General features: G+C 30.2%; 4 protein-coding genes and 1 pseudogene across 10 annotated transcripts; 4 read left to right on the top strand and 1 right to left on the bottom strand.

Annotated features, from left to right (window-relative positions):
* Positions 1 to 5,014: 5,014 nt before the first annotated feature.
* On the top strand, positions 5,015 to 11,091 carry LOC100777280 (putative disease resistance RPP13-like protein 1). 3 transcript variants are annotated; one of them, XM_006594302.3, is made up of 4 exons: positions 5,015 to 8,832; positions 9,108 to 9,179; positions 10,004 to 10,373; positions 10,835 to 11,091. In XM_006594302.3, the coding sequence occupies exon 1, from the start codon at positions 5,065 to 5,067 to the stop codon at positions 8,761 to 8,763; it is 3,699 nt and encodes a 1,232-aa protein (XP_006594365.1). In that variant the 5' UTR covers positions 5,015 to 5,064; the 3' UTR covers positions 8,764 to 8,832; positions 9,108 to 9,179; positions 10,004 to 10,373; positions 10,835 to 11,091. The 3 variants fall into 3 exon arrangements, with proteins under 3 accessions (XP_006594365.1, XP_014621155.1, XP_040864160.1); XM_014765669.2 differs by having other exon boundaries at positions 10,001 to 10,373; XM_041008226.1 differs by lacking the exon at positions 10,004 to 10,373 and having other exon boundaries at positions 10,843 to 10,856.
* A 7,714-nt stretch (positions 11,092 to 18,805) lies between these two features.
* Positions 18,806 to 20,240, bottom strand: LOC100776203 (cilia- and flagella-associated protein 20). The gene is made up of 3 exons (XM_014766316.3): positions 20,113 to 20,240; positions 19,069 to 19,305; positions 18,806 to 18,934 (listed from the first exon to the last, which is right to left on the bottom strand). Exons 1-3 carry the CDS (start codon positions 20,158 to 20,160, stop codon positions 18,926 to 18,928), a joined length of 294 nt encoding a protein of 97 aa, XP_014621802.1. The 5' UTR covers positions 20,161 to 20,240; the 3' UTR covers positions 18,806 to 18,925.
* Positions 20,241 to 26,936: 6,696 nt separating this feature from the next.
* Positions 26,937 to 30,708, top strand: LOC100810608 (protein LNK3). Its single transcript, XM_006594301.4, has 7 exons — positions 26,937 to 27,188; positions 27,814 to 28,188; positions 28,605 to 28,690; positions 28,781 to 28,857; positions 29,349 to 29,429; positions 29,693 to 29,835; positions 30,282 to 30,708. The coding sequence occupies exons 2-7, from the start codon at positions 27,824 to 27,826 to the stop codon at positions 30,571 to 30,573; spliced, it is 1,044 nt and encodes a 347-aa protein (XP_006594364.1). The 5' UTR covers positions 26,937 to 27,188; positions 27,814 to 27,823; the 3' UTR covers positions 30,574 to 30,708.
* A 1,287-nt stretch (positions 30,709 to 31,995) lies between these two features.
* Positions 31,996 to 38,642, top strand: LOC112998729 (protein MIZU-KUSSEI 1-like; annotated as a pseudogene).
* A 2,786-nt stretch (positions 38,643 to 41,428) lies between these two features.
* On the top strand, positions 41,429 to 48,223 carry LOC100820559 (methyltransferase-like protein 17, mitochondrial). Of its 5 annotated transcripts, none has more exons than XM_041008225.1 (14): positions 41,429 to 41,634; positions 42,324 to 42,404; positions 42,917 to 43,103; positions 43,218 to 43,469; positions 44,482 to 44,555; positions 44,660 to 44,754; positions 45,392 to 45,489; positions 45,805 to 45,888; positions 46,193 to 46,273; positions 46,413 to 46,493; positions 46,621 to 46,716; positions 46,854 to 46,933; positions 47,440 to 47,528; positions 47,698 to 48,223. In XM_041008225.1, exons 2-14 carry the CDS (start codon positions 42,391 to 42,393, stop codon positions 48,099 to 48,101), a joined length of 1,635 nt encoding a protein of 544 aa, XP_040864159.1. In that variant the 5' UTR covers positions 41,429 to 41,634; positions 42,324 to 42,390; the 3' UTR covers positions 48,102 to 48,223. The 5 variants fall into 5 exon arrangements, with proteins under 5 accessions (XP_040864159.1, XP_014621151.1, XP_014621153.1 ...); XM_014765665.3 differs by having other exon boundaries at positions 41,430 to 41,634; positions 46,410 to 46,493; XM_014765667.3 differs by having other exon boundaries at positions 41,431 to 41,634; positions 42,909 to 43,103; positions 46,410 to 46,493.
* Positions 48,224 to 51,827: the final 3,604 nt, after the last annotated feature.

Below are 51,827 nucleotides of genomic sequence, written 5' to 3'. Positions count from 1 at the left end.
TGTAATTCCTAATCCATAATGTTTTAACCTTTATTTTTTTTCATGATTTTGGTCCCACTATTTTAAAAATCAATAATTTTACTCTAATTCTCAATTTTGCATACATTTTTTTCTTTTAGATTTAATTATCTACTTAGTTCTTATAATTTTTAAACTTATTCATTTTAGTATGTATAGTTAATAAGTGGATTTTTTAATCCATGAAGATTAATAAGTTGATGTAGTTAAATAATTTTAACAACAATAATCTTTTGAGAATTAAAATATAAATTTCATGAACTAAAAAAATCACTTATTAACTATATGGATTAATAAAAGCAAAATAGGAGTAGATATATGAACTTGAAACTCTCATTTTAGAAAGGCCACCTAAGTTTAGTCCACAAAATAAATGAATTTTTTTCAAGATCCATATCTAACCCACAAACATTTTGTGGATAAATGGACAGGTCCACAGACCCAAATAATAATTTTAAAAAAACTATTTTTTATAAAATAAATATTTTTAAAAAAGGGGAAAGTATATAAAATTAAAAAAAAAATTGATCTCATTTTTTAAAGCTAAAATCTATCACACTAAAACATATTAACATTTTAAACATAATAAATTAGTAATAACAACTTAAATTAAATATTAAAATCTTAACATAACAAACTAACAAGACTTTAGAATGGATTTAATGTGTTAAATGAGTAGTCCGCATATAAAGTCCATTAAGTCTATAAGCTTAAGAGTTTGAACTCAAAAAACTAGATATAATTATGCGGATTTTAAAAAAAGTGTCCATTATCCATCCGATTCAGGCTTAGCAGGCCAATCCAATCCACGAACTTAGATCCATATATTCACCCCTAATGAAAAATTAAGAACTCAAACAACATTGTAAATTTTTTAAAATAGGAGACTAAAATTGTAAGAAAAAATATGGAGAGTAAAATTGGGGGTTAAGAAAATTGTAGGCTTCCTTAATCGAAAACTGGGCATTGGGAGTGGAATATGATCCCCGCTCGAAGATAGAGGGTGGATGGCAGCAATTCAGCTACCATCCAAAGCATAAGCTTGAGTTCCTGAGGTGGAACCCATCAGCCATCATTAATGTTCTGTCCGCAGTTATATTTGGCTCCAATGATTCTCATCCAAAGCTTCCTCATATAGCATTGCTTGACCTCTCTTAATTTTGAAAACCCAAACCACCACCATCTTTGGGTCTGCAAATCTTCTCCCTGAGACCAGATGAGCCTTCCGCTATTGACCAGTGCTTCCCCATATAAAGTCTCTGCAAATAATGAAATTGTTAGCAAATAAACTCCATCTTTTTGGTTGTTGTAAAACAAGTTCACATGCCCATTGTTAGCAGTCATACCATTGTAAAAGGAAAGAAAGAGTATGTTGTTGTCTACATTTTATTTGAGTTCAAAATTAAGGGAAGATTCAAAATGATCTAATGCAAAATTCGACTGCATGAATTGATATACACGTCATGTTTGGGATCTTTAAATTTGGCGATTGATATCGCTATATTTCTATACTATTTCCTCAACCCCTCTCACTCAATATTTATACACGTACACCTAAGCAGTTAAAGTTTTAAAAAATAAAAATAAAATATTAAGTTATTAATTAGGTGATATAAACATATTATATTTTTTTCAAATGTCAAACATATTAAATGATTTTTAATAATTCAATTGAATACCTTTTAATGAGAAGTTATGCATCTAAGAAACCAGTGCAATAAAAAAATTGTTTTCAACTGTTAAAAAGTTAAGTTTTATTGTACCACGATAAATGACCTAGATAACATATTATTTTAATTATATTTTTATTTGTCATGCAGTGCTAAAATATTAGGTATGACATAAGCACATGCGAAAATACTCTCAAATTGACGCGTTCCTTCTCTCAAGTTGTTTTCTTGCCACCTTATCAACTAGTTGTTTTTGTTTAATTTGCTTTGGATTGGCTAGAGCCTTAAGGCCTAAAGCCTCTTCAACTCAGAAGAAATCATTAGTAACTGAATAACAAATTTTTTATTGAAAATGAAATATGTTATGACCATTTAACAATGCTTAAAAATGTTGAAACAAAAATAGATTCTCTCTCAAGTCAATTCTACTTAAGTGATAGGGGCAAATTTCTTAGAACAAGTTAAAATTGCAGAAATTGAACATAATGTCTATTATTTTTAAGTTAGTATTAATATTACATTGTGTTAGTGGTATCAGAGTGACTCAAAAGTCAAGCCAATTGTATAGAGGTTTAAATTGAACATAATGTCTCTTTTTTTTCCTTTAAAAAAAAGCTAGCATGTGATTTTTTTTATGCGAACTAACATATGATTTTAACATATCTATCTACGCCAATTGATTACTTATTTTCATTTTTTTTTTTACATAAAAAATGTATAGCAAAAACATGCACGTCAGGTGGCATCTAATGAGAAATTAAACACATGGTTAGCTTATAAGATAAAGCGTAATAATAATTATTGGTTGAAAAACTAATAATTAACATTTAATTAATTTTAAAATTCATTATACATATTTCATTTTACTATAATCTTTCATTGTTATTTTTTAATCAACCATTTTAAATGAAATTTATTTTGGTAGTAATGAAATTTAAACCTAAACTTCATATAAACTAATGGTCATATCATATTACCTTTTGTACTCAAGCCAATAAAATGATAAGATAAAAATAAAAGCGGTATGTGTGCAATAAAATGAATGATGCAGAGAAAGACAAACACATTAAATGGTTTTTAATAATTCATTTGAATATCTTTTAATGAGAAGTTATGCGTCTAAGAAATGTACGCAATACAAAATTGTTTTCAACTATTAAAAAGTTAAATTTCATTATATCACAATAAATGATCTAGATAAAATATTACTTTCTTTAACTTTTTATTTGACATGTAGTAGTAAAATATAAGTAATGACATAAGCACATAAGAAAATACTCTCAAATTGGGACGTCCCTTCTCTCAAATAGTTCTCTTGCCACCTTATCCACCAGTTGTTTGTTGTTTGCTTTTGGATTGGCTAGAGCCTTAAGGCCTAAAGCTTCTTCAACCTAGAAGAAATCCTTTGTAACTAAACAACAAATTTTTATTGGAAATTAAATATGCTATCACGGTTTGATAATGCCTAAAAAAGACGAAACAAAAATAGATTTTCTTCTCAAGTCAAGTCCACTTAACGAACAGAAAATATTACTGAAGTTGAACATAACGTCTATTCTTTTTAATTTAATATTAATATTACCTTATGTGTTAATGGTAGAGTGACTCAAAAGTCAAGCCAAGTATAGATGTGTAAATTGAACAAACCGTCTATTTTTTTTCCTCTAAAAAAAGCAAATGATTTTTTTATATGCGGACTAGAATATGATTTGAGACGAAGACTGGCACAAGGCCATATGCTCTTGCATCGTATACCCAAGTTTTTTTTAGCCGTTTGATATAACAATCAAATTCAATGGTTGCTATCTTTTTTAGTAATTTTTTAAAAATATTTTTTATTTTTTCTTCAATATTGTTTTATTGAATTTAATGGTTATGTAGTGATAGTGTAAAATAATTTTATAATATCATCTAATCATAAATTATTATTTATTTAACTTTTAAGATAGTTAATATAATAATCAAATATAGTGAATTATAATTGGATAATTATGTAAAATTATTTTATAATTGTGTAGCAATTTTTCTCTTTTTCATTTGCATGATCCTTTAATACAACTTCAAAGAAATGAATGTGCATGATGAAAGACCTTTTAAGCATTGGCTGGGGTATTATTCAAATTGAAAGTGATGATAACTTATCTTTTAAGCTATGACTATACATAATTTTATTAGAAGGAACGCTGAAAGTGATATTGACTTTAATTGCTAAGAAGATGAAAACATAATTCTTAATTCAGATGATAATTATCACAGTGAGGTTGGCTTGGACCAAACTCAAGTTTTAAATGTTATTTCTTCGATGAAACGTGTTCGAGATTCAATAAGAGATCAAATTATAGAGTTCAAGAAGAAAAACTAATAATATTATTGTATGTCAAAATTGTATAGTACTTTGAATTATTTTGTATCTTTTTATATTACTATTTTATATTTAATTGTTATGCTAATTTAATTTTGTAAACTTTATTAAATATGTATGCTTTATTTTGTAAATTAATATATTATGCACATGTTTTCAATTATTAATTTTATTGTGAAAAAATATGATATAAATTTAATTATTTATTTTAAAATTATTAATATATATATATATATATATATATATATATATTTAGTGTTCAATTTTTATGTATCTAATACAAAATATCCCCAATTATGTTTTATTTTTAACTATTTAAAATATGTTTAATACAAAATATTTTTCCAAACAATTAATATCCATTTTAGTAATTTACACATTCAAAATTGATTTTAAAAATAAGTTATTGATTTTGAAAATAAGTTTTCAAACAATATTGAATGTGAAAATCAATTTTCAGATACAGGTATCCAAACAATTGAATTAGACTATTATTTAATTAATTAATAACAATACTATTAATTGAATAAGAGTCCAATTTCATTTATCATTGTTAATTATTTATATCAATTCAATTACTAATAAGCATTTTATGCATTGTGAGACTTTTTTTTAAACTAAAGTAAAATTAAATATCATTGCATAGGAATTATACTCTTATTTAACTTATATTAATTAAGAAGGTAATATATGTTTTTATTTTTAATATATACTCAAATTTTGGGTTTGTTTTTCCATAAAAAAATTATTTACATTTAGTTTCTAATACAATAATAATTTTATTTTTTGTCTTTGATTATTTTTTTAGCCATCGATAAATTTATGAATTTTATATTTGTTTCTTCATAAATTTGTTTCATTTAGGAATCTTTTTCAAAGGTCTAATAATAAATAAAAACAAAATATTAAAAAAATATATAAAAGTTGATTTATCAGGAAGGAGTGAATGGCATAAGCTGCTGCACTTGAAATTATTAGTCATTTCCATTCATCCATTCCACTCCTTTTCTTAGCATGGCAGAAACATTAGTTGGTGGTGCTCTTCTTTCTGCTTTCCTTCAGGTTGTATTTGACAAGCTTGCTTCACGTCAAGTTCTGAACTTCTTTCATGGAAGAAAATTGGATGAGATGCTGCTGAGCAATTTGAATGTCAAGCTGCTCTCCATTGATGCTCTGGCTGCTGATGCAGAACAAAAGCAGTTCAGAGATCCTCGTGTGAGAGCATGGCTCGTTGATGTCAAAGATGTTGTGCTTGACGCAGAGGATGTTTTGGATGAAATAGACTATGAACTCTCCAAATTTGAAGTGGAAACTGAATTGGAATCTCAATCTCTAACCTGTACTTGCAAGGTACCAAATCTCTTCAACGCGTGTTTCAGTTCATTAAATAAAGGGAAAATTGAGTCAAGGATGAGAGAAGTCCTTCAAAAACTAGAATATCTCTCAAGCCAAAAGGGTGATTTAGGATTAAAAGAAGGTAGTGGTGGTGGGGTTGGATCAGGTAGGAAAATGCCACACAAATTGCCATCAACATCTTTACTGAGTGAAAGTGTTATATATGGTAGAGATGATGACAGAGAAATGGTTATTAATTGGCTGATATCTGACAATGAGAATTGTAATCAGCTATCAATACTTTCTATTGTGGGTATGGGCGGGTTGGGTAAGACCACCCTTGCCCAACATGTATTTAATGACCCAAAGATGGAGGATCAATTTAGTATCCAAGCTTGGGTATGTGTTTCAGATGAACTTGATGTCTTCAAGGTAACAAGAACAATTCTTGAGGCAATCACTAAATCAACTGATGATAGTAGAGACCTAGAAATGGTTCAGGGAAGGTTGAAAGATAAATTGGCAGGAAAGAGATTTCTTCTTGTTTTAGACGACATTTGGAATGAAAATCGAGAGAACTGGGAAGCCGTGCAAACTCCGCTTAAATATGGAGCTCAGGGAAGTAGAATTCTTGTCACTACACGCAGTAAGAAAGTTGCTTCCATTATGCGGTCAAATAAAGTACATCACCTAAACCAGTTACAAGAAGATCACTGTTGGCAAGTTTTTGGTAAACATGCATTCCAAGATGATAATAGTCTGTTAAATCCTGAGTTGAAGGAGATTGGTATAAAGATAGTTGAAAAGTGTAAAGGATTGCCTCTAGCCTTGAAAACAATTGGAAGTCTTTTACACACAAAGTCGTCTGTTTCGGAATGGGGAAGTGTATTAACGAGCAAAATATGGGACTTACCAAAAGAAGATAGTGAAATTATTCCTGCTTTGTTATTGAGCTATAACCACCTTCCTTCACATCTCAAGAGATGCTTTGCTTATTGTTCCTTATTCCCCAAAGATTATAAGTTTGACAAGGAGCATTTAATTCTGTTGTGGATGGCTGAAAATTTTCTTCACTGCCTTAACCAGAGTCAGAGTCCAGAAGAAGTTGGTGAACAGTACTTTGATGATCTGCTGTCAAGGTCCTTCTTTCAACAATCAAGCAGATTTCCAACATGTTTTGTCATGCATGACCTTCTCAATGATTTGGCAAAATATGTTTGTGGGGACATCTGTTTCAGGTTGGGAGTTGATAGAGCAAAAAGTACACCAAAAACAACCCGTCATTTTTCAGTTGCAATCAATCATGTTCAATATTTTGATGGATTTGGGGCTTCATATGATACTAAAAGGTTACGTACATTTATGCCAACAAGTGGGGGAATGAATTTTCTTTGTGGTTGGCATTGCAACATGTCTATACATGAGTTCTCTAGGTTTAAGTTCTTACACGTCTTATCTTTGTCTTATTGTTCTGGCCTTACAGATGTGCCTGATTCTGTAGATGATCTTAAACATCTTCGTTCATTAGACCTCTCTGGTACCCGCATAAAAAAACTACCTGATTCAATATGTTCTCTCTATAACCTGCAAATACTGAAGGTGGGATTTTGTCGCAATTTGGAGGAGCTTCCATATAATTTGCACAAACTCATCAATTTGCGTCACCTTGAATTTATAGGAACTAAAGTGAGAAAGGTGCCAATGCATTTGGGAAAACTGAAGAATCTTCATGTATGGATGAGTTGGTTTGATGTTGGCAATAGTAGCGAGTTCAGTATTCAGATGCTAGGAGAGCTCAATCTTCATGGAAGTTTATCAATTGGGGAGTTGCAGAATATTGTGAATCCCTCTGATGCATTAGCAGTGAATATGAAAAATAAAATACACATTGTGGAGCTTGAGTTTGAATGGAATTGGAACTGGAACCCAGAAGATTCAAGGAAAGAAAGGGAAGTACTTGAGAATCTACAACCTTACAAACACTTGGAGAAGTTGTCAATCAGGAACTATGGTGGTACACAATTTCCCAGATGGTTATTTGATAATTCATCATTGAATGTGCTGTCCTTAAAGTTAGATTGCTGTAAATATTGCTCATGTTTGCCTCCCCTTGGACTTTTGCCATCTCTCAAACACCTGACAGTTGCAGGGCTGGATGGGATAGTGGGTATTAATGCTGATTTTTATGGGAGTAGCTCTTCTTCATTTAAATCCTTGGAAACATTGCACTTCTCTGATATGGAGGAATGGGAAGAATGGGAATGTAACTCTGTCACAGGTGCTTTTCCACGTCTTCAACATCTTTCTATAGAGCAATGTCCCAAATTGAAAGGGAATCTACCAGAACAACTTCTTCATTTAAAGAATCTAGTTATATGTGACTGCAAAAAACTCGTGGCTTCTGCTCCCAGGGCTCTACAAATCCGTGAATTAGAACTCCGGGACTGTGGCAATGTGCAATTTGATTATCATCCAAGTACTTTGAAATGGCTGACAATTACAGGACACAACATAGAAGCATCTTCACTCGAAAAGATTGGGCACATCATATCTGATACTTCTCTTGAATTCTTGCACATTTATTATTGCCCAAATATGAAAATTCCCACGAGTCATTGCTATGATTTCCTTGTAACATTGAAGATCAGTGGTGGCTGTGACTCTCTAATAACTTTTCCACTGGATTTCTTCCCAAAACTCAGTTCGCTTGATCTTAGGTGTTGTAATCTAAAAACAATTTCACAGGGGCAGCCTCATAATCATCTCAAGGATCTGAAAATTAGTGGGTGCCCTCAATTTGAGTCATTTCCTAGAGAAGGATTATCTGCACCTTGGCTAGAGAGATTTAGTATTGAAGGGTTGGAGAGCATGAAATCATTGCCAGAACGCATGCATTTCCTTCTTCCATCTCTTACTAGCATATCAATACTTGATTGTCCACAAGTGGAGTCGTTCTCTGATGGAGGTTTTCCATCAAATCTAAAAAAGATGGATCTCTCAAATTGCTCCAAACTTATTGCTTCACTTGAAGGGGCTTTGGGAGCCAACACCTCTCTAGAAACCTTGTCTATTCGAAAAGTGGATGTAGAGTCTTTTCCTGATGAAGGATTGCTTCCACCCTCTCTCACTTCTCTGTGGATCTATAATTGTCCAAATCTTAAAAAATTGGACTACAAGGGTCTTTGCCACCTCTCCTTTCTCGAGATATTGCTTCTTTATTACTGTGGCAGCCTCCAATGCTTACCAGAGGAAGGTCTGCCCAAATCCATTTCAACTCTTGAAATTTTTGGCTGTCCGTTGCTCAAACAGCGTTGCCAACAACCAGAAGGTGAAGACTGGGGAAAGATTGCTCACATAAAAAACATAAGGCTTTGGTAAAACAATAAGATGAGGCACAAGCTCCAAATTACACATGCTCTGATTCTTATATGTCTCCCTTTCTATCAGGTGCCAATTCTCCACAAAATCATTGCAGCTTTTAAAATACAATCTGAGTATTGGAAACAGGAAATATTTCACTCTCTAGTTAGAATTTGCAAAACAACAGCAATACAAGTTACAGTTAAATTGATTAATATTTTGTTAAACCAGGATGGCACAGCCACTTTCTTCATGCATCACAGTTTTTTTTAATTCTTTGTTACATATAATAATTTCTATTATCAATATCCACAATTGAAATTTAACCCAATCAAACACATTGCTTATATTTGGAACACTAGGAAAATGGTGATGGCAAGTGCAAAAGTTCTGGCATCCATTCTGCAAAGAGTACTCTGTCATCGAGTGTTAAGGTGGTTTCGTGTTTCTTGCTTTAATTTCATTCTATGTTCTTTCTTCTTACCTCATACTTCTTTACATTATTTTGTGTTAGGCTTGTTCTTTCATAGCTTCCTATGGTGTGGGTTGTGTTTCCTTCTATGTCTCTTCTCAACTTTTCTTGCTTAATATGTTCTTAAATCTTAAGCTACTATTTCATGTACCTTTCTTTTTGTTTAACATGTTGTTTTAGCTTTCTGTTTTCAAACGTTTCTTGAATTCCAAAACACTATTTTCTGAAGGAAATTTAGGAAGAAACTTCTGAAAATCAAAAGTTAAGACCAGAGTCTGGTAGCCTCTTAATGTTAGTCTTTCTTGGTAGCAGTAGCACATGCTTGTGTTGTGTCGGCTAAATGGCAACTTTTTGCATCTGGTGGGCACGTGGACAATACAAATTTAATGGGTGGCAGGAGTGTTGGCTTTTTGCAATCAAAGGATACAAAGTGTGTTTTTACATGTTTAATTAGATGTCTATCAGGGGTACAGTGTTATTATGCTTTTCCTGTTATTTGAATTTTGCATTATAGTAGAGGACACAAATAAGCACTGGAAGCATACTTTGTATTAGGGTGGATATTTGAACTGTCTTTGTATTATCTCTCAGTACCTCACACAACTTTTGTTGGGTCTGTTTATATGCATAATAATATTATATTTGTTTTTTTTTAAAAAAAAAGAGCACTTAGCAGGGAAAGTTCATTGTTTAATGAAACTAACTTGCTGTTTTGTTCCCTTGTTTAAGGATCTTTCTACCGTGTTTCTTGCCGAAACTTAATACTCTCTTTTTTATCAACAGTAGGAATCTTAAAATGAGTTTGGCCAAAAAAGGGCTTCATCATTTTCTCACATTGTGGAGTGTTCCAAATTGGCTTCATTCACCAGAGGTGGATTATCAATCTGCACCCAAGCTAGAGTGGTGTCATGTTGATAATTTGGATAATTTAAATTGATTACCCAACGGTATGCACTGCCTGTTCCATCTCTAGTGCTACAAGATAGAAAATTCTGACCGCAATTGAAGCAATAGCTTCTTGCTCAAATAATGTTGTGAGAAGACAAAAGGCGAAGATTACTGCTAGGCAACCAGAATGATGATGATAATAGCATGCACACGAACTAAAAGTCTGAATGTGCCCATTCTGATTTTTGTCTAGCTAGTTTTCGATCAGGTACCTACCATATAACATAGAGTTGCTTATTTCAAATCCAATACTTTGCCTTGGAAATTTTCAAATACTGAGCCAACTACTATTCCTTAGACTACAATTTTGTTTGGTGGAAATGTTTCACTTTTTTATTCTCTTGTTAGAAAACAAAAGTAGCATAAGAGACACCTAATTTGATTATTGTTCGTCAGACGAGGATGCCTCAACTTACAGAGATGAGATGAATTTGAGTAATTATCTCTGAAGTCCAATAGATGTTATATCTCAAGCATTAATAGAATAACACAATATGATTTACTTTTAATTGTTTCTGCATCCACATTCTTTCACAAAATTACCAGCACTTTTTTGTCTATTCCTTTTTACATGCGTGCAACAATTTCTAATATCGTTATGCTCCAGCTTGTAGTTGAATTCTATCTAAATATGCTGTTTATTCATTGTTCATGTTTGCTTACAATCAGGACACCAGGAAAATGGTGAAGGTCATGAAATTCAAATGGCTTTGGCCATGGAAAAGATACAAATCTGATTTAGGGATGACCAACTTCCTAGCTAAAGAGACTTTGAAAGTCCTTCAATGATGCAGAGGTTCTACTTGATAGCTTGGAAGATGGTTATTGTAGTTTGTTTTAGACTTTGGTTTTATGTGTGCAAACACATGAACGAATATCTGTCATTTTTGTGTGTTATAAAGAATGTACAGCTAAATTTCTAACAAGATGATGAACATAGATTTTATCTAGAATTTACTAAATTATCTATTCCGGAGGCTACCATGCAAGTACGTATCTAAAATTTCAAATTTGATTTCTTCTAAAATCAATAATCATGAAACTTCTCTAAGGGATTTTATTCGGTTATTAAACAATTATTTTCTAAACTTAGATTTTATTGGACAACATATTTCACTGCTGAGTTTTGTTCCTCATTCTTTATGAAAAAATTATTGTGTTCTTGATAAGTATGGTTTAATTGTTGTTAAAGAAATAATTGGTGTGATTGGACTAAGATCGAAAGAGAATATGGAAAGAGAATATGGATTCTACATCCAATGTCTTTTTAAAATTTTCAAAATTACCTTTGTTATTAAACATAAATTTACAATTGGTATGATTCTTACGGATTTGTAACCCATATGATTCATGCAGATTATAAATCCGTATCCCCTAAAAAAGATTTTAAATTTTTTTTAATGTTTTTTTAATAAATTTAATTATAATTTTTTTATAATTATTACATTAAGTAGATTTCTTTTTTTGGTCTTATTATAATTAATTTTGATTTAATACTGTATTTTTTTACATATATAAATTTTTAATAAAAATCATAGGTTTAATAAAAAATATATGTCAAAAAATTAATTATTAAATTAAAATTAATTGTTACAAAATTTATTATATAAACTTATATGTGCATTAAATATATATTAAAAATTTTAATGTTCTATATAGCGACATTAATTATTTTATAATATAATTGGTATATTAAGTCATTTGTTAGAGCATTGTATCAATAATACGAAAGTCACATATTTGAGTTTTGCATGGATCATTAATTTTAAATTAATTCATACAATATTTTTAAAAAAAGTTTAAGAAATTTGTAATCCGTATATGGATTCGTAATCCGTATGAGTCTTATAAAAGAGTACTTTTGGAATTTTCCTCTCATTGCTGGGTATAGAAGAAGTTTTCGTGGTGGAGGAAAAAAATCCCAAGAGAATATCAGTCAGCAGATTTGGTGGAGCTGGACTTCCAAATTGTTTTGGACTTGGGAGATGGTTCATTATCCAATGTGGAGTCCTTATTGTTTTGCAAGTTCAAAAATTGTGTGTTGTTGCTTCACTTGAACTCTTTCCATCTTTCAAGAATCCATCGATATTAATAGGGATTGATGGGAAAGTGATTATTAAGTTTCACGGTACTAAACTACTGTTCTATTATTTCAATTGCATACTTGGAAACCTTGGCCTGCATGGATAGAGGAATGAGAATTTAAACCAGTGCAAGGAGATCTTCCACAACTTGGTTTACTGTTTTCTTAACTCAGATTTGCTTCGTGGTTGTAATTTGTATACAATTTTTTTTACAAGAAATTGTTGTCAATGATAACTAGTTTTTGGTATATTGTTAATTAACAATTTGTGGAGTGGACTTCTAAAAGGATAATTTTTTTAAAATATGTTATTAGTACATAATAAGTCAATAAATAATTTCTATAGGAGAAAATTTAGCTGATCACTTTTGGTGGAGTATATATTTTTTTTTATCCACAAAGTTTAAATTTATACTTTACTTGAAAATATCGAATCTCATGTTACTCAGATTAACAATTTGTTAGTAAAGAGAAATTTATTATTTGATTCTTCTCATATAAACTCGACATCTAATTGCAAATAGAAACCTTGGAATTTAATTCCATTCTAATTTATTCTTAAAATTTATCTTTTTTATAAATATTTATTTTTATCAAGTTAGAATTAAATTATCTATTTATAATATATAAATTCTCTTCATATATATATATATATATATATATATATATATATATATATATATATATATATATATATATATTCTACTAATTAATCTTGACCACATCAGCAAAATTGCTTATGTGTCACTTACTTTCCATTTTTTTCTTTCATTCGTCATTGTTCTCCATCCATAGTCATTAATGTAGTTGCATACCTAATAGTACATTTTTTGTAATAGTAAATGTGGTTGTTTTTCATCATGCCAATAATAAAACAAGATTCTCTTCCTTTTTAATTGAATTTTTCTCATAACTTTTTTCTCTGTTTCTTGAATTTGTTATATAATTCTCTTAAATTTTTTAATTGTTATTCTTATGTTTCTTAATTTTTCTAATCAGATGATTATTCATAAAACATAGGCGAAATTGTAAAGCTTTAAAAGTTGTATTTCATCATGCCACTAAAGTAAGTGTATATATTGACAAAATTATCTTCCATATTTATCCAGATATTTCTCGTAACCCGTTTTTATATTTCTTAAATTTTTATACAAGTGCCTATGCTTCTTAAACTTTATAACCAGGTGGACAGGTGGTTATTCATACTTTAATAGTGCTAAACTTTTTTGTTTTCAGCCTTGAGTACTGAACTTAGAAGAATCATTGTTTCATTTGTCGTATAGTTCTTTTTATTTTGACCCTTTCCTTGAATGGTGAGAAGAAAAAAGGTAACACCTTTCATGTCTGGCAAATAAATAAAAACATACATACACACACTGGCACACATTGAACATTTTTAAGTTAAATATTTTTTTAATAAAAAAAGTTAAATAATTTTATTAGATCCTATGATTATATAAAAAAAATCAATAAGTCTTTCTTGATTGAAATAATTTACAAGATTCATATACATTCAATAATTTCTAAAATTACAATTTACCAAAAATTTTAACCAACTCCTAATTATATATATTTTTCAGTTAATTCCTAAAATTTGTGGAAAAAACATTAAATAACATTAAAATTTACAAATATTCATTTTTTATGAAAGCATATCTTCTCATAACTTTAGACTGCCTAATATCCACATTTATGTACATTGTTCTTCTTAGGAGAAGGAAACGCCTTCATAAGATAACCAGATATCAGGCATATATTATGAATGCAGTGCACTTAAAACATTATCATCCTCTTTCTTCGGTTAGACACAATCATGTAAAAGCACAAAAATCACTATCAAAATTGACATCCAATATTACAGAGACAAGCATCAGAACATTGTTAGATATTAATTAGAAAAATAATAATAACAAGTTTTATGAGCCTTAAATTGTGGAAGATGAAAGTTGTAAGGTTGTGAATTACAAAGTCTTGAATAAGCAATTATGTGAGCATTTAGTATTCTTGAATAAGCAAATTATGTGAGTGGTCACTCTATTTTAGTATAAATAGGGGATCATACTCTTGTATTTTGTGTGCCAAATGAAATAAAATCTTCTTCTTCTTCCAACAAAGTGGCATCAGAGCTTGAGTTCTAGAGTGTTGAGAGAGAAACACTTTGTGAGTTGAGAGAGAAACACTTTGTGAGTTGAGAGATGGCAAGCAATGGCTTGAGTATATTTCAATTCCCTCGTCTTACCAAAGAGAATTATGATAATTGGTGTCGTCGCATGAAAGCCTTGTTAGGTTCTCAAGATGCATGGGAGATTGTAGAGAAAGGTTATGCCCAACCTCAAAATGAGGCTATTTTGTCACCAAATGAGAAGGAGACTTTGTTGAAGTCGAAGAAGAAGGATCAACAAGCACTTACTTTCATTCATCAAGGTTTGGATGAAGCTATGTTCGAGTTGGTGTCAAATGCAACCACATCCAAAGAAGCATGGGAGATTTTGAAAACCTCCCTTGAAGGTGTTGATAAGGTAAAAAAGGTGCGCCTACAAACTCTACGTAGAGAGTTTGAATCATTGCATATGAAGGAATCTGATTCTATCTCAGATTTTGGCAACAAGGTGTTGGCTATTGTAAACCAAATGAAGCGTTATGGAGAAAATATGGAAGATGTTCGTGTGGTGGAAAAGATCCTTCGCTCCTTAATCGCTAAATTTGATTATGTGGTTTGTGCTATTGAAGAGTCTAAGGATTTAGACTCAATGACCGTAGACCAATTGATGGGTTCTCTTCAAGCCTATGAAGAAAGGTTCAATAGAAGACATGATGAGCCATTGGAGCAAGTCCTCAAAGCCAAAGCTTCTTTGAAAGAAAATGGAGGAGAAAGTAGTCAAAAAGCACGTGGACGTGGAAGAGGACGTGGTCGTGGACGTGGTCATGGCCAAGGAAGAGGAGGAAGAGGAGATCGTGATAATTTTGACAATAATGAATGGAGGAGCCATCAATCCACTAGAAGTCGTGGAAGAGGAAGAGGAAGAGGTAGAAACAATTATGAAAAAGCATATGAAAGGAGGTATGATAAATCTAATGTTGAATGTTTTAATTGTCATAAATATGGCCATTACTCTTGGGAGTGTAGAACAAATGTTGAAGAAAAGGTCAATCTTGTTGATGATAAAGAAGAAGTTGAAGAGTCAACACTACTACTATCACTTAATAATGGTGAGAAGGAAGACAAATGCTTATGGTATCTTGACAATGGAGCAAGCAATCACATGTGTGGATGCAAAGAGAAATTTGTGGAACTTGATGAGAAGGTGAAAGGAAATGTTTTTTTTGGAGATTCTTCCAAGGTGCAAATCCAAGGAAAAGGTACCATTTTAATTTCTTTAAAAGATGGTACTCACAAATTAATCACGGATGTTTACTATGTTCCTAAACTAAAAAGCAATATTTTGAGTTTGGGATAACTTGTTGAAAAGGGGTATGAAATTCATATGAAAGATTGTTGTTTATGGCTTCGAGATAAAAATTCTAATTTGATTGCCAAGGTGTTTATGTCAAGAAATAGAATGTTCACTTTGAACATTAAAACCAATGAAGCAAAATGTTTGAAGGCTAGCATAAAAGATGAATCATGGTGTTGGCATATGAGATTTGGGCACTTGAATTTTGGAGCACTAAAATCCTTAGGAGAGGAGAAGATGGTGAAAGGGATGCCTCAAATCAACCATCCTAATCAATTGTGTGAAGCATGTCTCCTTGGAAAGCATGCAAGAAGGAGTTTTCCAAAAGAAGCTAATTCAAGAGCAAAGGAGCCTCTCCAACTTGTTTACACCGATGTGTGTGGCCCAATCAATCCTCCTTCATGTGGTAACAATAAATATTTCTTGTTTTTTATTGATGATTATAGTAGAAAAACTTGGGTTTATTTTCTAAAGCAAAAATCTGAGGCATTTGTAGCTTTTAAAAATTTTAAAGCTCTTGTGGAAAAGGAGAGTGGTTATGTAATCAAAGCTCTAAGATCCGATAGAGGTGGCGAATTCACATCAAAAGAATTTAATGAATTTTGTGAAAAATATGGGATTCGTCGCCCTCTAACGGTTCCTAGATCTCCACAACAAAATGGGGTAGCGGAGAGAAAAAATAGAACTATTCTTAATATGACTAGATGTATGTTGAAGGCTAAAAATATGCCAAAGGAATTTTGGGCCGAAGCTGTTGCATGTGCCGTTTATTTGTCCAATCGCTCCCCAACAAAGAATGTCAAAGATCAAACACCACAAGAAGCATGGAGTGGAGTGAAGCCAAGAGTTGATCACTTGAGAGTATTTGGGAGCATTGCATATGCTCATGTACCCGACCAAGGAAGATTCAAGCTTGATGATCGGAGTGAGAAACATGTGTTCATTGGCTATGATGCAAGCTCAAAAGGCTACAAATTGTACAATCCAAACAATGGAAAGACAATTGTGAGCCGAGATGTCGAGTTCTATGAAGAAGGCACATGGAATTGGGAGGAGAAAGAAGACACTTATGATTTTTTCCCGTACTTTGAAGAAATAGATGAAGAAGCCTTGACTCCAAATGATTCAACTCCATCACTTTCACCAACTCCTTCAACCAATGAAGCCTCATCATCTTTCGAAGGGAGTTCAAGTGAAAGGCCAAGAAGAATGAGAAATATTCAAGAATTATATGATGAAACTGAAGTTATAAATGATTTGTTTTGTCTTTTTGTTGACAATGAACCCTTAAACTTTGATGAAGCAATGAAAGACAAAAGGTGGAGACAAGCCATGGAAGAAGAAATCAAAGCCATTGAGAAGAACAACACATGGGAGTTATCAAGCCTTCCCAAAGGTCATGAAGCAATTTGAGTCAAATGGGTGTTCAAAATCAAGAAGAATGCAAAAGGAGAGGTTGAGAGACACAAAGCAAGACTTGTAGCTAAAGGTTATAAGCAACAATATGGAGTTGATTATGATGAAGTGTTTGCATCGGTTGCCCGCATGGAAACCATTCGTCTTCTTATTTCCTTGGCAGCTCAAATGAAGTGGAAAATTTTTCAGCTTGATGTAAAATTGGCATTTCTAAATGGCTATCTTGAAGAAGATGTCTATGTTGAACAACCAATGGGTTTTGTCATCGAAGGTCAAGAAAGAAAAGTCTTGAAATTGAACAAGGCGTTGTATGGTCTAAAGCAAGCACCGAGGGCATGGAATACTCGCATTGACAAGTACTTCCAAGACAATGGGTTTGTTCGTTGTCAAAATGAGTATGCTCTTTATGTTAAAACTTTTAATAATGGTGATGTCTTATTTATTTGTCTTTATGTGGATGATCTTATCTTTACCGGCAATAACCCAAATTTGTTTGAAGACTTCAAGGAGTCCATGTCTCGTGAATTTGATATGACAGATATGGGACTCATGTCATATTACTTGGGAATGGAAGTGAAGCAAACGGAGAATGGTATCTTTGTCTCACAAGAAAGGTACACAAAAGAAGTGTTGAAGAAATTTAATATGCTTGATTGCAATCCCGTGAACACACCTATGGAAGGTGGCTTGAAGTTATCAAAGTTTGATGAAGGAGAGAAGGTAGACTCCACGATCTTCAAGAGTCTTGTGGGGAGTTTAAGGTATCTAACCAATACAAGGCCCGATATTCTATATGCGGTGGGAGTTGTGTGTCGCTTTATGGAGGCTCCTACCTCTCCTCATCTAAAAGCCGCAAAAAGAATTCTTCGTTACTTGAAAGGTACAATTGATTTTGGATTGTTTTATTCTCCCTCCAATAACTATAAGCTTGTGGGATTTTGTGATAGTGATTTTGCCGGAGATGTTGATGATAGAAAAAGTACTACCGGATTTGTATTTTTTATGGGTGATTGTGTTTTTACATGGAGTTCTAAGAAGCAAGGCATTGTGACACTTTCTACTTGTGAAGTCGAGTATGTAGCTGCAACTTCTTGCACATGTCATGCCATTTGGCTAAGAAGATTGTTGGAGGAACTTCAGTTGTTGCAAAAGGAAAGCACAAAGATCTATGTTGATAATAGATCTGCACAAGAGCTTGCCAAGAATCCGGTGTTCCATGAACGAAGTAAGCATATAGATACAAGGTATCATTTCATTAGAGAGTGCATTACCAAGAAAGAAGTAGAATTGACTCATGTGAAAACTCAAGATCAAGTTGCGGATATTTTCACCAAGCCTCTCAAATTTGAAGATTTTCGAAGATTGCGAGCAAGACTTGGTGTGTAGAAGAATTTTCCAATTAAGGGAGGATGCTAGATATTAATTAGAAAAATAATAATAACAAGTTTTATGAGCCTTAAATTGTGGAAGATGAAAGTTGTAAGGTTGTGAGTTACAAAGTCTTGAATAAGCAATTATGTGAGCATTTAGTATTCTTGAATAAGCAAATTATGTGAGTGGTCACTCTATTTTAGTATAAATAGGGGATCATACTCTTATATTTTGTGTGCCAAATGAAATAAAATCTTCTTTTTCTTCCAACAAACATCACACAGCTGAATGTGACTAGAATGAACAGTTGCAAAAGTTCTTATTAGTTCAGGCATAACATAGATAAAGAAGCCAACAGGCAGAACTATACGTAGTACATATATAAATAAAAACATCCAACTCTCGTGGACCCAATTCCTTCCTCCCACAACATTTTCATGATTTCTGCATGATGAAAAGCACAAGGTGAGACTTTATCCAGAAAACAAAGTAAAACAAGACGAGACTTGACGTGCACAAGACAAGAAAAGAAAAAAAAATATGAAAGAACTAATTGTCCATATGCAGGCATCTCTAACCTGCATCGGAAGGTACAATTTAAACTCAGGTGGGAGTTCCTCCTCAGAGTACAGGCGATCAGAGAAGTATATCCTTCTCAGGCGACAGTTTGCATGGACCTGTACTCGCAATGTCTCCACATAATTAGTACCATAAGCTCTCTTGGTGAAATCAACCAGGTTAAACTGGATTTGATTCCATCCCTCATCCATTCTCAGTGGCATAGTGCAAATGTAGGGCTTTACTCGAGTGACAGCCTACAATGACAACAAAATAAGTTGTAATGCATATGAACAGTATTTCAGATAGAAATGACATCACTATATTTCTGAAAAAATATTAAGATTTTGTTTTAAGCAAAAATGTCACAGTATTTCTTTCCTTTTTTTCCTTTCACAAACGCCACAGTATACCTCAAAAATGACATTGCTTGACAATAAGAACTATTTTACCACTAATATACCCCCGGTCTTTTGGTGATTTAAAAGTGAAAGAGTGTATGAAACAAATCAAGCAATAGAGTTCCAGTCATTCAATCATTCAAATCACTTTAGTCCCTAAAATAATATTTTTTTTTATTTCCTGTCTTTCATTTCAAAGTATGCAGAATAAATAAGAAAATTCTAATTCCTGTCTATCATGCTCCCCACACAATTCTCATGGGCAATGTACACCTTGTACCAGATTAAACAAGTCAAATTTTAAAACAAATAATCTGTAAGATCACCTAACAGAAATACTACAACTGATGTCACTTGATTTCAAAGCAATTCTGCAAATACAGAAAATGAAATTTGCCAATTTACATTAACATAGACCTTCAGAAAAAGAAATAGATGAGAAGATACACAGTTTCAAATTGTGGATTCCATCTCTAAGGCTTATTAATTATAAAATACAATGACCTAAAAATAAAGAATCATGCCACAATGTTACTATTCAGAAAATCAAAGCTCTCTATATTGGGTAGAAGCAAGCACTCGTGCAAAAAAAAACCCCAGAAGAAACTAAACATCTGAAGTTGTGTTCATAATAATCAGACACACAAACATGGGCAGACTTACACACTTGAAAATTTGAAGCTCGAAATCGTCGTCTGACATTCTTATCATCCAAAACTTGAATCTCAAATGTGAAATACTTCTTTAGATTCTTGACAATAATAACCAAAAATGGAAGCTTTATACCAAGCGTTGCCGCTGGGTCAGCTGGGCACGTAATGTATGTGGACTGAATATTTGATCCAATTATTTCTAGTACATTGGATTGTATGTCTTCATCCTGTAGTCGTTTAATGTGGCCATCGACAACTATAAACAAAGTCCCAGACAAAATTAGTCACAAAATATTTACCTTAAAATTGAAAAAGATTGTTACTATCATCAAGCAAATCACAAATATGACGAAGACAAAGATGTATGGGTCAATAAATCAATAAGATGAATTACAAGTTCAAAATTGTATGCACCAATTCCCATATGTCTACTTTTTCATCAGGTGCCAATTCTCCACAATATCTTTACAGCTTTAAAAATACAATCTTGTTATTGGAAATATTTCACTCTCTAGTTGCCTTGTACCAAACAACAGCAGCTAAAGTTACCATAAATTGATTAATATTTGTTAAAGGACTATGGCTCAGCCATTTTCTTCATGCTTCTCTTTTTTCATATTCTGTTTTACATTCTATTATCAATGCCACAGAAAGAAAAAATCTATTATTAATATCTACTATTGAATTTTAATTCCATACAAATGCGTTGCTTATATTTAGGACACTAGCTTGGAAAATGGTGAAGGTGATGAAACGCAAAAGTTTTGGCATCCATTTGGTAAAGCACCTGTCACTTGGATTTTATATAACATGTGTATTTGATTAGTATATATAATTATATTATATGAAAGGTTGATCTAGCAAGCACTCAGTTTCACTTGGATACTTCAAATTTGATTTGGAGTAAGATGTGAGGTAACACCATAAAGCCATAAATCAATAGGCAATTATAGAGTAGGAAAGTAATTATTATGTTCTCTTTTCTTATTTATTATTGGAAAATGAAGTTGATAAAACTTGCCTCCGTAATTTATGGATGATGCCATTTTAACATGTAACGACTTTAATGACTGGTATCAATATAACTAAGCATCCACCTAACAAAAGACTCAGAAGCCTCCATCATTGCAGGTTTGAAAATTAGTATGCCATAGAGTTTAATCTTGAAGAATGAAATGAAAATTCACCTTGTGTACGACATGAAAACATGGGTAACGTGATCTTATTAGAACTGGTTATTTCTTTGGATCTTGCAGCAAGATGATCTTATAGTATGGAAGAAGAAGTGGAAGACAGATACCTTGCTGATCTACAACTTACTCCTTTAATTAGTAACATACTCACTCCATCAGACACAAGTACACATGGTGGATTCTCTATTCAAAGAGACATGCTACTTAGACTGCACTCTCCACCGGTATCAGTTTCGCCAATCTAGTGGGTTCTCTCTTTCCATTTATCATTTTATTTTTATTTATCCATTGTTCATATATTTTGATAATTATTTTTTTCCTCATCAGGAGTTTTGTTGGCCGAATTAGTGGTGCCGGTGAATACAACGGGGATTACAGTTTTGGTATGTGATTATGTGAATGTCTTGTACATGTATGATATATATTCAAGGACCATGGTCAATGAAACTGTATTTGTTAAACTATATGTAAACAAAAGAAGTTCATGTAATTTTCCTGTAAAAACAAAATTCGCAGGAATTTCATGCGGACTTTCTTGCGAATTTAAAACTCGCAGAAAACATACTTGCGAATAAAAAAATCCACAAGAGGTTTCCTATTTTTTTTTTTGCAGATTTTTTCGCATGAAATTTCTTGCATATTTTAGATTCACATGAAAAAGTTATCTACAAAGTAATTGGCTACAGATCAAAAACCGCAGGAAATTCGCACCTAAGAGACAATTCTAGTAGTGAGTAGTGGACGATTTTGTGGTGTGCAGTCACGAGGTGTGTGGAACATCAGGAATGCCAACTATCTTCAAAAATCAGGATTTTCAGAGAAGCAAGCTTGTACAGGATTTATCTTTACTACTTGGTCGTGGTTTTAATTATTCCTTTATGCAGTGTTCTACCAACCCAGCAAGATGCTTTCTCCATGTATAACTAATCTGTTCTTTTTTGTGGCTGTTATATATATATGGAGGTGTTACTTATTTCTGCGAGACTGGATTTTTGAAGACCTGGTGGCTTTGATTCGGTTAAGAGGGGATGACAGCGATTTTACTACTGTTTCATTGGTGTTTCTATGGAGGGTACGTAATGGCATGTGTTCCGGAGTAAATATGAATTTCACACGTACAGACACATGGCACAAAACATATAGTCATCAGAGGATTTTGGAGAAGGATAGTTTATGTGGTTTTGAGAGAAGCAAGCTTGCAAGCATCATTGGAATATGGAGCATTAAATTCACTGAGAATTAATGAATTTTGGTGCACACATAATGATCTCGTATATGTTAAACTTGTGATGTTTTGAGCAGCAAGGCTTATTTAATTTTAATGGTCTAAGTCATGCATGGTTTGGGAAATGTATGTTAAACTTGTGTTTTGGTCAGTGGCTTAAGTACTATGGATTCGGTGCTGCATGATGAACACGATTTATGATGAAAACAACACGTGGACATCATGTTATTTATTGGTGGTGGTGTTAATGGTAAACAGCTATATTGACATGCAATACTTATTATTAGTTTCGAATTGATTTTTAGTGTAGGATATACAGGATAGCTAGGATGGAAATGTTGCTTTTCATGGGTGGGTGTTATAGCACATAGAGTTAGATGAAAGGGTTATTTATTAGAGTCTTTGCTAATCGGCGTAACATTACTTAAACAATTTTTAAAAAAAATATATTTATTATGTAAATCACAAGAAAGTATAAAAAAAATTATGAGAATTTTATACATCTTAATAAAATAATTTTTTTAATTTATTAATCAATGTCTTAAGAGAATATCTGTCTAACTATTATTAGTTTAATTGTATATTTAGTTTCTTAATTTGAATTGAATTTGGTTTTCGCCCCTCAAATTAAAAACAAAAACATTTTAGTCCCTCAAATTTAATGTTTTAGGGATTAAAAATATTTTTTAGAATTTAAGGGATTAAAATGATGTTTTTTTAAAATAACTAAAATTTTTGGGACTAAAAATATAATTAAAGAGCACAAAAATGATGTTACATTACCATATAGGAGGAAAAAGTTAATTGTTACATTACCAGATAATTAATAAGATTTAAATAGGATATTTTAACACACATTTTTATAAGTACTTTAATATATATAAAAGGATAAATATTTATTTCTTATGATCAAAACTTTATAATAATTAATAGTTTTAAGTATATAAATTATATTATAGTTACATTTTATAATAAATAAATATTTGTAATATATAAAATATATTTTGAATTTACAATAAATAATTAAACTTGAGGAATAAGTTTTTTCTAGTGTCGTCTAATGTATCTTCAGTCGAGTAAGGCACTAATCCTTAAAGTATTTAATTATACTTTGATATTTTCTAATAAATATTTTTAATTTCATATACAGTCTCGTGGATAATATTTCATAACAAAATTTTTAAAACAATGTATTGAAAATTTATTTAAAACAATTATGATATTTAATTTAGAATTAGAGATAAGGAAGGTAAATTTAAAAGTAAATGATTAAGAAAATCAAGTACACAATTTTTTTTATTAGAATCAAGTATACAAATGAATACAAGAGTAAATTATGGTCCTCTATTTAAAAAATCATTAAAAATGGTAAAAATAATAATTTTCATACATAAATTAAGTTTACATTTAATATGCTTCAATTAAATGGCATTTTCTTTTTTAATTTATTTTACGTTTGCAGATTATATAAAATGAATACGTTGATTTAATATTAAAATTAAATATAAAATTAACAAATAAATTCATTAATTTTATTATATTAAAATTAAAATTATTACTAAAAGACTAAAAACAAAATAATATTAATATTAAATATAAAATTAACAAAAACAATTACTTAGTATGCAATTAAAAAATATTTAAGAGTTTTCATGTCTTAATTATAAAGCATAACAAAGAAAACAATTAACTATAAAAATAATTAATAAAATAATATAATTTATAATCAGCAGAAGATTACAAGTATAATATTATTTTTATTATAAATTTAATATATTAAATAATATGCGGATATAGAACCTAATAAGTAATAATATATTCATATCCACAATCAATTCATACATTTTTTTTAAACACACCTACTTGAATGTTAACCTATGATCAACCAAGATTGGATTTGAATTCTTATAAAAAAATATCTATATATTTAATAAACATCGAATAATAATTTAAATAAAATTATTTTTAACAAAAGATATTCATAATAAAAGTTATATATATATATATATATATATATATATATGGTGACGATGTCATACCGTCATATGTGACGACGGTCACAGTATTAATAATGAGTTAATTAAAATTAAAATATTTTAAAATTTGATTTGTTTGATGAATTTTTAGAGATTTAATAATTATGTTATATTTTAATTTTTAAATATTTTAATATCATTTTTAATCATGATCATTGATTATGTTAGATTATTAATTAAAAATAATAGATAATTAAAATTAAAATATTTAAAATTCATATTAAAATTTAATATAATCATTAAATCTCTAAAAGATTTTTCAAACAAAAATTAAATCTATAAAAAATATTAATTATCATATTCTAACATATTTTAATTATCATTATCATTAACTTTAATTAACAATCATTATCACTAAATATCATCATCTCCATCATTATGATTAGTGTGACCGTTATCACCACCACTACTAATTAATTAAGAAATTAGTAAAACACATAGTATTATAATTGACGTCGCCGTTATTATTGTTTATCGCCGTTATAAACTTTAAAAAACATATTGATAATATATTTTACGTGAAATTATATTTTTATATTATTATATTAAAAAAAATAAAGTGTTACATCATACTTCTTAAAGAACATTCTCATTTTGTCTTTTAAAAAAAAAAAGACCATTCTCATTTTAAAAGAGAATCTAATACTATATGGTTAATAGTTTAGTGGATGAATTCTACGTTAAAGGTTATATAGCCATTTTTTCCCCAAAATTGATCCAGCAAATAGTTCATTATCCATACATAGCACATGGATTGCACTATTGCCATCTGCAAATGATCTGTGGCCTGAAACCATATGCTCAACCAGTTTGATTGTGAACCAGAAACAAAAAAGGCTCAAACTTTTAATACAAGGCCTACATGACATCAGCTTATGGTGATTTGTGACATCTTTTTAGGTACGTGTCGTCTTAAGGAGTAATATTATTCATTTTCATGTACTCACATAAAGGCATTACTCAAAGTAGTTTAACACTCCATGTACCCTTCTCCATAAGTTGTTGGATTTCATGCAAAAACAATTTCAGTATCACTTTACAGTTTAGGCATGCACTTTTATAATTTTTTCCCATTTTTTCCTTATTTTTTTATTTTCATAATCATAAAATATAACTATTTACTCAAATACTCGTCTCTTTAAAATATCTGTCCAAATATTCATCCTTTTAAGCCTATTAAGAAATTTGCATTTAAAATTCAGTTTTGTCAACTTGAAAATAGTTAACTGCTTTTATGCTTAATTTAAAATGATTAAATAGTTTAAATGATTATTTTAAATAAATAATTTTTTATAATACCCTTTTAAAGTAATTATTTAAATTAATTGTTTATATTGGTTACGTATTTTAAAGGGATGAGTATTTGGATAAATAATTATATTTTATGATTATTAAAATAAAAAATCCATTTTCCTCTCTTTAAATGAGTTATTACCGCCAGTGAAAAGAAATGCCTTTTTTCTACATTTTTTAAATTAAATGCTATACAGGTATTTCTTAATAATGAGTAGTTTAGTGAGAGAGAAATAATTTAAATGAGAAGTTAAAATGTAATAGTGAATGGTTTGCAACATTCATTGACGGAATTAAGTAAAAATAAAATAAAAGGCAAATCAAAAGTGGGTATCCACTTTATAATAGTTATATATTATTTTTCAAGTAAATTAAATAAACCTATATTTTTCAATATTGATGATAAAACTTGAATCTATAATTTTATATAAATTATTCAAATTTCACACTATTAACCTTGGAACAACCATTTTCTAATTATATATTTTAGGCTTAATTATATATTTTATATAAATAATTTCACGTATTTTATCTTTTTATTTTTAATTTTCTTATATTTTATCTTTAATTACACATCTTTGTGTTGATATCATGTGAGTGATACATCTTAATGTCCCATCAACATTAGAGTGTTTCATTAGTAATCAACTAATGGTAGTGGATATTAAAATAATAAATTAGAAAATTTGTAAAATTTCAAAAAGAGAGTAAAATGCATAATTTTTTTTTGATAAAATTTGCAAAATCCTAAATGAATATAAAATATAATTAAGTCTATTTTTAATATTCGAACAATTTATTTGTAAGTGGTCAAATAAATTGGTATAGGCATGTTGAGAATGTGATCTTTAAAGCATCCAGCAAGATTTTGCACCGCAAAAATCCCAAGTTTGGGATCTCCTTTTGAGGCCACTAGTGCTAGATGCTGAGATGGAATCAAATGGCCAATAAGATTTCAGTTTTAGATGGAGAACTTTAGGCCACAAAATCTCGGCACCAAAGTATTCTCAGCCACAAAACTCAACAAGTCTCTTTCTTTTGCCTTTTTGTTTTTTCACTACTGTCTGTTAGCAGATTAACACATTATTATGTGACTATATAGTAGCATCTTCCTATATAGTACTATCAACTCTATCTTACAACTACTTGTCCAATAAAATATAAATATATGCACCTGACCACACAAAACCACATACAGCCGCCTCAGTCTTTCAACTAACCTCTTACCAAGTTTTGTTCATTACTGAGTACTGTATTCTCCAACTGGGTTGGTTTGTTTTCATCAATCAGAATACAGAAGCTTGGTTCTCTCACTTTTCTATACAAAAGCCACAGAAAGGTATGTTCCTTTCAAACCGCTCATCTTTCTGTTATTATATCTGAAGTCTTTGTTCTTTTATAAGGAATGTTTTTAAGGAAATTCTGCTGTTTTGAAGGTTTTTTCCCCCCTCTTTTTGTTTGAGCATCTCAAAGATGTATGGTGTTTAGCACTAGTTTCATCATGTTTCTCACTTTCTCTTATATTGTATGTTTTTTTTTCCTTTTCCCTTTTTAGCTTTAGGTTCTCTTTTGTTTTTTTAAAGATTCTCCGGCTTAAATGAAGGAGGATGGTTAAATGGAAAAGGAAAGAGGGGAAAGTTGTGAGTTTGATCCCTTCCGTTAATAAAATTAACATTTGCCAATAAAAAAAACTAAAAATTGAAGGGGGTTTCATTCTTTGATAGGGTAGGAAAGGGGAAGGACCAAAGTGTAAAGCTTTTATTTATATTTGAAGGGAAACTCCAGAATTCGGATAGAAACAATTGACCTGCATACCTTTCTTGTGCTTGGTTGGATGAAGTTTTCCTTTTGTGTTAATCAAATAGCTTGTTTGTCTGAGTCAGTAAATTCTGCATATTTCCATTTATAAAGGGCATTTACTAAATGCTAAATGCTAATCTGCTCATGTTTTGAACACTCTACAGACTACTTGGGATGGACTGGTACTATGGATGTGAAAGTAGTGATTTTCTTGTTCCCAAAGATCAAGAAGATTTATTGGAAAGGCATCCTTCACCAGAAAATTGGTCAGAATGGGGAATAAATGCACCTGAAGGCTTTAATTCACCCCAGGAGTATTTGATCATGGACACAGATGAAACAGAAGTAGAATTCAATTTCATTGATGAAAGTTTCAAAAATGAAATTGAGTTTGACCCTTGTCTGTATGATAAAGATCAGTCTAGCAGTTCAAGTGCATGTGGAGGATTGCCTGAGCAATCGTTTCAACAAACGGAACTTTCGTGTGATCACCAGCTTCAAGACCAATCAACTTTAGAACAGAAGGATGACATTTTCTTGTACAAGCGTAACTTCTGGGACTAAGATACTTGGTTTTATGCCTGTATGATAATGAAATCATGTAGCATCTGAAATGCTTTAACCTTGTAGCAAGTCCAGTACAAATTGAATGGCTCTGTGATGTTTTTGCATACCAAAATTCGCCATATTTATCATAATGATTGGAGCCAATAGAGACTAACACAATCATATTTATTTGTTCTTGGGACTCTATAAGCATGAACCTGTTATTGCATGGTAAAGGCTCCTTTTTTCTTTAATAATTATAGTACGAAATTTTATTTTTTTTAATCTTTCTTTACATTTAACCCAACAGAGACATTCAATATTGACTGGCTTACCATAGGCATGAAGTTAATCCAATTCATTTGACTAGATTTTGTCTTACGGTTTTCACATGTTTCAATGAATGTAGGGATTCTGTACTTGAAGATTTTCCATGTGTTGAAAGCCTACGCAAATCTTTCTTTTACCCTGAAAACCAGTGCAGCAACACAACTGGTGAGAACTACATTTTAGTTTCTGAACAAGTAATTTCTAAAAGATCTATAATATGGATGTACAAAATTACAAATTTGTTCTTTCCATCAGGTGGAGTGCAGAAAGATATTGCAGCTTCAGGGTTTGTTCCATGTAACTCAGACTCCAAGGATTGCCTGGATATAGAGGTAGTAATTACATTTTGTCTAGTAGTTGACTAGTGTTTCAAAATCATAAATTTGTAATCAACTAGTCACCATATAGTCAGCAAAGCACTTGTAATCAGATGAAAATTCTCTGGTGTATGCCCTGGAAGTTGTTTGTTCAGCAGTAACAGAGATTACATGCCACTTACCAGAATGCTTATGGACAAAACCTAGATTCAGTTTCTCATGTGTTGTTGGTCTTGTTCTCCAATCAAAGTTGGAATTTCACCACAGTAATTTGCATAATCCTTTAATGCATACTTTTAGTAAGTCAATTGCCAAGGTTAAACTACATTCCTGATTGGCGAATAGTATCAACAATACCTAAGAAACTGTATGTAAGTTATGTCCAATGCTTATTTGTGTATTTTGTTGAGAAATAAAGTAAATCATGACTGGATATAATTATTTATACTAACAGAACTAATTTCCATACAAATTCTAATTGCAAAGTCTTGGACCCTTTTGAGCAGTTCAATGAAGATGACATCATGGTTGAGCAGTTATCTCTTGAGGAATTTACACTGCAGGGTTTTGAGATGTTAATTGCACAGGTATGTGACTGAACTGAAATTATTGGCATGTGATTAAGTGCAATAATAAGAATTGCTACTAACACACTTTTTGACACTATTTTTTAACATATTATATTATTGCTTGAAATCTATTTGTCCCACTAAATGATGTAACCCCACTCCCTATCTAGTGAGATACACATGGATTTCACTCAATAAAAGATGAATAGAGTGTATTACTAGCACTTCTCACACAATAATACATGTTGCTAATTGATTTTTTCCTTGTCTCACATGATTAGTTCACTGAGAAGACTCGTATTTGTTTCCGAGATGCCCTTTACCGTCTTGCTAGAAATACAAAACAACATGTAGTAGAGGACCTGGATGGAGATCTTAACATGCATCAGGAAATGCCAGACTCAGTTTACAATGATACCATGAGGTACATGATTTAGATATGCTGCATGTATGTTATGTTCTTTTGGCCTTTAGTTTCTAAATGTTATGTTGAAACAATAATTCTCTTTGTGGATTTGGATAACAGCATAACTTCTGCTTGGTATGGCCTGAAACTATTTGACACAAATTGCAATTTAACTCCTTCAATACTTGTTTTTGGGGATAAAATATACTTTTAGTATCAGCTTAACATTTACTTTTTATTTTCTTTCAGATTATATTATACTTATTGAAATATTATCACTCAGAGATGGTTCTGTTCTCTAGTTTAGTTTTTCCATATCAACTAACACTTTTTGTAACTCTCATTGTAACACACTAAGCATTGAGTGTTAGACACAAGTCCAGATAATAGTATACAGTTTTGTTTTTTTCTCAAACTACTTAAATTCTGAAAAGCCTTGTTTGAAATGTGAACTTGATGTATAGGTCTGAGGACAGTAAACCAATGGAATCAGAGACCAACAGTATTGACAGAGCAGTTGCAAATCTCATGTTCAACAAGATGGAAATTAACATAATAGATCTTCCCCTTACAACACTAGTAAACTTGAAGAAAGAAGTAATTGGAAGTAAAGGTCTTCAAGGAAAAAGCTCAAAAGCCTTGGATGTGACAAAAAAATCTCACTCTCCACACGCAGAAAAGTTACCTGCTGATGCTGAGGTTCCAAGGTTTGAACCAGAGGATCAACAAGAAGCCACAGAATCATATATTGCCTAAGAAGTCATTCATGGTTGAGTTTGGTTAAGTAATGTTATTGTGAGCTGCTTTCTGGTAGCTAAACCAAAAATATGAAAAATCAATTTCCTGTAATTTTGGAACCCTTAAGATAAAAGAGGCAAGGAAATTTGACGATTTTGGTTTCTGTGATCTTACGTGTATATATGCTTTTGCACTTGAATTATTTGTTTTCTGTAGCTTCTACTCAAGGGCTAGCCTTATCCATCCAGCTACATCTTGATTTTGATTGCAATGTAAATGATTGAATTGATCAACTAGCAGTTAACAAAGATAGGATCAATTCAGGATTCTTAGGTGTTTTACACTTTGATATTTTTCTTGGAGTGCAAATGATTGAATTGATCAACAGTTCAACACTAGAAGTAGCAAAACTGGGGTCACTTCAGGATTCTCATGTGTTGTACTTGTACCCATGAATTTTTTCTTGGAGTGCAAATGATTGAATTAGGTAGGGTCACTTAAGGATTCTTAGGTGTTGTACACCTTGATATTTTGCTTGGAATGTAAGCGTGTATTTATCAACTAGCTATGAGAAAAACTGGGGTCAGGATTCTTAGGCATTTTAATATTTTGTTTGAGTGTATATAAGTGAATTTATAAACTTGAGTGTTACCAGTACTTTTTCAGCTTAGGAGTAAAAATACAAAAATAAGGGGTGCCTTTTGATAAACTGTAAAATAAAATGCTTTTAAGATATAGTTAGTTATTTATTAACAACTTATGTTTTAATATTATATTTTTATTACTTTCAAGTAAGGTTCTATTTTTTTAGTTAAAAAGTAAGGATACCTATTGGAACCTCATTTAGCATAGCAATCAAGTGAACAGTATCCTCTCTCCAAGAATCACACACCACATGAGTTCAGTGTAGTAGTCTATGAGAAGGCCAAAAGCAGCAAGAAATCTGAAGGGGTTATCTAAGGACAATAGGAGAATGATGTGAGTGAAATCTAAACACATGCATCAAGGAAAGCAAATCTACACATTGAAATATGTTGAATTGAAGGTTCAATTTAGAAAATAAGTTATCTGAAACACTGATTTTAACTAATTAGTTGCGTTAAATAATCTGAAGAAAAAAATTTGTCATCCATACCGATTCAAAAGGGATTGGTTGTTGGAGGATATGTAGTTTATAAAAAAAAAGAAACTAATTTCATCTTCATTTTATTGTTAGATTTCATCTTAAAACCAATTAACATTAAATTATCCAACAGATATATAAACTGCATTTCAAGGACTGAAACAACTGATATGGGACTTGGGTACCTGAACAATAAATAATGAGTGCTAGCAGAAGTAAGGACGGGTCTCATAACGAACTCTGATCCTATGTTTATAATTATTGGGCTTAGGTATTTCTCAATATTTATAATTATTCATAAAAAAAGTTGTATACAAATGGACCTAAATGATGCCAGGGTGCTTGAAAATGAAACAGAGAATTCGACACGTCCATTATTACAGCTGTCGAAACTTGAGGCTTACCATTCACATTCAGAGGCTCATTCCCACCATTTTGGATCAGATGCGATGCGCCTTTCATGCTGTTCTGAACCATCGTTAGAAAGATTCCCTCACGACTAAACCACCATTTTATTCCGTGGAGTACACCAATGTTACTATCACATTAGTCACTACTCACTAGTCACTCACTCCAACTAAAAATTAAAAACATTATAGATAAGTTTTGATAGTACGTAAAAATTAATAAAAAAGTATTAGATAGTACGTAAAATAATATTGTTTAGGTAATAAACTAAAAAGGAATATTTTACATGTATAAAAAAACATATTAAAATCATAATTTTTTTCTAAGTTTTTAAATTGTTAAATGTTGACTTTCATTTTTGAAGTTGTTTGGAGTTAATAGTTCGGTTCCAAAAACATGAAAAATTAAAATTTTATTTTTGAGTGTGCAAAAAGTGAGACACAAATATCATATTATTAAATTTTTTTCTATTAACTCAAATAATTATGCATGCATGATATTTTTGGTGATGACATGGTAGCTAATGATTGTCAAGTGTCAAAAAATTATTTTTCATTTTGGTCTTTGAATTTAATAACTTATTGTTCCTAAATTTAAGCACTTATTGACATTTTGGTCTCTAAACATGTATTGCCATTTTGGTACCTAAAAACATTTTAAAATTTTTAATTAAGTCTCTCGCATGAAATTATTAACATATACAAGGTCATATTCTCTCACTTCTATTTTTCTATAATTTTTGTCATTTATATTATAAATATAAAATTAATTTATAAGTAATTACATTACAATAATAAGTATTAAGTTCAGGACATTACTAACAAGAATTTATATATAAAGTTTCAAACTAGATCTTCAACCCAAATAAAGTTATTACCTTATATATTATTAATATGTGTAAAATGTTAGATTAATTCATTTATTTTATGGAATAATGTTAATGAGGAAAATAAGTTTAAAAAAATTTGACGATCACAAAAGGAAGAAAAATAATAATTATAAATATTTTCTTGCATATCCTTTTTGATTGGATAAATGTAGTACACATTGATATATGTGATTTGATTAACAATATTAGTGCATATTCCTTTTTGTCACATTTTAATATTAACAAGCATGCTTTGATAGTTTTATTTGTTTCTTATCTCGTAAAATGATTTTTTTTCATGTGTGTTAATTTGTATTGTATGTATAAAAATGTAATTAATTTAAATATTTGTTTACATAATTTAAGTCTTTTAATTTCTATTATTGTTAGTGACAAATAAAAATAATTTTTAAGGAATTGTCATTATTGTCCTTCCTAATTTCCTATCTTGGGTCTATATATTTGACCTATAAAATTAAATATAAAATATAATACAATCATTATATTAGTTATGTTGGAGTATACAAAATAAAAGAAAATATAATAAAATGTGAGAAATAAAAAATATATAATTTTGTCTTAAATTTTGATCGAATTAAATGATCAATTTTGTATCTCTTTATTATTAATTTTATCCTTAATTAAATAAATAATTTTAATTTTAAAATAAATTATATGTTAGCTAGCATCTATATGTTTAAATAATATACATTTTTAATTTGATTCTTATGAAAAAATGATTTAATTTATATTTTTTTTATTTTTAATTAGTTGAATTGGATTTTGTCACTCTTATAATATTATTTGTTAGAATTTTAACTTAATAAAATATGATAAATAAATTGATAGTGATTTATAATATAAAATATAATACTTTTTATTTTTATACTTGATGATTATTTTTCATTCAATTTTTATGAACATAATTAATTGTTATCACTATAAACAAATATTGTTTATCATCAATATGCTAATAATTTATATGCAGTGTGAGATTTAATTCAAAATTAAAAAATGTTTTGAAGAACCAAAATGATAACATGTAATTAAGTTCTTCAATCAAAATATGAGTAATTGGTTAATTCCAAAAAATAAAAGCATAATAAGTTGTCAAGTTTAAAGATAAAATTGAATAATCAATGGATTGACTCGTGTCAATCATTTACATCAGTGACCACATCATCATCGGGATTATCACTATTGATAGTTTAACTAACCATAGAAATGATTTATCGCATTTATTGGATATTGGAAATAAAATTTTAATTTTCATCTTTCAAAATCTAACTTATAAGTGTCTAACAAATTCAAGCACAAAAGTAAATATTTATCCTTCCAAATTTAATTACATAATGTCATCTTAGGTGTATTTATTTTTGAAGAGATAAATAATATTTAAGAAAAATTTTATACTTTTGTAAGACCGATACCTTTTATACTTTTCTTTAATTAAAAGATCTCTTATATTTTCATTATTTCAATTTCATCCTTTAAATCAAACAGACCGTTAATTTCTAAAATTTTAATATAAAAAATAAATTGATAGAGCAAAAGATTTTTGTTTGACTATTTAATAAAAATTTAATTAATTTTACAATGTAATGACTACTTAAAAATTATAAAAAGGATGATTTTTAATTCTCTAAAAGGTGAAAACATAACTGAAAAATTGAGTTAAGGATAAAAATGTATACATTCAAATAAGAATGTTAAAAAAGTGAATAAATGCCCAGCAGGCAGACATGATACCAAACATGTAAGTTTACTACTACAATTTTTGTATTTTTCCACATTGAACAGGCCTTATGGTTCACATCGAAATAGGGGGTATTTGAGGTAGAAAGAGAAAAAAAAAAGATAGAAAGAAAAATTAATAAATCTAATAAATATAGTAAATAATATGATTAAAAAATAAAGTAGTAATAAAAGGTTAGAGAAATACTCTCAAATAAATGTAAGAGAAAGTAGAGGAATATTTTTTTTTTTCTATTTGTTGTTTCAATTAAACTGAGTTTTTAATAAACAATACATAAGTCGCGCGTGTTTCTAGAATAGCTGTCTCCTTTTTTAGACTTCTAGTTGTAGATAACAACTCGTGTTTCATATTTTTAATATATGCGAGTTATAGGAGTGTTAAAAAACAAGAATGTGTTTTTTATTTTTACTGCTAGCAATTTTTTATTTATTAAAATTTAATTTTGGTCCTCTGTTTTTCACAATCAACAATTTTAGTTCCCAGTTTTTAAATTAAAACATAGTCCCTCAATTTTTTAAAATCAATAATTTTAGTTCTCCATCCCAATTTTAAAGATTGTAAGTTAATTTTTTAACATTGTAGGACATAATTTTAGCTTTTTATTTTATTTTTAAATACTAAATAAATAATATAACGTGCATGAATGGAATAAAAGATCCAATATAAATAGTCAAATAAATTTTTTGGCGTGATTTATCTCAATTATGTATGTATAAGTCATTATAAATTTGATGTACATTTGTTGTTTGATTCCTATGAATTAAAAATGTCAGTTAATATATGTTACACCAACACCAATGTTATTGTGACCTGAACATATTAAAGCATGTTTTAGTATGAATTAGAGAAAAATTATGAGTAATTTTATGTGCCAAGAAAGCTCTAATTTTGTTCAATCTTCGTTGGCAAACAAGAGAGTAATTAATTGTTATTGCGAATCAAAATCACTAGTCTCTCTTTAATAGTTAAGGTTTTCACAAGTTTTCTAAAAACTGTTTTTATGGGTTTTTACAGTCACGTAATAGCATTTTAAATGAAGAACTTATCTATAATTTTTTACACTTTAATTTAAGATTTAAGAACTCTAATAAGCTTTTTTTATTTAATTGTAGAACTCGAACTCAAAATGAGTATCACAAATTCACAATAGATCCCACATCTTTATTATTTTTTTGTTGGTTTGGGCAAGAAAATGTTTTTTTTTTTTTAATATTAACAACTCAGTACTTATATAAGAGGTAGTTTTACACTTGGTTATTTTTTAAAAAACTAATTGAAAAGTTAACTAAGAAGTTAAAAATTAATTGATAACCTACTGAAAGCTAAAAAAATTAAAAGATTTTAAGCTAATTTATTAAATTATAAGTATTTAATAAAATTAGTTGTTAAAGTAGTAAAAAATATAAAATGACATAAATTAATGACATATTTAAAAAGAGTAATAATAAAAAACAAATAAATATTTTAAAAATAAAAAATAAATAAATATAAAAAGTTAGGAATTAACATTCAAAAAATACTACTTCAAGTTACATTAAAAAAATAAAACGCTATAAACTATACTTAGAAAATATTATTTACTCAACAATCAAACAAAAATTTTTAGGTAATAAAAAAATTAAAAATTAATCGAAATAGTTTGATATCTATATCAACAAGGTCTAATATTAAAAACCCATAAAAAATAACTTCTCATTACTACATATATGACCTTTAACCATAATTTTTTTCTTAACAATTAATAAAAAATATTGTTAAAAAGTTTTGATAATATTTAAAAAAATATCATTAAATATAAATAAATATTACAAATATGTTATCCTGATATTTTATCAAATGTTATGTATAATTAATATTGCTAAAACCTTTAGTGACATAAGCTATACACAATATTTGATAAAAAAAATTTAGAAAAGATATTAATAATATATTTAATGTATTTTTTAAATATCGTTAAAAAAATTTAACATCATTTTTACTAAGTGTTAAATATAAAATATTAAATATTAAATTTGCTAGATAGATATTATTATTAGAATAAGAGAGGAACAATACTAGGAGACCAAACCAAATTCATTGCAAACAAAGTTACTTGAACCTGTAAATTGGTAAACCAAGATGAAACAAAGTACCACTAACAAAAATCAAGCCCCGAAAAGATAATAGACAATAATATATGGATAAGTATTTTTTTCTCTAAAAAATCAATTGCACGAATGGTTCAATTAATTTTTTTAATAAGTGTGAAATATATATTTTTTCTTATATCAAGATTGGAAGAAATAATCTTATATGATATCATCATGTAAAGTTTAATTTTTATTTTAAATATGTTGACATTTAATATTCGAAGAAGAATATGTGTGGGGAAATGTTAAAGTCAGGAATACTCCAATGGATGAGAGTATATATTTATGACTTTCACTAAATATGGCGAATAACACGCCGTCTTAGACACATATTAAAAAAAAATTCAGTTTAGTCAAGAAATAATCATTTCCAAAATAAAAAATGAGATAAAAATTATAAAATTTTCAGAATCAGAATGTAAAAGAAAAAAGAAGAAGTTGTGGATAAAAAATTAAAGATCAAAATTACAGTTTAACTTTAATAAATCTAACTCAAATGTCACCTAAGCGAGAGCGTTTTTTTGTCTTATTTAATTTCAAAATCCTGTTTTTTTATTCTCTATCAACAAATTAAATAACAGTGACAACTTGAATAATGCACGATATACGTAAGTAGTTTTTCAGTGATCGTTGAGCTTTCAGCTAGCAATTCCACTTCGATAAAAACGTCTAGAAAATCAAGTATTCATCCATTACCTAAAATGCCGATAAATTAGGGTGCGTTTTTAACACATTTTTCTATTTTCAACTGAATCATTTTATCTATTTTTAACACATTTTTTCAACGGAACCAAGCCAATTGATTATTAATCGCTAGTTCTCAATTTTCTCCAGACACACACACACAAAAAAAATCAAAACCTAAACTAATTAATTAAAACATAAAAGCAAACCAAAAGTACGTCAGTAGAATGACAAGAAGAAGAAAATTTAAAAATACAGCCATCTTTTCAAACCTTGATAGAAATGAACAGCCACCAAACCCCAACGTGCACACCACAATCTAGTTTTCTTCATATAAATCAACAAAAACCTGTGCATAACTCCCCAAAACTCAACAACCTCATCTAAAGCATTCAATCTTAATTTTGCATCAAACTAATAAATCCTCACAAAAAGTTTCTTCCTTTCCTCCTTTCATTACCCTTTTCCCAAACATTAGATAATATTATTACTACCACCATTATCACCATCAGCATTATGTATCCATTCACTTCAACCGGCAATCACCAAGAGCAAACCCGGCTCCAAGTACAACAAACTCTTCCAAAGGTTCCAGTCGATTTTCCGGTGCTTTCCTATCATCATGCCATCATGCAAGATGCCAACGGTAAATACTAGAAACCGCAGCCATGAGGTGCGCATCCATGGCGGCATGAGGATCACCGAAACCCTGTTCGGACACCGGAAACCAAGGGTCAACCTTGCATTCCAAGAAAACCCTAATTACCAACCATTCCTGCTCTTGGAGCTGCTCCAAGACATGGGAATGGGGCTTAATAGAATCGTGTTGGAGTGCGAAAAGCCCTCCAACAACAAGATTAAGATCATCGATGAACCCATTTGGACATTGTTTTGCAATTAGAAGAAAATGGGTTATGGGGGTGAAGAAAGAGGCTCCGGATGATGACTTGAATGTGATGCAATTGTTGCATGCAGATCTGTAGCAGTTGGTGTTCTTCCCAATGACATGCATGTCAGACCCTCGTGATGGTGAACTCTTGTACATGAGGGTGTGTATTTGAACGTGTGGTTGGGTCCAAAGATTCCGAGACTTATTACATGAGGTTCAGACCCTCATGATACCAATATAATCGAGATTACAATCAAAGTGAAGGTAAGCATGATGATGGTACTTATAGGATTGATGCAATGGGAGTAATATATAGTTATGAAAATTTGAGAGATTTAATTATAAAAGTAATTTTTTAAGGATTAAAAGAAATAATTATTTAAATTTTAAAAAATTAAAATAATATTTAATTTTTGTATATACTAAAATAATCATTGGCACTCTTACATACATGCATTATATTATTTCCTTAATTTAAAAGGGTATTCCTGTAAATATATTATTATATGTGTTGTATATGTTTCATCAAATAACATAAAATTTGGTATTTGTCCTGTGCAATATTATAATTTTTATCAAATTAAAGAGATCAAGAGATCCTAAGTGATAAATCAGATTATAAAACCCTAATTAACATGATAGATCATGAACTCTCGTGACTTTCCCTAAACTCTCCAATGTACCTCACCATACTGAAGCTTGTCTCTCAACGATTCTTGGGCGATGACCATCACTAGACAGTGTTCTTCTGCCTCTACCGTCTCGATCGACTTCTCCAACAACAACTTCTCTAGTGACAGTCAGCAGTGAGTCTCCTCCCTCCGATCTTGGTTGACTTTGATTAATTTTGATACTTTTGGTTAATTTTCATTGCATTGGAAGTTTTGTGTGCTTTATGGAGTTTATAGTTGAACATGCTTGGTTGTTGGATCTGGAGAATTTGACATCAGATTTGAGTTTCGTAGTCTTTATTATTATTATTATTATTATTATTATTATTATTTTGGTTTTGGATTTTTTTTATTTGAATCTGAACGTGATGATGAGAATACAAGGTGTTAGTTTGGGGTTAAAAAAGAGGAAAGAATATAATTTTTATTTTTAATAAATTTATAATTAACTTTATAATATTCGGTTAAATTGTAGTTTGGTTGTCATCTTCGAAACCATGCATCAAGTGCATGAGTATCTTGAGGATTTCATGACTGTGCACCTTGTGATTGTCATCCATTAGTATATGTTCTCCAACTTCGTAATATTTTATAGACTTAAATATCTTTTTATGTAATTTAATATTTTTGTATTTTTATTTTAATCTTTATAAGATGTGTTTGCTTTATTAATTGTCTTTAAAATATTTTAAATAACACTTTTTAAACAGTAAAATAAATGTTTTGAATAATATAATTAAAAATGCTATATATCTAAAGTGTTTTAAGAATAAAAAATAAAATAAATATATTTTATAAAGATTAAAATGATTTTTTTTCAAGGACAAAAATTAAAAAACACTAAATTATAGGAATAAAAAACATATTTAAACCTACATAAATCTCAAAATTAAAAACTAATTCAATAATTAATAGTTAATTAATAAGCATAACCTAAGTGTATTAGGTAAAGAATCACTTTGGTGGACCTTTATATCCCAACCCTCAACAAATGTAATTTAACACAAGGGTTAAAATGACTTAGTTTATTAAATTAAGGATTAAAATTACAGTTTAACCTTTAAAAGAATGATAAGACCTAATTGAATATCTTTAAATAATAAGAGAACCAAATTGAATCTAATAAATAAATTAAAAGATCTAAATTTACTCATATGACCAATGAGATTAAAGGTTAACAAAAATAAACATTAGAGAAAAGTTTAAGTAATTTATTTTATTTTTCTCCCTTTGAATCAAACACATTTTTATCAATAATGGTTAACACAAGTGACACATCTCATAACCAGTGGTTTAGAGTTTGAATCTTAAAATGACATTTGAATGAGTACACATGAAATAAATAGTAATTTTCGATAAAGACAAATTATCGCTTTTAGGAATTACTTTCTATTAATTCCATGATGAAAAAAAAGAAAAAACCAAACACTACCACATGGATGAGAATGATGGAAAGAGATTTTTTTTTTTCAAAATTAACAAATGGGAGTAAAATTTAAATTAATATCCAATATGACTTATCGCTTTGAAGTCATAAAATATTTTACGATTTTTTTTTCACATGACTTTAAAGTTGTAAATGATTTTTTTTCTTTTTCAATTAAAGTTGTAAAATACTTTGCAACTTTTTTTTTTCAGAACGACTTTAAAAAGTTGTAAGGATATTTTTTTCCATTTATGATTCAATTTTTTTTCTTTAATTATTTGGATTGAGAATCGATGTTTGTTGCTGAATGCCTCGTCGGCTTAATGCATTTTGTTAATAAAGTGTGAAGAGAAAGGTTGCTTATAGAATAGGTTTTTATGTGTTAATCTTCGAATTTTTTTAACCTTGCTTTGGTAAAGTATGTACTTCATCACCGCTTTACTAGTGAGAGGTAGAATTATTGTTTTGAAATACTTTATTCTTTCATATTTATCTTCTAGTACTCTTAAAAACTGTGAATAGTAATTAAGTTACTGAAAATTAAACTTTGAAAAACAACTTAAATAAGTATGTTTATTGTTTAACCTATGTATAATACTGGCCATGGTATTATATATACTTTGGAAATTTTCTTACGAATTTAAAGTCATTTAACAAAGAATAAAAAATATCTTTACTATTTTAAAAAAATTAAATCATAAAATATTCTATGACTTCAATAAAAAAACAATTCCTTTTAATTTTAAAATCATATTAAAAAAATTAAAATAGTAAAATAAAATTTTACGACTTTAATTAAAAAGAAAAAGAATATTATAACATATAACTTTCAATTGAGAAATCCTAACCCATTATTTATCTCTTTTTAGATATTAGTTTATATTTTACCCATTGAATATTTTTGAAAAAAACAATCCCCTCTGGGTCATTTCGCCCACCCCTTGGTTCCCGTAATCGAATTTGGCACTCACCTGATATTAAAGGTTGACAAAAACAAACGTTCACCGTTGGATGCATCCGACGGTCCACAAAGTAGCCGGAGAGGGTTTAAGAAAGGGTTTTTCATCACTGTTTGTGTTTTCTCTCCACAACACCTAGCTGCACCACATCCACCACAAATTGAAGGTAAGAAGTTTACTATAATTGCTTAATCAATCCTTTATTTGCTTAGTTTCTATTGTGTTCTTAGAGAGAAACATCAAGTTTCGATGCTAATAAGTGAAAAAGAAGGAAGAAGCTAGTCACGTTTTGCTCATAAACTGTTTGATAAAATTTCTCAATGAAGATTTTTTGTATATATATTTTGCTTAGGTATGGTTCTGAAAATGTCCAGGTTGAGGTCCTGTTTCAACACCCTTTCCCCTCTCTATGCAACGCGTGTAACTATAGTGTTAAATCCTTACAGCAGCTTATTAATCTGAATCCCTTTTCATTCGCATCGCTTTCGTTCTTGCACCATTTCTGCACCTCTGTTCTTTGAATTTGGTCAGTTTCTGGCCAATTTGTGGTGTTTATGTATACCCATCTTTCATCTCTATTTCGTCTTCAATCTCTACAAAAGAACTTGAGAAAAACAATGATTTCATCCAATGTCGTGTGTGTTTAGTTACCAAACTCTTGATTATTAATTATGAATGTCTTTAATTTTAGTGGCCATCCGGCTACAGTGTTTTTAGGGGCATCCTCTCCATGCCCCAATTTGAGATTGACTACCATGTTGGATTATTCCTTTATATTGCTTAAATTGATAAAAATATGTCTTCATTAATATTTTTTCGCCTTAATCATTGAGTGCTCGTATTCCTTCCTTTCAGGGTTGCAAGTATTGTAGCTGATCAAATACTATACTTCTGATGGCATTTCCTAATTCCAAAATGTACCATGGTTGCTAATAGGTTAGTCATAATGTTTTGAAAATGTTGTATGTATGGGCTAATTCTTGATGTTTTACCATTGTTATTTTTGTATTTTGAAGATTCACTTGATGATTGCATGTCTCTTCTAGTAATAGGAAAAACTTTTGGCTGGCTCATGGAGTGGTGAAGAATTCATATGATTTTTTTTCTGTGTGTTTATTTTTATAATAAAAATTGCATCCATTTAATTCAGATTAAACTCCAAATCTCTGTTCTTAAAAAAATTGAAACATCTGAAGAGAATGAAGAAGAAAATTAGCTGCTTAGGCGAGAACATATTTGGTTTATGGATATTTGGTTTGTCGCATTCTTCCTTAGAAGAAAAGATGTAAATCAGGAAATGAAAAGAATTAGCATGAAAAAATGTTATGGTTTTAACTCAGCTAGATGAGATTTTTGTGGTGCCTATGCTGGGGCTAGATGAGATTTTTGCTTTTATTTTTTTCTGTTTATTAAAACTGTTGCCAACTTACTAAGTTACAGTAATACAGGAACCTGATTACTTGGAACACAAAGAGTGGTTTGTTAAATTCTGGGTCAGCATGGCTGCCCAGACAATTGCTGAGACTGCCCAGAAAATTCTCACCCCTGAAACCCTTCGCTATGCTGCCAAACAATCTGCACGTTGCCTTGTTGTCCCTGTCCGTCTCCGCCGTGCCATTAAGAAATACCTTCGAGGTCCTTTACTTTCTTGGTGCTTAATTTTTTTTTCTTATATGCAATATATATCTTTATATTTTTCGTATTTTTGTGATGCCAATTGTTCATGATGGTCTTGGGATTATAGAGCAGGAGGAGCCATATATGAAGAGGAAAGTCTTGAGATTGTCTCAAACATTCAATCAAATCAAGGATGTCAATCTCCAGCTGGCATCCACCACAGCAAAGAAGATAGTTGAAGACCCTTTTGAACAATCAAAACGTTGGAAGATTACCAGCTCTTATGGGGACATTGGTCTCATATATAGAGATGAAGAGACAAATGCATATGTGGCTTCTCGAATGCCAGCTGTTTACTCTGCTTGTTACAGAGTACTTAAAGAGGTAGGACAAAACCTTAATCCAAATAAGGGAAAAATAAAGGAAAAAATATCAATGAAAGAAGGGAAAATATATCATTAAATAAAAGAGTTCTTAACAGAACTGAAGAAGATAAAAGATAAAGAGTAAAAGAGAGAAGAACTTTAGAATCAAAAAATGTTATTATGATTGGGTAACTGTTTTCTGTTACAAAGAGAAGTATATATAGAGCTCTAGAACAGTTCGTTATGACTAACTAACCTTCTAACCAACTCTTAACTAACTGAGTAACTAACTCAGTGACTAACATAGTTAAGTGAGTGTGCAGTTGAAGACTGCACCTCTCTTTTATATTACTCTAATATTAAATAATTGGTGTTAAAGGCTATGACATAACTAGGTGAAGTGGATTTTTGAGTTAGAACAAAAACCTATTAATCTTTTCCTTTGCAAAATAAATAGATGAAGCCTGTTAGAATGAAAACAGAAAGGAAAAAAAGACGTGTGTGAACGATGGTTTTGTGTCCATCCATGATAATATAAGGAAACATTAGGATTCTAATGGAAGTGTTTCTTCAAGGGAAAGGGTTGCTTAAGTTGACACAAATGAAAGGATTAGTGATATATGCACTCTGTTATGAGATTGAGTCATGGAGTCAGATGAGAGCAGATTTGCATATGGAAGCGAGAACCGTTGCAAAAGATTTTAGGTCTAAACTTAATCAAACAGGGTGAATTCATGCATTAGAATGATTGGAATCTCTAATATGTGGGATTGGTGTGTCTTGTTCATCTTTTTTTTTCTCCATTTATTTTCCAAATTGTATCATATAAGTTGAGGATCTACTACATTATAATTTAATTTCCATAGGGTGTGATTCATGTGGGATAAAGCTACTGTTATTGTTGTGAACCATATCTTTCTTTGACTTATTTTCACTTTAACTTTATATTTTTATGAATACCCAGAAAAAAGCCTTTCAGTCTTGAATAAAATGTTGGCTTCAAGTTAATCTCAACAAAACTCTCTTTTTAGGTTCGCAGAAGGCTTCCGGGTTTCTCCCCATCTAAGGTATTAGATTTTGGTGCGGGGACAGGTTCAGCTTTCTGGTAAAATATTCTTGAACTTTGTTCTTTTGAATGGTTAACTTTGATATTATAATTTTATTAATATTTTTGAACTTTTTTATTGCCTTTCAAATCTGATGATGTAGGGCACTGCAAGAAGTTTGGCCAAAATCTTTAGAAAAAGTTAATTTAATAGAACCATCACAATCAATGCAGCGTGCAGGTCGGAGCCTTATGCAAGGTAAATGTTGATACACTTCTTTGAACAAGATAGGTTTCTTAATACTTTCAAAATGAGGTGAGTAAGATTAAACCATATTCGGTTTTAGAAGGCTACAAGAGCAACAACTTTACTTAAAATGTACATATGAAGCAATGGAAGAGGGAAGAGGACCCATTAAGATGTATATTTACAATTATGTTGAAATTATGGAACACAATTGCAACTTAAAGCCTATTGTTTATGGATTGCCAAATTCCACATCATTAGACATTATTCTTAAACAAACTAGTTTATTAAAACAAAAAAGAAAGAAAAAATGTATGGGCTGGTTTTATCTATTTATAGAAGATTTTGAGTGAAATTAGAATATTTTAAAGTTTATGAAAGCAATAGTCTGACCTGTCTTGCTCTGTTTGGTTCATCATTAGGAAATTGAGATACTTCTTTCTAATGACGGTGCCAAAGTCATTTCAGTCACCGCTGAATCAACAGTCCTTTCCCTTGTGTATTGCTATGCATGTTTTATTAAATTATGTAGTGAATTTTCCTGTTTAGAATTGATACTGAAATCTTTTTCTTCTGAATTTCCTAAGAAAAGTTGAAAACGTTTAGTAGTTGGCAACTTTGATTCTTTTTCTGCTATTTGATTATATAGGTCTCAAGAATTTGCCACTTATTCATAGCTATGACAGCATTCAATCACTTTCTAAAAGTATCACTAAATCAGAGAGAGAGCATGACCTTGTAATTGCTGTAAGTTTATTCTTTCAGAGTTCAAATCAGAATTTTACATTTGTATATGATTCATATATTCAGATTTTGGCCAATTTTTTTCTTCCATCCAATTTTTAATTTTTAGTTTAAACAAATTAAATAGTTTAACTGGATTTACTCTGTCCGTTCAGTTTATTATTTTATTCTATAACCCTATTTTTCTTTTCTGTATTGCTGGTAGGGTTATGCTTTAATTAGATATTTTTGTGTTTTCAAATACTGGGCATATAAAGTATTTGTGTATTATTTCTTTAGTTGATGCTAACTGCTAGCAATCTGTTTTATTGGCTGAAGTCCTATGTTCTTGGAGAGATCCCATCAATAAAGGATCGAATTACCATAGTTCGCCAGCTTTGGGATCTAACACGGGACATTCTGGTATGATTTCTAGCTCATACTTTTATTGCCCTGTGATAGAGAGGATTATCTATACATAATTTATTTTACTTATTTATTAGCTTGGTGTTGTTTTAACATTTAATGTAAATAAAACAAAGTAATTATATTTATTAGAGGAAAAAGAGTTGTAGGAGCAAAGGAAAATGTCTATTAATCATAGAAGAAATTTCTTTAAAAGGAAATGAATGAAGGAGCCTTTGAATTCATAAATTTATTGTAATGTGTAATTCTTTTGAATCTTATATCTAATGTTATCTCCATTTCTGAAATTTAATTCTTGTAGGTTTTGGTTGAACCAGGAACACCTCATGGATCTAATATTATAGCTCAGATGAGATCTCACATATTATGGATGGAAGAAAGAGTAATTTTACGACCACTTTTGAGACAAAATTGAACAATACTAAATTATCTTTGTATTCTGTCTTTAGGCATCATAGTTGTACAGTTTTCTTTCGATGTTTTATTCTTACAAACCATGGAATTTGCTGCCTTTGTAGAAGTACCGTAAGTCTTCTCGTAAGAATAATGAAGTTTGTAAAGATTTGATCACTGAGAAGGCCGGTGCCTTTGTGGTTGCTCCTGTAAGTATATTACATTTTTACTCAACATCTTTTCCAATTTTGTAGTCTTACTGCACTCATTTTCCTTCAATTTCTGCCTGTCCTGCTCTTATCCTTTTCGGTTTTTTGGTAAATTTTCTTCATGCAGTGTCCTCATGATGGGGCTTGTCCTCTGGTAAAATCTGGGAAATATTGTCATTTTGTTCAGCGTTTGGAAAGGACATCTTCACAACGTGCCTACAAGGTTTCTCCTTAATCCGTATTTTACTTTTTGTATCGGAAAGAATCATGTTTTCCCCACATTCCTACTTACCCTTTTCTGTGATATCAACAAGGGTCAACATAAAAAAAAAAATTCACAGTTAAATTTCATCATTACAGCGTTCGAAGGGTGATCCTTTACGTGGATTTGAAGATGAAAAATTTTCCTATGTTGTTTTTAGACGAGGATCAAGGCCAAGGCAAGTGTTTTATTTACATCTTTCATGTTTGAACTAAAGCAATATAGATAACAGATAGAATAACAAAAATCATTTAATTAGAATGCACTAACAATGTAAAAAAACTATAGTATTGTGAATTGTCCAATCATGGATTCTCATGCAAAATTTGTTGACTTGTAATAATTACTTTAAAAGTCATATTTATGATGGTTTCTAAATAGTTAACAGGGTAAATCTTTATGCTGACAATATATCTAAGTTAAACTCTTAACAAAAAAATTGCCAAAAGTCTTTTTCATGAAAATATAACAAGCCGATGGACGTATCTCATGTTAATATTTTCCAATTAATTTTTATTTTGATGTCTTTTTGTTATGAATGATTTCTTGAAGTCACAATTTCTATTTATAAAACAACACTTACTAATCCTTCCTACCCTAGTCATTGAATGGCATAATCCTATCTTTGAGGTATAGATGCTTCATCCTTTGTAACTGATTTTTTACCCATCTCTTGCACCACAGTGATCCTTGGCCCCTTGATGGTATGGAATTTGAGACTCTGAAGGAGCAGCATGCAAAAAGAAATCCAGAGGATCTTGAAATTGACTACGGTACTTAGTTACATGCCTCAATGCTTACTTTCTGCTAAAATACTTTAAAACAAAATATATGGTCTGATTTGCTATTAAACCATCTTCCTTTAAATGGTATATAGGAGAGGACCTTTGAGATTATAAACTATTAATTCCCATTATTGTTGATTTCTCTTCACTTTTTCAGAGGACTGGTTGAAGTTGCAACAATCTGATGACACTCCTCATGAAGTAGCTGATGCAGAAACTGACATTGCTGATGATTTGGAAACTGATGACGCTCCTCGTGAAGTAGTGAATGCTGTAACTTATGATTCTGATGATGCTGTGGAAACTGATGGTCCCATTGATAGTGAAGAGGACGAGGAAAGGGAAGAAGAAAGAGGCAGTGCTGATCTTGGAGGTGGCTGGGGCAGGATTGTCTTCATGCCTGTCAGAAGGGGTAGACAAGTCACCATGAATGTGTGCAGATCCACCAAAAGGGATGCCTCAGAGGGTTCATATGACCGTATTGTCGTCACTCGGACCAAGAACCCTACCTTGCATCAACAGGCCAAAAGATCTATTTGGGGTGACCTGTGGCCGTGTTGAAGCAAAATAATGTTTGATGTTAAATTTATTTTTGTCATTTCATGTTCCCTGTCTCATGTACCAGTTTATAAGGGTTATGCCTTCGAAACTGAAAGAAAATAATAACAAGTTCACATTATAGATGGAGTTTTGTTTTGGAAGTAGCTTTGTTATTAAATCTCTTCCAATTTCATGGAACACGAATCAATAGTAGATATTCAAATCAGTTATCCAATCTTGTAACAATCCAATCAATGAAATGATAATACTAGCAATTAGCACTAAACTGGATTTCTTGTTCAATTCTTACATATGCTCGATGCTGAAGAGGATTTGCCACCTTGTTTCTTGGGGTCATTAATTGTTCACATGATTCCTAGAAACATTATGACTGAATATAAAACTCTTTGAATTGTATAATCCCTCTTTCTAAATGTCTACGTGACTACATCATTACAGCATAGCAAGATTTATACATGCCTGTTGAGTGTGTTTTTTTTTACATTACAATTTACTTTATGAAAAAAATGACAGATTTGAAAAATGGATGCAAACAAATAACATAAAAGATGCCTGTTTTTTTATAATGAAAAAAATGCTTAATTTTATCCATGTAATATTATTCGAGAAAAATAAATTATACTATTTCGAATTGTTTAAAAAAGAGTACTTTAAAAAATGCTCATTTTTTATTTTTTCTGACAGATTGATTTTAAAAGGATGAAAAATTAAAATTTACACTAATGGACTAATTTTTTCATTACTTACGTGACACTAATGGATTAATTTGTCAATTTTAAAAATTGTTAAAAAATTTAATTTAATTTCTTAACTTAATTACTTAATGTTATTTTATTCTTTAAACTTAATAATAGTTATTTTAGTCTCACGCTGCAAGAAAAGTATAAACATAATTATTAGTATATCTTCTTACTTTCATTCTATATATGTCTCTTATATTTTTTTTCTCTTCTTCTTTCACATTTTGTAGTTCATCTTAACTTTCATATCCATTATTTACATGCAAAATTTTTCATTTATTCAACTGAAACATCAATTCTAATTGGAAAATAACATAAATATCCTAAAAAATTATTAAAAATTTTCTTAATAAACAATGCCTAATATCTTTAAGAACTTATACAATTAAAAATTTTCAAATAGTTTCTTCTACACTTACAGCTAACCATTATTACATTTAAAATTCTTTGACATCTATATATAACTTGTGGTAGTAGTCCATAAAAATAACTTTGGCTATTTATATTTTCTTATATGTTTTATCCTTTCAATTTGAGTATTGATTGTGTTCCAATTGATTGCATGGATCCTATGCCATCCCTCTACATACACCTCCTTCATCCAAAAACTTTTTTGCTCTCTATGTTCCAAACATGATCAATCGAATAAAAATGTTACATGATTTGCGTGCCACAAGAGGGTTATATATGTCCTCTAATACCCAAACTTGAACAAATGATGTGAAAGCAGTAAAACTTTGGGGGGGGTGGGGGGGGTGGGAAACAATATATACTAGTCCCATCGAAAGGTTATGAAAGAAAATAATTTAAATACTTTCATTTATCATCCTTTCGTGATTTTCAAGTTTTTTTTTTACTGTCTTTTATGATTAATATTATTCCATAGAATATATTAGTTAATTAATCTAACATTCTAAACAAATTACTAACCTATAAGATAATAACTTAATTTGTGTAGAAGAAATAGTTTTAAACTGTATTGAATGTGTTAGTAGTGTCCTGAATTTAGCCACTAACTATAGTTATGTTATCACTCATAAATTAAATTTATATTTATTCTATAATTTAAATGAAAAAAATTGATAAGAGGAAGGTGAAAAACAAGGACATATAATAGAAGTGATTGAATATGATAATGTATAGGCTAATAATTTACATGTAACATGTGATTTAATTAAAAATTTGAAAGTACTTTAATAGACAAAAATGATGCGTGATTAAGTTCAAGATCAAAATGTTAGTTAGTGGTTAAATTTAAAATGACAATAAATTATTAAGTTCAATGACTAAATTAAAAAAATTAACAATATTTAAAATTGACAAATTAATTCATTGATAATATATTGACAAATTAGTCCCACCAGTAAAACAACACACATGACATTTTTTCAATGACATTTGGCTCTAGAAGTAACACGTAGCTATGAATGTTTGAGTTAATAAAGAAGAATTAACATTAAGATGAATTTATCATAATTTTTACATATTCAAGAATTAAATTATTATTTTTTCTTTCAGGAATCAATATAAATAATTATTGCTTATTTTATTCATATAACTTAAACACCAATGGTTAGCAAATAAATGGGAAAAATGTAGAAGTTTTTTTTATTTTTAATTTGGAGTTAATAGTGTGATGAGGGGGGAAAAGAATAAGCAATTGAAACCCTAATTTACCTAAATGCTTCTAATACCCTGTCTTCTGCTCTAGTCTCTTCAACACTTGGAGCACACTTTGGAACCCAAGAAATATTGAGTTGGCAATCGAATAGTCAAAACCATTCAACGCTAAAGATAATTAGCATTTCAAAAACCATTCTCGTTGGTAGGTTAGAGAGAGGAATGATGAGACAATGACGATTCGAGTTTTACCTTTCTGATTCGAAAAGTAATGCAATGTTAAAAAAAGGTGTGCTCACAAAATTTTCCAACAAGTGAGTCGAATCAAATTGAAGAGGAAGAACTGCAAAGTAAAGGAGTAGCTTCTCAGGCACAAAAGCAAAAACTTGATCTATGATTGAAATTGGATTTACCTAGCTAGTGAGGTCCATTGCTGTTGACATGAAGAAAATTTTAAATGGAGTATATTTGTAAGATGCTTATAGAGGTAGCCAAAATGGCTTTGATACTCATAACTAGGGTTCAATCAAAGCTTCGATCAGAGGATATTTTCACGGGACTTTGTTAGAGGTCAAGGAGATGAAGGATTCAATTGGTTTAGATTGGGAAAACGAGACCAATGATGACCGGAATCAAATATGTGAATGACACAAAGAGAAGAAGATCAAATACGAGAGAAAGAGAAAACCAAATATGTCTCAATGGTTTCTAATTTTTTGAAAGTTGAGGCACTTATTTTTTTCAAAAAAGATGCCCTAATTAAGAAAAATTGAAAAAAAATACTCCAAAAAGTTTAAAATTTCGGTGTGTGTGAGATGTCAAGCTAGGTGTGATAATCTATATAAAAATAACCTTTTGGCGTTTTCTGATGATCCCTGAATTAACTGTCACTACAAATCCATTTTTTTTTTGCAGTGCATTAAGGACCAGCCAAAATGAGAGTGCAAACTTAATGAATTGCAACGATATTCTAGCGTAATTTTTCGGAAGGTACAAAATGCAGTAGCGCAACTAGACTCAACACAAAGGATGAAATAACATATACCCAATATTAATGACAACAGGAACACAATAAACCCAATTCACCTCAACCACAATGCATCATTGAACAGTTGAGAGAGAAAGAGAGTTAGCTAGGTTGTGTGGAGGTGATTGTGCTCGTTGAAGTTGAAATAAAGACCAGATGGATGTGGACGTGTGTTGCAATGCATGCCTTGGGACTTTGAAGTCAGTGAAAAGCATGGCTAGCTGAGACCTACATATACTACGTACACAATTGTTTCATATGGGTTAATAGTAATTAGTAAATATTGCCCAGCAAGCAGTGTTGTGCATAAAAAAAATAAGAAAAGTACATTATTCAAAT

This window comes from Glycine max, chromosome 13 (genome assembly GCF_000004515.6).
Source record: "Glycine max cultivar Williams 82 chromosome 13, Glycine_max_v4.0, whole genome shotgun sequence".
In the NCBI taxonomy this organism is placed as follows: domain Eukaryota; kingdom Viridiplantae; phylum Streptophyta; class Magnoliopsida; order Fabales; family Fabaceae; genus Glycine; species Glycine max.
This window is presented reverse-complemented; position numbering and strand designations above follow the sequence as displayed.

Coding starts and splice junctions, on each gene's coding strand:
- LOC100810608 (XM_006594301.4), top strand. CDS start 27,824: ATGGACTGGTACTATGGATGTGAAAGTAGTGATTTTCTTGTTCCCAAA. Junction 28,189..28,604: donor CAGAAGGATGACATTTTCTT/GTACAAGCGTAA, acceptor CAATGAATGTAG/GGATTCTGTACTTGAAGATT. Junction 28,691..28,780: donor CCAGTGCAGCAACACAACTG/GTGAGAACTACA, acceptor TCTTTCCATCAG/GTGGAGTGCAGAAAGATATT.
- LOC100776203 (XM_014766316.3), bottom strand. CDS start 20,160: ATGATAAGAATGTCAGACGACGATTTCGAGCTTCAAATTTTCAAGTGT. Junction 19,306..20,112: donor AGCTTCAAATTTTCAAGTGT/GTAAGTCTGCCC, acceptor TTGTCATTGTAG/GCTGTCACTCGAGTAAAGCC.
- LOC100777280 (XM_006594302.3), top strand. CDS start 5,065: ATGGCAGAAACATTAGTTGGTGGTGCTCTTCTTTCTGCTTTCCTTCAG.
- LOC100820559 (XM_014765665.3), top strand. Junction 44,556..44,659: donor GGGACAGGTTCAGCTTTCTG/GTAAAATATTCT, acceptor CTGATGATGTAG/GGCACTGCAAGAAGTTTGGC. Junction 46,494..46,620: donor GTGCCTTTGTGGTTGCTCCT/GTAAGTATATTA, acceptor TTCTTCATGCAG/TGTCCTCATGATGGGGCTTG.